We start from the raw sequence: 72,089 nt of genomic DNA on the forward strand, positions 1-72,089 counted from the left end.
GCAGGCATGGGCACTTCAAGCTGGGCAGCAGGCACATCAAATGGGGTAGCAGGCCCATCAAGCGGGACAGCAGGAACATGCACATCAAGCTGGGCAGCAGGCACATCAAGCTGGGCAACAGGCACATCAAGCTGGGCAACAGGCACAGGTACATCAAGCGAGGCAGCAGGTACAGGCACTTCAAGCTGGGCAACAGGCACATCAAGCTGGGCAACAGGCACAGGTACATCAAGCGAGGCAGCAGGTACAGGCACTTCAAGCTGGGCAGCAGGCACTTCAAGCTGGGCAGCAGGCACTTCAAGCTGGGCAGCAGGCACTTCAAGCTGGGCAGCAGGTTCCGGGTTATCAGGCTGGGCAGCAAGCTTCGGGTCATCAGGCTGACAGCAGACAGTGGCACATCAGGCTGGAAAGCGGGCTCATCAGGCTGGAGAGCGGGCAAATCAGGCTGGAGAGTGGGCACATCAGGCTGGAGAGCGGGCACATCAGGCTGGAGAGCGGGCACATCAGGCTGGAGAGTGGGCACATCAAGCTGGAAAGTAGACACTGGCACCTCTGGCTGGAACACTGGCACCTCTGGCTGGAACACTGGCCCCTCGGGCTGGAACACTGGCCCCTCGGGCTGGAACACTGGCCCCTCGGGCTGGAACACTGGCCCCTCGGGCTGGAACACTGGCCCCTCGGGCTGGAACACTGGCCCCTCAGGCTGGAACACTGGCCCCTCCGGCTGGAACACTGGCCCCTCCGGCTGGAACACTGGCCCCTCCGGCTGGAACACTGGCCCCTCCGGCTGGAACACTGGCACCTCAGGCTGGAAGGCGGGTACCAGGATATCGAACTGGATAACAGGCACTGGGACGTCAGACTGGATTGGATTAGCTGGTGCGGAGGCAGGTTGGGTTACTGGCAGGATCGTCTCGGTTGGAAAAAACTTTGTTTTTTCTTTGGTTTAGCTTCTGAAGCTCTGTAGGTGAGGGGTGCAGCAGACTGGAGAGGAGGATTGGGATTTGGTAGAGAAGAGGTAACAGTAGCTGGAGGAAGTTCCTGTGGGTCTATAGGCAGCTGAGAAGAGGCAGGTGGGTTGAATGCAGGATAGGTACAGGGAGCAGAGACTGGATATGAGTATTTGGTTGGAAGCAGCGTATACTGAGCTGCAACTAAGGTTGACATGGGTGATGGGGAAACATACATTTGGGTAGGCTGGTGTTTGGTGGCAGAGGTGGTTTGTTTGGCTGGAGCTGCTTGCATCATGTCAGACCATGCTGAAAGTATAGGTTGTACAAACTGTGCTTTTAAATCTCCCAGTCTAACAAAAGACTGAGCAAACACAATGCACTCAGCAATCACCTGTGAGGAACAGGCTGAGTAGTGCTCACAAAAATCTGCTGGATCATCTTCAAAAAGCCATACTAGGGATACAACCTGATTCATATCAAAAGGAGGAGTGAAATCATCACGGCCCTCTGGAATACAGGGCAGGGCCAGCTCAGTACAGATCTCGATCAAAGGCTGCACCTCCCCAAACAATATATAACTCTGATCAACCAGGGAGTGAGCCAAACGTATAGTTGCAAACAACTGGTCACTAGACCATCCTTTCAAAGCCTGGAGGCAATAATCACCACTTTCAGATGCCAGCAGAGAAAAATAAATAATCTCATCGGCATTCATGTTTGCAACCAAACTGAGTCAAAAATGGTTCCCTTGTGCAGCCACTTCCGGTCAGGGATGGCCCTGGTATTCTGTCATAAACCAGATGTGACCAGAACTGTGTGACTGTGACAGAGTGAACCAGACATAAATAGGTGAAAGTAAGTTTATTAAGGTAAATGCATATACATGTGAACACACCATCAATACAGAGTGAACAACCAAACAATCAGTGATATAAAACCAACCAGAATATGTAGCAAGAGGGAGTACCAGAATTGTAGTCAAGCCAGGCCAGGGTCATAAACAGGAGATCAGTAGCTGGGAAGGGAGATAAACAGGACAAGAGAGGATGGATGGATCACAGGAGGGACGGGTCAGGTACAAGGCTCAGAGTCCAGAGTCCAGGGTTCAGGTAATGGACAGGAAACAGGATCAACAGGAATCAGGAACAGGGTAACAGGGTAACAGGGTAACAGGGTAACAGGGTAACAGGGTAACAGGTCAGGGCTCAAGGACAATACCAGGGCAACATAAGTGTGCAATTGCCAGGTATTTATACTGCAACTCTGCTAATTAAGGTCAGGTGATACCTGTCTGCAGAGGGGAATACCTGCTCCATACTGCCAGGATTCCCCCGCTGGTGGACGCCAGTACTGCGGCCCAAAGGTGACAGAATACTTGCAGGAAAGAGCTCTTCTGACAGCTCCGAACTGCCAGGAGACACCTGCTGGTGGACCTCAGTACTGCACGCCAAATGATGGATATTACCATGATGGATTATTGCTTATAAAAATGCAAAATTGCTTAAAAGCTAGTAACTTGGGGGGCTTACTCTGCCTGTAAAGTGGTGCATCTGTAGCATGTATCCAAAATGCTGCTTCAAAGATGTACGGCTTTAGAAAAAAATTACAAATCTATATTGCAGCTGCAAGATTTTAACCCAAAACGAAAAATAGCCTGCCCCACAATACATACAAGGCCATTTGGGTCTGTTAAGGCTTAAAATGAGAACCCCCGCATGAAAAATACCACCCCAAACTAAAAGAATATTGTGCCCCTCTCATACACTAACAAACCCTTAGCCAAACACACAGCAAGCCAGCCCATGAAAGGGGAAGGATGCTTTGGGGCAGGAGGGGCTCAGGACCCCAAAAGTCAACCACCTTATTCTCATTTTCAGGGGGACAAGGGCCTCTTCCACACAACCCTAGGCTGGGGTTGTGGGGGGCTGCAGACAGGAGGCTTTACAGAATGTGGGAAACCCCTTTAAACTAGTGGGTACAAGGTGCTTTGTGATTAGTATTGGGCTGAGCCCAACATGCCCCAAAGGCAGCCAGCTATGTTCAGTGCAGGTGGCCTTGTATGGTTCAGGAGGGGGTTGATCCTAGCTGATCCTGTTCTATGCTCTGAAAAAGGATGTGGTTTGGATTGGTGAAGGCAGCTCACAGCCTTTGGAGAATAGAGTGGAGTGTGGAGTTCAACTTTAAAAGCAAAAGTTAGCCCATGGAAATCCAAAAGGTTAGAGGGGGAGACAAGAGCATTGGAGAATGGAGTGTGGAGTTCCCCTTTAAAAGCAAAAGCTAGCCCAAGGAAATCATATGCATTAGAGGGGGAAGGTTAAATGCCCTTTTAGGAGGAGCAAGAGTCTTTTACATAATTTTAACAAGGTGCATGTCACATGTTGGCAAAGTAACATTCTAACATGACTTGTGAGCAAATCTCCTTCAAAAAATACATAAAGGTGAACAAAAAATGTGTCAAGTTTAGAGGTGCGCCCGTTCAACTCATGCAATTGCATGTACGTTACTTAAAGGGGGGGTTGTAAAGGTTTGTGTTTTTTCCGCATTGAGGTAAAAAAAAACACCTGGCAGTCACCGGCCTCTTAGCCCCCCCCCCGTTTTACTTAACTGAACCCCTTCATTCAGTTGGCGGGGACGCGCTGTCTCTCTCTCCACGGGCTACCGACTTTTGATTGGATAGATTGATAACAGCGCAGCCATTGGCTCCCGCTGCTGTCAATCAAATCCAATGACGCAGACGCTGGGGGGGGGGAGCAGGGCCGAGTCCTGCATTCGGCCTCTATGGACTCCAAATGCTGGACCCAGGAGCATGCCCGCAAGGTAATCCCCCAGGAGAGCGCTTCTCCTAGGGGGTTATCTGATGTGGGGAGGAGCCGCGAGAGCCGCCGGGGAACACCAGAAGAGCAGGTTCAGGGCCACTCTGTGCAAAAACGAGCTGCACAGTGGAGGTGAGTATATGTTTGTTATTTAAAAAAAAAATACCTTTACAATCACTTTAACATTTACTAAGATTTTGGCCACGCAGTGAACAAACGCATGTGAACTAGCGCAACAGCCACATGTGCATGCACACCGGTTACATTGATCTCACACAGTTCTAAATGTACTTGCAGGCACAGCAGGCTTTCTCTGAAAAAGTTACTTTCTCATTCTATTTTGGGCATATTTGTTACTTGGGCAGTTGTTACGAAACTTCCTCACATCACCCCATAATATTGGCACCTCCATCTTCTGTCAATATTGATTTGGAGATGCTGTGCACCATGTCCATAGTGGTGCACAGATTGCATTCTCCCGTGCGCCGAGATAGTAAATGGGGGATTCTCGCTCTGTTACTGGCGCACTATTTTGTAAATGTGAAAATGTGCATTGCGCCTCTACTGATGGTGCACGGCTTTCGTAAATCACCCCCATAGTTTGTTATCTAGGCATCCTTACATCATTTTCGTATCCTTGCTTCTCTACAGAATGAGTTGCTGACCCAAATCCAGGATGCCAAAGGGAGGTCAGAACACACATGCTGTTTCAGGTCAGTGACTTATTTTGTAGTGAATAAAGGATAAGGATGACAAAGAGATGGCCAGGTAATGAAATACATTTCTAATTCATTTTTCTGTTTCTATCCTGTCATGTTTTCTTTAAATAATACATTGATTTTTTAGTACATTAATGCTTTAAGTGCCTTCTATCAAGAAACTCCCTCCATGTATTAAACATACCTCTCCCCACACCTCTAAGATCTTCATTCTAAACGTGGATGCCATGGTCTCTATTCATACCTATGGAAAGGACATCTATTATTAGGACAAACAATTGATGACCCTTCCAAAGGAACAAGGGAGAACTAGGAATGTGGCATGGAAGTGTCCTTGTCAGGCTTGATTCACATCTATGCATGTTGCTTTTTAACGTTTCTGCATTGCTTTTTGCGGTGCTTGCCGCATTTTTGAACATGTGTTTTTGCCGCGTTTTTGTCGCGTTTTGCGTTTTTTTTTTTTTTTTACAGTGTTTTTTTTTATACTGTATACAGTGTAAAAAAAAAAAGAAAGAAGAAAAACGCAAAATGAAAAACGCAGCAAAAATGCGGTAAAAACGTGGTAAAAACACGGTACTTGCATTTTGGATGTGGGTCCATTGAATACTATTACATGCAAAACGCTGCATTTTGCATGAAAAAAAGTCCCCGACCCTTTCCAAAACCGCAGAGGCACAAAAATGCATTGATGTGAACATGTTCCATAGGAACCCATGTTAAAAAAATTCCCATGCATTTCTGCAAAATGCATCAAAAACGCATTAGTGTGAATAGAGCCTCATGGTATGGATAGTTTTATGCAGGTTAATAAAAGTGCACACTTAATGCGCTACAGTACCATAGGAATTAGTGGCCATGCTGACAGGTGGGTGTTATCTTAATAAATACGGTTTATTGCACCACAGTTTTTTTCACACTAATAAGTTATTGTTGCAAATGAAGAAATACTTAATAAGCTGAACAGGGAGACACATTTTTGAAAATGAGATGGACTCCTCTAAATAAAATACTTAATGAAATACCATGCCATTATCACAACAATCCTTATCATTTTGCTTCAATTTACAAATAAGCGCAGCAAAGTTTTCACTTTGTCCAGCATTGACTACCTTTGCAGCTCTCCACATTTGGTCAAATAACATCTCAGAGCCGCACAGATAGACCCAGCTGGAAGATATCTCTCTTAAGCCTCGTACACATGATCGCATTTTCCAATGGGAATTGTGTGATGACAGGCTGTTGGCGGAAAATCCAACCATTTGTACGCTCCATCGGACATTTGTTGGATGGCAGGCTTTAAAATTTTCCGCAGACAAATGTCTGTTGTCGTATTTTCTGAGCGTGTGTACACAAGTCCGTCAGACAAAAGTCCAAAATAAAAACACTCAAGCTCGGAAGCAAGGAGGAGCCAGAAGCGGTTGGTCTTGTAAACTAGCGTTCCTAATGGAGAATTAACATTCGTGATGCCGCAAATTATGAAATCTCAAAATGCAGTGCACATTCTCTTCTTCTTTAACCGCTTCAGCCCCGGAAGATTTTACCCCCTTCCTGACCAGAGCACTTTTTGCGATTCGGCACTGCGTCACTTTAACTGACAATTGCGCGGTCGTGCGATGTGGCTCTCAAACAAAATTGACATGCAAAATTGACATCCTTTTTTTTCCCCACAAATAGAGCTTTCTTTTGGTGGTATTTGATCACTTCTGCGATTTTTATTTTTTGCGCTATAAACAAAATAAGAGCGACAATTTTGAAAAAAACGCATTATTTTTTACATTTTGCTATAATAAATATCCCCCAAAAATATATAAAAAAAACATTTTTTTTCCTCAGTTTAGGCCGATCGTATTCTTCTACATATTTTTGGTAAAAAAAAAATTGATTGGTTTGCGCAAAAGTTATAGCGTTTACAAAATAGGGGATAGTTTTATGGCATTTTTGTTAATAATTTTTTTTTTACTAGTAATGGCGGTGATCAGCGATTTTTATTGTGACTGCGACGTTGTGGCGGAAATGTCGGACATTTTTGACACATTTTTGGGACCATTGTCATTTATACAGCGATCAGTGCGATTAAAAATGCACTGATTACTGTGTAAATGACACTGGCAGTGAAGAGGTTAACCACTAGGGGGCGGGGACGGGTTAAGTGTGTCCTAGGGGAGTGATTCTAACTGTAGAGGGGATGGGCTAGCAGTGTAACTACGCTGATAACTGCTCCTGATGACAGGGAGCTGTGATCAGTGACACTTGTCACTAGGCAGAACGGGGAGATGCTGTTTACATCAGCACCTCCCCGTTCGTCCTCTCCATGAGGCGATCGCGGGTATCCCCGCGGCGATCGAGTCCGCGGGACCCGCGACCCGACTCATGGAGCTTCGGACTGGCGCGCGCACGTCGCCAGCGGCGTGCACGCAATGGCACGCTGGGGAATTCAAATGGACGTACCTGTAAGTCCATTTGCCCAGCTGTGCCATTCTGCTGACGTACATCAGTGTGCGCCGGACGGGAAGTGGTTAATGGGATAATAATGAAGCTGCTTTCCTGGTGATACTGATGGAGTTATTGCAAATGAATTTTCAAAGGCTTTTTTTTCCTAGTGATATCAAGTATAATATTATTATGCTTGTTATTTTTTTTTTTTTTTTGGTGCAAGTTACCACAACACCATTATCCCGTAGTTTTTAGGATCAAAGATACGACTATGTTTGTGTCCCTTGTTAATTTTACATTGTATTTTTTTTTTAATGCAACTGCCTACTCCCAAACTATTATTTTAAGTAAAACACATAGCCAAGTATTATTCTCCACAATTTTTTTTATTGTGCTTTAAAAAAAAGAAAATAAATAAAATGAGACATGCTATCTGCCAATAGAACTTAACCAAAAAGTTGCATTCTATGCATCCAAAAATTTAGAAAATATACCAAATCAAATCATTATTTAACCAAAAAATAAAATAAAAGCCTCATGCATGTGTCCTGCTTCTTAATATAGGGGGTCAGCAATGCCAAGAGTTGGTGAAAGCGGGGGTCCGTCATCCGGAGATAATTCCGAAAATCATGCAAATTATTCTCCTGGAGCTCCTGCAGCAAAGGCATATGACGTAATTGGTCACATTAATAAAGCAACCAATTTTTGGTCCAAGAAATCCTCCTCCTCCTGTTCCTGGACTGGACTTGGGTCAAAGCAATAACTCCAAGGCCAATAATAACACGTTATCTCCTCCGATTCCGCAACATGTCTGGTTGACGAACGGCCGTTCAGAAATGAACTGAAAAGCACTAAATGAAAAGCACAAATCAACACTCAAACTTCTACTAACACGAAATTAGCAGAAGGAGCCCAAAGGGTGGCGCTAAAGAGATGAAAAACCACGTAGTACATCACTACATTCGTGTTTGTTGCCCGACAATTCCCTGCTGTTTGTATGCAAGACAAGTTCCTGGCCAACGCCATTCAGACAAAAGTCTGAGGTTTTGGCTGCAGAAAATCCAATCGTGTATATGAGGCTTTAGGCTTTGTTGGGTTGCAGTTCTGAACTTTTTTGTTAACTTGATCTTTTTGCTGGCAGTGCACAAGGAGCGTTCCCAGCACATAAACACTGGCCGCCCAGTGACAAAAAAGTGCGGCATGTTGGTGTTAAAGCCCAGATTTTTTCCACCGCACATATGGGTTACTGGTGCGTAAAGGGGTTAACTTCCAGTAGACTGATCCTATTTTTCTGAATTTCACATTGTCTTCACACAATATACCTCACAGGGATGTATAAAATGTTTTAATAAAACCTAAGCTAACCACAGAATCATTACCATGAAAAGCTTCCTTGTGACCTTGACCTAACTTTTGGGGTCTATTCATAGCATTGCTTTAGACAAATTAAACTGCTTGTGTTTTTTACATTAACATTCTTTTTATTGTGTCATTTTATAAACTTTTGTTCTGAAATAAGAATTGCAATTCTGGAGTCAATATAACATGTAAATTGAGAATAAGAGAATCAATGGGCTTTTCACCACACCGAAAGCTTTCTTTCCGCAACATTTTAATGTGCTTTTCACCATTTGTTAACAACAGGCAATCAGCTGTGTCGCTATAATTCCAAATGAATCCAATTAGTGATCACTCTGTCATCAGATCTAATTTTTGTACGCAATCTTCTCTAAGTCAATGTTTGCTTATTTCTTCCATTTGCTTCTTTATCTCCTCCTGCAGCAGAAATGTTTCCAGGCATGTAATTGCATCTTATCTGCTGACTTAAGCCTAATAATTGTTGTATTTTACTCTTTCAAAAAGCCAGCTAGAACTTCATCTTGCACATCCCTGGCTTTGCATTCAAATTCCAAAGTGCATCAGTTTTATGAGTTTTTAAAGAATAGCTATACTTTCCTGCCCCATCCTCCCCATTCTTCCACCTTTATCATCCCCCTCACCAACTCCTTTGTCAGGACCCAAGATTTCAGATGCAGACACAGTTAGTGTGTTAGTAATCTACTTTGTCCTGCAGGTGCTGTCAATATTGTGTAGCAATATATATGGTGCTTGGTGCAGTCACACATATTACAAAGCTTCCAGAGCCCTTAGCACCCCCTCATGTCATCAAGGAGGCCACAGATTCACATGGTAAAATATTCTAAGCTGGGTCTGTGCATGTGCTGTGAAATTTCACCACATAATTGAGTTCACCCAGCTGAGAAAAGTTTGACAAACTATATCTGGATGTGAGCACAGGACTGGGAGGGGCTGGAAGTACTTTAGTACACTGTTTAATTTCCTAAAATACCACCATCAGATGGCTAGCAGCCAGTATGCAGACATCATGTGCCAATGTTCCTTGATTCCAGTCATACACATGTTCATATTCTGCCTTCCATCAACTACAGTATATATCTGCTAATTATTCTTCCTGGTCCATTGTGATTTGTTTGACTGGTTGTCTATTGCATTAACATGCATTCATTTCTGATATTTAACTGTCTCCATTATTTTCTGGTTCCAGTTCAATGGTTTAGCGATCACTACTGTGGCTTTATGTGCCTTCATCATATCAGATGCCCTTAGATTTCTAAGCACTGTAGTAAAAAACCTGAAAAGAGTGTTCCTTCCCAGATGATCAAAATGAGCCAGACTGAAAACACCCAGCAACAGTTTCTAAAGCCGCGTACACACGATTGGATTTTCCAACGGGAAATGTGTGATGACAGGCTGTTGGCAGAAAAATATTGGATGACAGGCTATAAAATTTTCTGTGAACAAATGTCTGTTATCGGATTTTCTGAGCGTGCGTACACAAGTCCATCGGACAAAAGTCCAAAGTACAAACACGCATGCTCGGAAGCAAGGAGGAGCTGGAAGTGGTCAGTCTTGTAAACTAGCGTTCATAAGGGAGAATAACATTCGTGGCGTGGCAAATTATGAAATATCGAAATGCAGTGCATATTCTCTTCTTCTTTAATGGGATAATAATGAAGCTGCTTTGCTGGTGATACTGATGGAGTTATGAGTTATTTTAAAAGGCTTTTATTTTCTAGCGATATCAAGAATAACATTATTATGTGTTTTTTTGGGGGGTTTTTTGGGCAAGTTACCACAACACCATTATCCCGTAGTTTTTAAGATCAAAAGTACAACTATGTTGGTGTCCCTTGTTAATTTTACATTGTATTTTTTTAAATGTAACTGCATACTCCCCAACTGTCATTTGAAGTAAAACACAGCCAAGTATTATTCTCCACAATTTTTTTATTGTGCATTAAAAAAAAACAAATAAAATTAGACATGCTATCAACCAATAGAACTTAACCAAAAAGTGAATTCTATGCATCCAAAAATTTAGAAAATATACCAAATCAAATCATTATTCAACCAAAAAATAAAATAAAAGCCTCATGCATGTGTCCTGCTTCTTATTATAGGGGGTCACCAATGCCAAGAGTTGGTGAAAGCAGGGGTCCGTCATCCGGAGATAATTCCGAAAATCATCCAAATTATTCTCCTGGAGCTCCTGCAGCAAAGGCATATGACATAATTGGTCACATTAATAAAGCAACCAATTTTTGGTCCAAGAAATCCTCCTCCTCCTGTTCCTGGGACTGGACTTGGGTCAAAGCAATAACTCCAAGGCCAATAATAACACGTTATCTCCTCCGATTCCCCAACATGTCTGGTTGACGAATGGCCGTTCAGAAATGAACTGAAAAGCGCTAAATGAAAAGCGCAAATCAACACTCAAACTTCTACTAACACGAAATTAGCAGAAGGAGCCCAAAGGGTGGCGCTAAAGAGCTGAAAAACCATGTAGTACATCACTATGTTTGTGTTTGTTGACCAACAATTCCTTGCCGTTTGTATGCAAGATAAAATCCAGGCACGCGCCTTTGGACAAAAGTCTGAAGTTTTGTCTGCGGAAAATACGATCGTGTGTATGAGGCTTAAGAGTTTGGCTGTGCTAAATTAATATAATAGAGATGATCAGGCCAAAGGACAAAGCCAGCTGGTAAGAAGAATGTCAAGAGGTAGAGCAGAACCATAACAGGGGTCAAGCAAAAAGTTAGTTGCAGGAAGGCTATTAGTCTGGCATCAGGGAACTGGAATTAGAGGTAAGGGTCATAGCAAAAGTCAGATCAGATGGAGTATGGGGAAGGCATATGGCCACAATCAAAATGGAAAATCACCAAATTATACATTGGCAAAGCCAGCCAGAAGTTTGTTGCCTTTTTGGAGTACAACTTGAGCTGAGAAAAAAATAGAGGCTGTCATCACTGACCACCTTTTGAAAATGCTGTCGGACTAACTGTCATCCTACAACTTTAATACTTTCTGCCTGACTGACAAACAAGTATGGGAATTAGGAGTTTGGACTCCAACATGACTTAAATGGCTGGCTCAGTAACTCAGAAATTACTGAAGCCAAAGAATCAGCAGGGCAGCATTAGTAGAAAGAAGCCAGCAACAGAAGTCTCTATATTTCAATCAACACAGGTTGCTTCAACCAATGCTGATGTAGATGGACAAGCCATAGGGAACAAAAAGGGTGCACTTGCACATGGTAGGGTGTATGGGAAGTGGCAGATCAATGGGAGAGGTAGGAGACCAATGATTGGACAGCATACAATGTGGCTAGACGTGCTTAAGCCAGATGAGAAAAAGCAGCTAAAAGCCACTAGACAAATAATCAACGCATAGCAGACAGAAAACCATTTTTATTCAACTAAACAGTAATGTGAAAACCACTTAATTTTAGCCCTTGGTATAGATTCACCTTAAATTAAATTGTTCCATTTTTAGTCTGAAACTAGTTAAATTACGACTGCATATGAGCAGACCAGATGGTGAAATTGTACATGAAGGGAGTCTTATAAAGAATAAAATGTTCTCACTGTAAAATATTAAATGTTGCATACTTTTGTGAAGTAATGTTGCTGACCACAGTAATTGCAACACATTCATACTGTTTTACTTTCTGTATTTCCAGGACAGGTTGTACTTTTTTTTTTTAAATAAATCTCATTATGTTATTCCTTGCAGTGCTTAGATTTTTATTAGAAGGGTTTCCAATGATATCTGCACATACATAGCCAAAAGAGTAATTATGGACATGTACAAATTAATCACTTCAGCTCTCACATCTGTATAAGCCTGATGGACCAGAGCAGTTTTTATATTTCTGCTATTGCCATGTTTATTACATGGTTAGTTAGGTAAGGTTGAATAAAGACATCAGTCTATCCAGTTCAGCCTAAAGTGTGTGTCTGTTTATGTCACTAGCATTTTCCTATCCCTGTACATTGCGTTCACTAACAAACACATCTAAAAGTTTTTTTAAGCTTTTTACAATCCCTGCTGACACCATCAGTGGTGGAAGGGAGTTCCCCATACAGTACTTATCATTCCAACAGTAAACAGCCCCTTATGCAGGTTAAGGTTGAACCGCCTCTCGTCAAACTTCATCTGTGTATCTTCTTTAGAGACCGTAAATAGTTTCCTCCCAAAACCAAAATCATTATTCAGCGATTTGTACATTGCAATCATATCCCCTCTTAAGCTCCTCTTTTCCAGGGAGAATACGTTTATTGTTTGGTGTTGTTCTTTATAACAAAGGTACTCCATCCTCCTTATTAACTTTGTTGCCCTTCTCTACATGGACTCTCTTCAGTTCAAGCACATCCTTCCTCAGGATTGGTGACCAAAACTGGATGGCATACTCATTATGTGACTGAAGGGGTTTGTGAAGTGTCAGAATTATAGTTTTAGCTCTTGAGTAAATATCCTTTTTAATGCATGCTAACATTCTTCTAGCCTTGCTTGCTGCTGCTTGGGATTGCCTGCTATTGCTAAGTTTATGATCTACTTGGACCCCCTGATCCTTTTCCATCCTCTATTTCTCCAGAGGAGCTCCCCTAGCGCGTAACATAAATTCATATTGTTAGCTCCCAAGTGCATAAAATTACATAAACCTCACCTGCCATGTACCTGCCCACCCCTCTATTTTAGGTAGGTCTTCTTGTAAAGTTGCTATATCCTGTTGTGATGTTATTGCCCTGCTTAGCTTTGTATCATCATCATCATCAAAAACTGATTTTGAACTACTTAATCTAACTTCTATATCATTTATAAACATGTTAAACAGAATTTTTCCCAGGACAGAGCCCTGGGGTACCTCACTTACTGTTCTAGACCATTCAAAAAATATGCTTATGTTTATCACCAATGGACGTGCTCCTGAAACCAGTTTTCTAACCTGGTACATACAAAATCATCAATGCCAGAAGATCTTAAATTATAAATTAAGCTTTTATGGGATACTGTATCAAATGCCTTAGCGAAATCTAGATACAGTATGTCCTCATGCTTTTCTCTATCCAAGTTACAACTTACCACCTCATTAAATGGAAAAAGGTTGGTCTGGCAAGAACAGTTTTTCATAAATCCATGTTGGTTACTAAAAATGATACTATTTTCATCAGCAAATTCTCAAACATGGTCCCTTAAAATACCTTCCAATTGTTTACATACTATTGATGTTGACAGGTCTCTTGACAGGTATATATCTCAGTCCTTTTTCTTTTTATATTGGTACCAAGTTTGCTTTTTGCAAATCTGCTGGTACTACTTCAGGCAGCAAGCTTTCCTTAAAAATGTTGTAATAATAGTCGTACTATAACATAACCTACGTTTTTTTAGAACCCCTGGGTGAAAAGACATCTAATCCTGTATTTCTAATTCTAATCTAATTTGTACAATATTTCTGGCTATGGTTTCTGAAATAATAGGCTCTACTTTTTATCTCATGATCTTATTAACCTGATCTTTCCCTCTTAAATTGTGGCATACTAAAGCTGCTTATATGGGGTTCATCAGGTCTGTACTGGCTATTGTCTCTGAAATAATATACTGTAGTTTTATTGTTATGGCAAAAGCTACGCAGCCATTCACTCTTAAACTGTGGTCTACTAAAGCAGCTTATATAGTGCACGTCCAGTCTGTACAAAGTTTTTAGCTATTGTTTCAGAAATGATACACACTAATTTTTATTTCACAATACAATCTGCCTCATCTTGCCATCCTACTTTGCAGCCTAATAAAGCTGCTTACATAATGTGCATCAACAGTGCAGTATTTGTAGTTATTTATTGTTAAAATATTTTGAATTTTGCCCGATCCTGGGCCTCTTTTCTTACCAGCAAAAGCTGGCCACCTACTTGTTTATTGCTGCAAAGTGTACAATAGCTAGGGCCTGGAAGAAACCGGCTGTCTCATTTGCGGAGGTGAAGAGCACCCTAACGACTCTCATGATCAATGAGAAGATGTCTAGTATTCTCCATGATTCCCACGCCAAGTTCCTTAAGGTGTTGGGGCCGTGGTGGTCCTACGCTCTTCCCTCTTTGCACCCGACCAGCTTAGGCCTTGCTAATTGACCACCTCTACCCTCCCGACCTGGGGTAACCTTTTTGCTACCCAACCTTCCTGCTCTGTACCTCCTTTTTCCTTTTCTGTCTTTCCTTCTCATTTCTTGTGTCCCTCTTCACCATATATTCTCTCTCTCTCTCTCTCTCTCTCTCTCTCTCTCCCTCTCCCTCTCTCCCTCATCTCTTTTTTTGATGTTTTTTCTATTTTTGTTCTTTGTCTGTAAGACAGCGATTGTAGTCTTATTTTCCAAAATTTTTGTGGACTACCCTACGCCTTAACCCCTGAGCAATTAAGCTCATTTACTCTATGTTGACCCCTGGCCTTGGCTGGAGGGCTGTTGATGTTTGACAACTTCTACAATCAAATATGCTTTTAATGTGCATTATTAAGCTGTGCCGTGAAATACTTTATGTTTATATCCCCTGCATGGGATCATTACAGTTGTTCTTATTTCTCAAAAATTTCAATTAAAAAAGATTGTAAAAAAAAAAAAATAATTTTAATTTTAAAATAATTACTCTGACTATACTGGCTCGATATAAATTACTATCTCCATGCCACTTAGTGCTTCAAGAGCCTATTGGGTTTTACCCTAGTATCTCCATATATTTTCTACAGTGTATTTTTTTGGTACTCCATGAGTTATCTAAATCAGTGGTCATCAACCCTGTCCTCAGGGCCCACTAACAAGCCAGGTTTCCATGATAGCTGAAATACATCACAGGTGATATAATTTGCTGCTCAGTGATTGAAGTATTCTAGTCTGCATCTCCCCAAGGTAATACATAAAATCTGGCCTGTTAGTGGGCCCTGAGGACAGGGTTGATGACCACTGTTCTAAATCACCTGTACTCTCTGATAAAGGTAAAAGTAGCAATTGCTAATGAAGTGCCTCAAAACCCAACAAGTTTCACCTGAAAATGTATAATGGCAGCCTCTATTTAAATGCCCCCTATTTAAATAGAAAGCATTTAAGAGTGGCAGCCATTATACAAGTCTTATTGCAGTTTTCACAATGTTAGCCAACCACTACCCACGATGAAGACTTTTTGAGGGCAAAATATGTTGGGTTTTGGGGCACTTCACTAGCACTTGCAATTTCTAAGTTAATTAGAAAACGTATGGCGTATCAAGAAAGTTAGAAAATGTTGGATATACCAGGCTGAGATTGAGACACTCTTGAAGTGATCAAGTCAATAGGAGGGATGGGTGCCATTTTGCCTATTTATAACCTGGAGTGAGCCAAGATCAGTGTATTGCTGTTCTTTTGGGATGATGATGTATTGCTATAGGCTGGACATTGAGGTATGTACGTGGTCATCAATCTAGTATTTTTTTATACATGGCTTACTAAGTGTGTACTAAATAGTTTGATGCTAATATTTTTTGCCTATTTGGCTGTCCAATTTAGGAATGCCTGGCTGCTTGAACCAGTACCACTGTTTTCCATCTGAAGCTGTTATCTACAGTTGTGCTCATAAGTTTACATACCCTGCCAGAATTTATGATTTCTTGGCCATTTTTCAGAGAATATGAATGATAACCCAAAAACATTTCTTTCACTAATGGTTAGTGTTTGGCTGAAGCCATTTATTATCAATCAACTGTGTTTACTCTTTTTTAAACCATAATGACAACAAAAACTATCCAAATGACCCTGATCAAAAGTTTACATACCCTGGTGATTTTGGCCTGATAATATGCACACAATTTGACACAAAGGTGTTTGAATGGCTATTAAAGGTAACCATCCTAAGAAGTACTTCCCGTTTCCGGCGCCCATGTAGAAGGAGAGAGACACAGTGGCTCTGGAGGGAACAGATACAAAACCGGCCCATATACCTACAGGTCACGGCCGATTGTCTCTTCTCCTGCCCCCTCGCACTCCAGGGACAACGCGACACCTGTGTTGTTAGAGGAGGAATATGGTAAGATAGCCCAGGCAGTTGCCGCCCTGCTATCGCCCACCATCACCTCAGCAGTAGACAGAGCAGTCACAGCGGGCATAGATCTGATCCGCAGAGAGCTGAGAGACCATGCTGACAGGCTATCAGAGGCTGAGCACTGCATCACAGAACTGGAGGAAGAACTTCAGAGCTCACATGCTGTACTCCACCAAGCTTCTCAGTCCCATCAATATGTCCTAGACAATTTGGATGATTTCAATCTCTGCTCCATGCATCTCCCTGAAGCCCTGGGGATTACAACACCATGTACAGTGGAAAGAGCCCACCGCATGGGGACCCCTTCCAATGAACGGTGCACCCCACGCCCTATTATTGTCCATTATCTGAACTATGCAGACAGATTAGCTCTGCTAAAATCATTCTGCAATGCACGCACACTTCAACTGGATGGCCACAAGCTAATGTTGTTTGCTGACTATTCGCAGGAAGTGTCCTGCAACCCGGAAAGCCTTCCAGCCCATCTGCTCTGCTCTTCACTTCAAAGGCATGAAATTCACTTTGGTGTACCCTGCTACCCTGAGGCTCACCGACCAATGCAGGGGAACAAAATCCTTCTCACATCTTGAACAAGCAGCCTCCTACCTTCAAACATATTTACATATAGTGAAGGAGGTCTCACCTATGGAGACAAGCACTCCCCCCACTGACCCCAGGGATCAACGTGGTCCAAGAAAAGATCCACCAAAAAGGTGTTGTTACTCTGATGACTCTAGGTCTCGCAAACCCCACTTAAGCGTGCACCCCTGGGTCTGGCGTCCTCTTCCATGAGACCTTCCCCGAGTTCTATGGAACTGTCATCCCAGGTTAATTAAGATTGTGCCTTGCTTTGCCTTGTTGAAACGTGTCTGTTTACCTGTTGTAGTTCTAACTGCTCTATACTTTCAGCCTTACCGAAGAAGTGGCATCATCTCAATCCAGCGGCACTGAGGGACTACTTGTGCTCCCTAGTGTACTTGACATTTCGTTTTGCTCTCTGTAGGACGCGACCTTCTGGTCAACAACCCCCCTCTGGTTATGCTGTCATGTATAAGGAGTTTTTATGTGTGGAAGAAAGCGAAGTCCAGGGTTCCATTTGCTGAAAAAAGTTGTTTAAATATTATTTTTATCTTGTGTTCTGCTACCTTAGAGAGGTATACCTTCCTTTCACCCCCCCTCCTCTGTACACACCTCGCTGGGCTCTCTCCACTCACCCTTCTACCCTCCCTTCCCTCACCCCCCCCCGTCCAGGTACCCAAAATAATTTTCAGTACCCCCCTTCAAAGCAAGCCTCCCATCTGTAGAAATCAGCTCCCATACCCCCTCACCCACCTAGCCAGCTCGAGATCCTACCCACACCATGCGGATCATATCCTGGAATACCAAAGGCCTACGATCCCCCCATAAAAAGGATGGTGGTACTTCGCCACCTCAAAAGACTAAAAACGGATATTGCCCACCTTCAGGGGATGCATCTCCCCCAGGAAGATTTAGAATGGATGCAAAAACTTTGGGTGGGCCAAGTGTTCGGGTTGGCATCAATAAAAATAAGGCAGGCGTACTGATCCTTATTCATAAAAATCTACCTTGTGAGTTAATCTCGGTGAAACAAGACGACACAGGTCACCTCCTAACTATACACATGCGCATCTCCAGTAGAGATTTAGCCATCACTAATGTATATGCCCCCAACACTCCCACTAAAACCTTCTTTCAAACAGTATCCGCTCATCTGTCACCTTACCTACACATCCCCCTCATAGAGGGAGGTGATTTTAATTCACCCATGGATGCCTCTGAAGACAAATCACAGGGTAAATCTACCTCCCCATATCATCCCCTTCCCTCATGTACCACTCTAGCAACCTTTGTGGAGGCCCTCCAGCTCATCGATGTATGGAGAATGGCCCATCCAGAAGACAGGGATTATACCTTCTACTCCCCACCACATCACACCTTCACCAGGATTGATTACATGTTTTGGAATGCCACACTTCTCCCGCTCATGTCTGAAACCTACATCGATGAAATTGCGATCTCAGATCATAGCCACATCTTAGTCGGTCTCCAAAATTTTTCCCCATCCACTACGATGAAGACGTGGTGCTTTCCTACATACCTAGCCCATAATCAGGGTCTCTCTAGGGTACTCCATGAGACCTGGACAGAATATACAGATACAAACTCATCCCACAGCAGTGATTCTAATCTTTTCTGGGAAACAGCTAAGGCCATACTACGTGGTAGGACTATCGCCTATGCCGCCACGCACAAAAGGAATGTCCTTAAAGATTACAGTGACGCAAGCGATTGATTATGTTCAGCCCAGACACAGCTGTTGCTCACTAACTCTCTCATGAACTGAAACCTTTGGCGTGATGCCAAACACAATTTCGACCTGTGGGCTGACACACAGGAAGGAATTTACAAATCCCACCTTGAATTTTGGTAATAGTTTGGTAATAAACCTGGAAAATTACTAGCCAAGCTCTGCAAGGGAGCCCATTCCCTACCCACATACCTGCCCTCAAAGATGCCCAAGGAAATCTCACCTATTCCAAAGAAGTCATCACAATCTTGGAACAGTATTATGCCTCTCTATATAGGGAAGACCCGACAGACGTGGATATTGCCCAAGCTTTCCTATACCAAACTTCCCTTCCTCTGATAGAAGCCTATCTTTTGTCCCAGCTAAATGCCACAATTACAGATGAGGAGGTTTTCAAAGTTATATCGTCCGTTGCCAATGGTAAAGCCCTAGGCCCAGATGGTTATACCCCGGAATTCTATAAAATTCTATAAAATGACGTTGAAAATGGCGGCTCCCTCACTGACCAAGGTCAACCAGAAAATCCTAACAGGGGGCAAATATTTACCCTCTGGTTATCAGGCGTATGTTAAAATAATTGCCAATAAAGGCAAAGATCCTACAGAACCAAGCTCCTATAGGCCTATATTGCTATTTAATCTAGACTCCAAAATACTCTAAAAAATTATAGCCAACAGACTAGCTAAACTAATGCCCTCCTTCATGCACCCCTCATAGGCAGGATTTACCCAAGGCCGCTCGGCCTCTTCCAACATCTGTAAAGTTATTATGGCCCTTGACAACGCTAAACTCTGATGGAGATTATGCCATTATTTCACTCGATGAGGAAAAGGCCTTTGACATTGTCTGTTTTACCTGGCTGTCCCTAGTACTCCAACGGTTCGGATTTTCGGGTCCCTTTTTACATCTGATTTTTGCAATGTATCTAGTCCCCATGGCAAACATTGTTGCAGTGGGTCACATCTCAAAGGGTATCAAACTACAAAGGGGAACAGGCAGGGCTGCCCCCTCTCGCCGCTTTTGTTCAATCAGGCCCTGGAACCACTATCCCGATTCCTGCTCTCCAAATCCAACTTGCATGGCATAGGACACCACGAATTTTGTTTAGCACTATTCGCTGGCGACATCCTGATATTCACTTCTAACCCCAGAGCTGACATGCCCCACATCCATAACATCTTCACCTCCTATCGAGCTTGCTCTGGCCTACGTATTAACTTCTCTAAAAGCAAAATTGTTCCCTTATACCACCCTAGATCCCTTTTGTGGGCAAAGGACTCAATCTTCACTATCGCCAAGCACCACATTACCTATCCGGGCATAAAGATCGGCTGACTGCCTTCAACGCTTTATTACCTAAATTTCTCCCCGGTTATTACCAAGATTATAGACGAACTGGAGACTTGGATGGATCTCTCACTCTCGCTCCTTGACAGGTGCCACCTTTTTAAAATGATACATTTTGCCAGACTTCTCTAACCCCTTGCAGACTATGCCTTTACTTTTACGACATACCAAAGTACAGAAATTACACAAGGCTATGTCAATTTTTTGTCTGGCACAGATGTCGCCCCTGCATTTCTTTGCTCAAACTTTGCCTGCACAGGAGTGAGGGGGGAGTTAACCTCCCTAATATAAGATTATACAACCTATCTTGTCTATCAAGGGTATGCTTAGACTGGCTCTCGCAAAGCTTGAAGTACTCCAACTATGATTTGGAATATCAAATGGCAGGCCCATTCAGTTTACCAGATCTACTACACTGTAACCTAAAAGAGCTCCCTTTGGAGCTCAAACAAAACGTACTAATCCGTGACACGTTAGTGGCATGGCAGGAAACAAGACAGAAATTAAATCTCTCGCCTTGGATTTCCAACTACCTCCCGATTCATGGAAACCCAACATTCCCCCAACCACAACAATACGCTGGATATGCTGAGTGGGTTACTCAGGTTTGCTCAACTCTTTGATGCTCCCATGGGACCACCCCTGGTTCCCCAAATACTGACTCGTTTTGATCTTCCGGCCCATCACTATCTCTACGTACATCAGGCAACCCACCATGCCATGGGACTGAGCCAAAACAAACCTCAAAGGTTTCGCTCATCTATCCTGGACACTCTTCTGGAAACTCAACTATTCAAAATTTCATCTACAGGCCCCTGCACTCTCGCTTAAGCACTCCGCTCCACCTCACCTCAGCTGCTGCTTGGTATAAAGACCTATAATCCCCTGAAGTCATAGACCAGATCCTAATGGGCTACAATTCTACCTGTGCCTTCGTCACAAACAAATTTTGGCGAGAAAAACAACTCAAAATTATGCATAGAGCATACATCCCCTACTTGCCTCGTGGGCCAGCACAGGACAAACGCCTATGCCCCCTCTGTGCCCCAACTAAACCATCTCTGCTACACAGACTCTGGGCTTGTCCCTACATCTCAAAATTTTGGTACCAAATTGAAACCTTTGCAGACTCTATTACCGGAAGACCCCCATCGAAGGACATTTACCCCATGCTCTTTGGTCATCTAGATACAATCCCACCCCCCCCACTCTAAAACTCAACGTCTCTATACCCTACGCAACAAAGCTTGGCCATGGACCTGTTTCATGTCAGCGAGATGGGCCATCCTGAGAAATTGGGCCTCCACCTCACCTTCTGCTCTTTCGGAAGTGAAACAGGAACTCTTTAGTCTACTACAAAAGGAAAAACTAGATGCAGACTTGTCACATCATGGCTCTACACTCCGTTTTCTAAACAAATGGACCAACTTTGTCACACAAATCCTCCCTGTAAAAGACCACGACAGCTTCCTAAACACTCAAGATTTCAGTAGGCTCTTCTAGCTTTACTACTACCTCTCCAGAGCCTTCCCTGCTGAAGACCTAAAACTCACCACCAATCAGAAGATCAGCCTGATGGGAAAATTAGCCCAATACTTTACAACCTGCACGCTAGCCAATCCTGTGGATCACAGCACCTTCCTTGAGTCCTCTGCCTTGTCCTCCCTGTGGCCCTCACTTCAAAATATGCTTAAATACTTTTTTACCATTTAAGTTGTTCTCTATTGTGTGTATTGACATGATATCTAGTCTGCTTATTCTTGCTGCATAGCACCTAGGGGGGAAACCCTATCCCTAGAGGTCCTGGTTATTCTTGCTACATCGGCACCTAGGGGGAAACCCTATCCCCCAGGATGGGGTCTCGGGGACTCCCCCCTCCTGGATACCTCCTTTCCAGATGTGAGGTACTATTCTCATCTCCATTAGGACTATTAGATATCATACACTTTATATACGGGTACCTTTTGGTCACCCAACCCACACCCTCCCTACCCTCACACCTCCCTACCCTCACACCTCTCTTAACTTGGGTAATGACTCTCCCACCCTTATGGTCCTTAGAGACCCGGCGGAAGCCAGTAGTCTCTCATTCCCTCCCCCCATCCTATTCCTGTTTTCTTATAACTCCCTTTCCTGATGCCCAGTTACTGTGGCTTCTGGGTAGCATAAGGGAAATGTTTTAACCTTATGACTCATCAAAACCATCATTCTGGTAACATCTATTGCCTATATATTGTACTTCTATGCATTAAGGTTGCTTCTATCTGGCACTATTCACCATGTTTCAAAGTGTTTAAATATATCTGTTTCTGATCTCTTACTGTATGGAACGTATTATTCTTGTGTAATGTTTCTAAAATCCAATAAAAACGTATTTAAAAAAACAAAAACAAAAAGGGAACCATCCTCACCTGTGATCTGTTTGCTTGTAATTAGTGCTTGTGTATAAAATGTCAGTGAGTTTCTGGACTCCTGACAGACCCTTGCATTTTTCATCCAGTGCTGCACTGACCATTCTGGATTCTGAGTCATGAGGAAAGCAAAAGAATTGTCAAAAGGATCTGTGGGAAAAGGTAGTTGAACTGTATAAAACAGGAAAGGGATATAAAAAGATATCTAAGGAATTGAGATTGCCAATCAGCAGTGTTAAAACTCTAATCAAGAAGTGGAAAATTAGGGGTTCTGTTGAAACCAAACCAAAGTCAGGTAGACTAAACTAAACTAAAATTTCATCCACAACTGCCAGGAAAATTGTTCTGGATGCAAAGAAAAACCTACAAATAACTTCAGATGAAATACAGGACTCTCTGAAAACATGTGGTGTGGCTGTTTCAAGATGCACAATAAGGAGGCACTTGAAGAAAGATGGGCTGTATGGTCGAGTCGCCAGAAGAAAGCCATTACTACAGAAATGCTACAAATTATCCCGCTTACAATACACCAAACAGCACAGAGACAAGCCTCAAACCTTCTGGCACAAAGTCATTTGGAGTGATGAGAACAAAATTTAGCTTTTTGTCCACAACCATAAATGCTACATTTAGAGAGGAGTCAACAAGGCCTATGATGAAAGGTACACCATTCTTACTGTGAAACACAGAGGTGGATCACTGATGTTTTGGGGATGTGTGAGCTACAAAGGCACAGGAAATTTGGTCAACGTTGTTGGCAAGATGAATGCAGTATGTTATCAAAAAATACTGGGGGAACATTTGCATTCATCAGCCAGGAAGCTGCGCATAGGATGTACTTGGACATTCCAACATGACAATAATCCAAAACACAAGGCAGTTCATACAAGACAGCCCAAGAATTTACAGGAACTGGATGCTTTTTGCCAAGAGCAATGGGTAGATTTACCATCTGAGAAGATAAAGACCCTCATTCACAAAAGACTTCAAGATGTCATTGATGTTACAGGGGGCAATACATGATATTAACCTCCCTGGCGGTATGATTATTTCAGATTTTTGCGTCTCAAAGCGGTACAATTATTTTGCATAGAAATTTGGCGTTTTATATTGTAGGCCTGTAATTCTTAGAAATAACACGCTTAGATCTGTCCACCAAGAGTCTAGTAGATATCCCGGGTATGATGAAGTTTAAAACACAAAATCATAAATTATAATATATTAAATAAATATAAATAATTACGAAAATAATAATAATAATAAAATAAATTTCCCCATGATTCACTATCGCTCAATTCTGCAAGTGTTCTAATTTACTATCGCTGTTTTCTAGCTGGTCTAAAGCCACTTTTGACATAAAGGGACACTTTTTGGTTGCTATGGACAATCTCAAGTTTCCAGGCAGAAAGAACAGTATATATCAGAGATATGCAATTAGCGGACCTCCAGCTGTTGCAAAACTACAAGTCCCATCATGCCTCTGTCTCAGAGTGTCATGCTTGTGGCTGTCAGAGTCTTGCTATGCCTCATGGGACTTGTAGTTCTGCAACAGCTGGAGGTCCGCTAATTGCATATCCCTGGTATATATCATATAAAACTGCATGCAGGGCTTGGGCCAAAGCATTGGGGACAAAAGGGATGTGAAATGATTTCACACAGTACTGTAATCTGTAAGATTACAGTACTGTAAGATTACAGTACTGTATGTGTTATGATTTTTCATTTTTTTTAAATTTGCCGCCAGGCTCAGCCGCCGTGCATCGCGACACTCGCAGGGAACAGAGCCCGGCACACAGAGGCTTCGGGCGGAGGACAGGGCCCACGGACACTGCGGAGGGTGATGTCACCCCTGTGAAAGCCAAATTTTAAAGATCAACACAAATTGAGAGTCAAAATGGGGATTTCCCTCCTGATCCCATGCCTAATGTCAACATGTGCTAGCTCCCATCATGGGGGATCAATGAACGTGTTTTGGGGGTGCAACCCCTTCCTCCTCTCTACGTTAGTTGCCAGGAAGGGGTTGCACCCCCAAAACGCGTACCTTGATTTCCCGTAATGGCAGATAGCACATGTTGACACACTGTGTGCATCTTCAAAATTTGGCTTTTTAAAAAATATTTAAAATGTGTGAAAATAATAAAAATTCAAACAAAATGGAAGAATTTTGGGATGTTTTAGATTTTTACGTCTTTTTTTCCACATCATTGATGTCTTCCTTGATCTTCTGTAAATCACGATTGCAAACCATCTCCCCGATGAGGACATGTGCACTTGCACTTGTGAAATGAGATTCTTCTTCCACAACATCCACATCACCTAAAATAAAAAAACACACCATGTATTATAAATACAGTGGGGACGGAAAGGGTCCATTTGCTAAAATCATTTTTTTCCTCATTAATGTACACACAGCACCCCATATTGACAGAAAAACACAGAATTGTTGACATTTTTGCAGATTTATTAAAAAAGAAAAACTGAAATATCACATGGTCCTAAGTATTCAGACCCTTTGCTCAGTATTTAGTAGAAGCACCCTTTTGATCTAATACAGCTATGAGTCTTTTTGGGAAAGATGCAACAAGTTTTTCACACCTGGATTTGGGGATCCTCTGCCATTCCTCCATGCAGATCCTCTCCAGTTCTGTCAGGTTGGATGGTAAACATTGGTGGACAGCCATTTTTAGGTCTCTCCAGAGATGCTCAATTGGGTTTAAGTCAGGGCTCTGGCTGGGCCATTCAAGAACAGTCACAGAGTTGTTGTGAAGCCACTCCTTCATTATTTTAGCTGTGTGCTTAGGGTCATTGTCTTGTTGGAACGTAAACCTTCGGCCCAGTCTGAGGTCCTGAGCACTCTGGAGAAGGTTTTCATCCAGGATATCCCTGTACTTGGCCGCATTCATCTTTCCCTCGATTGCAACCAGTCATCCTGTCCCTGCAGCTGAAAATCACCCCCACAGCATGATGCTGCCACCACCATGCTTCACTGTTGGGACTGTATAGGACAGGTGATGAGCAGTGCCTGGTTTTCTCCACACATACCGCTTAGAATTAAGGCCAAAAAGTTCTATCTTGGTCTCATCAGACCAGATAATCTTATTTCTCACCATCTTGGAGTCCTTTAGTTGTTTTTTAGCAAACTCCATGCGGGCTTTCATGTGTCTTGAATAGGGATGAGCCGAACACCCCCCTGTTCGGTTCGCACCAGAACATGCGAACAGGAAAAAAGTTCGTTCGAACACGCGAACACCATTAAAGTCTATGGGACACGAACATGAATAATCAAAAGTGCTAATTTTAAAGGCTAATATGCAAGTTATTATCATAAAAAGTGTTTGGGGACCCGGGTCCTGCCCCAGGGGACATGGATCAATGCAAAAAAAAGTTTTAAAAACGGCCGTTTTTTCAGGAGCAGTGGTTTTAATAATGCTTAAAGTCAAACAATAAAAGTGTAATATCCCTTTAAATTTCGTACCTGGGGGGTGTCTATAGTATGCCTGTAAAGGGGCGCATGTTTCCCGTGTTTAGAACAGTCTGACAGCAAAATGACATTTTGAAGGAAAAAACTCATTTAAAACTACCCGCGGCTATTGCATTGCCGACAATACAATAGAAGTTCATTGATAAAAACGGCATGGGAATTCCCCACAGGGGAACCCCGAACCAAAATTTTAAAAAAAAATGACGTTGGAGTCCCCCTAAATTCCATATCAGGCCCTTCAGGTCTGATATGGATATTAAGGGGAACCCCGGCCAAAATTTAAAAAAAAAATGACGTGGGGCTCCCCCTAAATTCCATACCAGACCCTTCAGGTCTGGTATGGATTTTAAGGGGAACCCCGCGCCAAAAAAAAAAAAAAACGGCGTGGGGTCCCCCCAAAAATCCATACCAGACCCTTATCCGAGCACGCAACCTGGCAGGCCGCAGGAAAAGAGGGGGGGACGAGAGTGCGCCCCCCCCCCCTCCTGAACCGTACCTGGCCACATGCCCTCAACATTGGGAGGGTGCTTTGGGGTAGCCCCCCAAAACACCTTGTCCCCATGTTGATGAGGACAAGGGCCTCATCCCCACAACCCTGGCCGGTGGTTGTGGGGGTCTGCGGGCAGGGGGCTTATCGGAATCTGGAAGCCCTCTTTAACAAGGGGACCCCCAGATCCCGGCCCCCCCGTGTGAAATGGTAAGGGGGTACTTACCCCTACCATTTCACAAAAAAACTGTCAAAAATGTTAAAAATGACAAGAGACAGTTTTTGACAATTCCTTTATTTAAATACTTCTTCTTTCTTCTATCTTCCTTCATCTTCTGGTTCTTCTGGTTCTTCTGGCTCTTCTGGTTCTTCCTCCGGCGTTCCCGTCCAGCATCTCCTCCGTGGCGTCTTCTATCTTCTTCTCCTCGGGCCGCTCCGCACCCATGGCATGGGGGGGAGGCCGATCCGCATCCATGCTGGCATGGAGGGAGGCTCCCGCTGTGTGACGGCGCTCCTCGTCTGACAGTTCTTAAATAACGGGGGGCGGGGCCACCCGGTGACCCCGCCTCCCTCTGACGCACGGGACATGACGGGACTTCCCTGTGGCATTCCCCATGACGTCACAGGGAAGTCCCGTCAAGTCACCGTGCGTCAGAGGGGGGCGGGGTCACCGGGTGGTCTCAGACACTCACCTGTTGTGGTCACTATTTCGTCCACTTCATAAACCTCTCCTTGGAAGTGTCGTACAATTGTCTTTTTTGGCAGAGTTCCAAGCTGAAACATTGTTTCTTTCCCTTTTATAAAGCTGGAATATTTACCTTTTTTGTCCAATTTTCACACATGGAGACACTCCTAGTATAAAGGGTGTTCTGGTGTCCCACACTAGTGCTCCTGCGTCCAGATGTGTAAACAGCTGCTGAGTGTCCTCTCCTTTCACTGAATCAAGTTTATATTTCATTCTGTTTACAAACCCATCTAGAGAACAATGTACTAAACTTCTTTGAATACAAATAGGCATGACCAAATGTAGTTAACCTGCATCTGCCAAAAGCATCGTATTAGTGGGCGAACAAACGATGTTTACTACAAACGATTACTGTGCCCACGAACCTGAAAGTTGCCATTTTAAACTGTACAACATTAAAGAAAAGCACATGGAGCAGTATGCAATAATAATAATAGGAACACACGACAACTACTTACTTTTTTGAAGAACTCTCTTGATCTTTCTGTACTGATCGTGCTCCTTCAATTTCAGGTCTGACCAGCGTTTCCTCAATTGGATTGTCGTACCCCAAAATTCCTGTGCAGACTTCTCGCAACTTTAGTCATGATCTTGGCCTTTCTCAAATTTGGATTTGGGTAAGGTCCATGCTTCCCATCATAGTCGGCCCTCTTCAAGATGTCCACCATTTCTATAAAAGACATATTTGAGGCCCTAAATCTCCTCTGGGATTGCGACATTCCTGGCTCCGGCCTTTTGTCATTGCTGCTGCTGTCTGCATGCAATTGCTCTGTCTCCGCCATGTGCTCTCCCACTGCGCCGAAAGACAAGAGGCGGGGAATAGACTAGAAAGAACGTCAGGGGCGGGCGGAGTTTCATGCATGCGCAGTGTATATAAAGCGTAACACGCGTGCGTTGTACGTACGATCTGTATGTGGAGGAAGGAGTAGCAAGCTGCTTGCTGTGGGGGCACTTGGCAGGAGGGAGGGGCCAGGAGTGCCCGTGAGGGTCCCAAGAAGAGGAGGATCAGGGCTGCTCTGTGCAAAACCACTGCACAGAGGAGGTAAGTATAACATATTTGTTATTTTTAAAGAAAAAAAAACGAGACTTTAGTACCACTTTATCTGAACCCATCGATTTAAGGGTTTCAAAAAACAGTTACATTCCCGGCATTCAAGGAATGCTAGCTGTCACATTTGCTTGTGCTTGTAACCAATTGCTTGTGTCATAACTGATCGCATATGCAGCAACATGGCAGTTGCAGATCAAACAGAGGCCAAGGCCCTGTACACACAATCTGAAAATCAGACAGATCGTCTGACTTTTTTCGTTTGCTAGTCGCAAGTAGAAATTGAATAGGTTATTGAAATCCCGAAAAATCTTGTACGACAGAAAAAAAATTCGGAAGTGTTGTGGTGTCATGTGTTGTGGTGTATTTGTATTGTATTTTCAGATGACAACTGTACTGACTAAACAAAAATTGTGCAATCATATATCGTACAAGATAATTTTTTGTTCTTGTCCGATCGGATAATATCGCATGAACATTCATGGTTGGCTATCGAAAGCTCTGTACTAACGATCAGATTATCGTATGATCGATTTGAAAGCGGTATTTTTGCGTTTTATATTGTAGGCCTGTAATTCTTACAAATAACTCACTTAAATCTATCCAAACAAGAGTATAGTAGACTTCCTGAGTATGATAAAGTTTGAAACACAAAATAATTAATTATAATATAATAAATAACTATAAATAATTATCAAAAATAATAATATAATAATAATAATAAAATGTATTCAATAATGTAATCGAATCAAAAACACAGAAATTTGCTCAGTTGCTGAATTGTCGCTGTCGTCACTTTCAGTGCTTGATGGCGAATTTCCCCACAAATCACTATCGCTCAATTCTGCAAGTGATTCTAATTTACTATTGCTGTTTTATAGCTGGTCTAAGGCTGGATTCACACCTATGCTTTTTTTTGTTCTTTTTGCATTTTGCAGATCTGCACTACAGATCGTGTTTCATAGGCAACAATGTTAAATGGACTCTAGTGCAAATCTGCAAAATGCAAAAAGCACTAAAACTGCATAGGTGTGAATCCAGCCTAAAACCACTTTTGACATAAAGGGACGCTTTTTGGTTGCCATGGACAATCTCAAGTTTCCAGGCAGAAGGAATCGTATATATAATATAAAAATGCAGGCACTGGACAAAGCACTAGGGACAAAAGGGAGGTGAAATGATTTGATACAGTAATGTAATCTGTAAGATTACAGTGTATTGTGTGAGTTCTGTATTTTTCACTATTTTGAATTTGCTGCCGGGCTCCACCCCCAGGCGTCACAAAGCTTGCAGGGAATGTAGCCCGGCACAGTGATGAATCAAGCGGAGTACACAGCCCGCAGACACAGCAGGAGGACATTACAGGAGGATCCTGGGGACAAGGTAAGTAACTTTGCAATGCAATGCAATCCGAGTAACTTTGCAATGCAATGCAATCCGAGTGTGGCTTGGGGTTACCGCTTTTGATCATGAAAATTCACCCGAGCCACATTCAGAATTACCGCCAGGGAGGTTAACAGAAAAAAGACATAGTAGCAGTTAGAGGGGTGAGATAAAGCATTTAACTTTAACAGATGTGCTTACAATGGTCAGCTTTTATTCATCTATGTTAAACCTTTATCCAAAAATGAAAACAAAACCGTTGTAGCTGCTTATAAAGTGTTAGCCAGAGTTCAGCTTTAATTTTTTTTAGTAAAGTCCATCTAAGGTGTCTGCGTGTCTGCTTTACTACTTCATCTGGAATGCAGACATTCTAGGGCAGGAAGTATGTTACTGGCTGGAGCACCAGGTGAAATAAAGGGGAAAAAAAAAAGAAAACAAATGCAACCTCCGTATTTAACGATTGATAATCTGCATGATATTTCATATGTGTTTTTGAATGTAATAGCGCTTTAAATCTACAATTGATGAACGTTCCGTGATAATGCCTAATGATTTATAAGCATAAAATAATAAACGTGTATGCATACACCTAAACTGTATGTAACATGTGTTATTTTCTTTTTGATGCCATTAAGTAGAATTAGTGGTGGCTTACAGGTTGAGGGAATGCTGCTAAAGATTTCAGTAAACATTTAGTAATTTGAAATAACTTTCAATTAACTTTGTTTCTATGGCAACTAATATTTCATTTGTTTCTTGTGGCTTAGGCCATAATAAGCTTGGGCCAATCTAAGTCGCTTTTTAGCAGAAGACTAAACCCCTTACTGAAAACTGCCTCATTTATAATGAATGTACTGCAAACAAGGCAATTAACAAAAAGAGTTAACTCTTACTAACAAGCAATTCAAATCTTGCATGTAATTCAAGATTTTATGTTTACATTTGTAATGAAATTGTTTGAATACTGACAAAATTGAAAACGTTTATATAGATTTTCCAAATGCTATATTATATGAGTATAATATTGTTCACATGTATAGTTTTAGATTTTTATATTGGTAATATACCATTACCAGGTAATCTAAATAATCTATCCCAACTAAGCCATGAATGTACTTTATCTAGGAAGATAAAGCAATTCTGAAGTCAGCAATCCAGTATGTATTTAGAGAACTGTTTATAAAGACTCAAATGATCGATTTACCCAAGGTTTGACTCATATTTACAGATAATTAATTTACCTGATTAATAAAGTCACAAAAACAAATCACTATTCACCCCTGCAAGAAGAGATTTACAACATCTGTTATAATGGTAAATTCACACCAACCTTTTACCTATAGTACATCCACATTGTTCACTGTAGATCAAATAAAAAAAAATGCCTGACAATTGCATTTGTATGGAAGTCAGTCAGGCATTGTTATGTTAAGTATAGGGTGATCAGGGCTGGACTAACATAGACAGGGCATCCCATGCTGGCTGAGAAACAGCCTGGTGGCTTGGATGCCGACGCCCCCTGCTGGACGACCTCACTGCTGCTCCAGCAGCTGTTCAGTGGGGGAGAGGCAGAGCCAAAAATTGACTGTGTGGAGGGCTGAGATCAGGAGGTGAGCAGATGGGGGGGGGTCTGTTTGTACACAGATGAGGATAGTGGGGGAGCAGGGGTCAGAGCTGATGCAGATGCATGGAGAGATGGAGAGTTTAGCTGTTGTGGGGGAAGGGCTAAGAGGTGGCTGCAAAGATATTCTGTGAAAGAAGAGGTGAGCTATGGATGTGGGGGCAGAAGTGCCCTCTGTGCATAGCAAACCTCTGAACCTTGCATTCTATGCCTAACACCCTCCTGTATATTATGCAGTCCTGGTCCCAGTGCGCTGTGTATTATGTAGTCCTGAACCCAGCTCTCTGTGTATTTTGTAGTCCTGTGCCCAGCGTTCTGTGTATTATGCAGTCCTGTGCCCAGCACTCTGTGTATTTTGTAGTCCTGTGCCCATAGCTCTGTGTATTATGCAGTCCTGTGCCCAGTGCTCTGTGTATTATGCAGTCCTTTGCCCAGCGCTCTGTGTATTATGCAGTCCTGTACCCAGCGCTCTGTGTGTTATGCAGTCCTGTGCCTGCCCAGTAGGGATGAGCTTCGAGTTCGAGTCAAACTCATGTTCATCTCGAACATAGGCTGTTCGCTAGTTTGCCGTACAGCGAACAATTTGGGGTGTTCGCGGCAAATTCGAAAGCCGCGGAACACCCTTTAAAAGTCTATGGGAGAAATCAAAAGTGCTAATTTTAAAGGCTTATATGCATGGTATTGTCATAAAAAGTGTTTGGGGACCTGGGTCCTGCCCCAGGGGACATGGATCAATGCAAAAAAAAGTTTTAAAAACAGCCGTTTTTTCAGGAGCAGTGATTTTAATAATGCTTAAAGTGAAAAAATAAAAGTGTAATATTCCTTTAAATTTCATACCTGGGGGTGTCTATAGTATGCCTGTAAAGGGGTGCATGTTTCCCGTGTTTAGAACAGTCTGACAGCAAAATGACATTTCAAAGGAAAAAAAGTCATTTAAAACTACTCGCTGCTATTAATGAATTGCCGGTCCGACAATACACATAAAAGTTCATTGATAAAAACGGCATGGGACTTCCCCACAGGGGAACCCCGAAACAATTTTTTTTTCTTAAATGGCATGGGGGGTCCCCTAAATTCCATACCAGGCCCTTCAGGTCTGGTATGGATATTAGGGGGAACCCCGGCCAAAATTTAAAAAAAATGGCGTGGGGTCCCCCTCAAAATCTATACTAGACCCTTCAGGTCTGGTATGGATTTTAAGGGGAACCCCGTGCTAAAATTAAAAAAAAAATGGCGTGGAGTCCCCCCAAAAATCCATATTAGACCCTTATCCGAGCACGCAACCTGGCAGGCCGCAGGAAAAGAGGGGGGACCGTACCAGGCCACATGCCCTCAACATTGGGAGGGTGCTTTGGGGTAGCCCCCCAAAGCACCTTGCCCCCATGTTGATGGGGACAAGGGCCTCATCCCCACAACCCTTGCCTGGTGGTCGTGGGGGTCTGCGGGCGGGGGGCTTATCGGAATCTGAAAGCCCCCTTTAACAAGGGGACCCCCAGATCCCGGCCCTCCCCCCTGTGTGAAATGGTAAGGGGGTACAAAAGTACCCCTACTATTTCACAAAAAAGTGTCACAAATTTTAAAAACGACAAAAGACAGTTTTTGACAATTCCTTTATTTAAAAGCTTCTTCTTTCTTCTATCTTCTATCTTCTATCTTCCTTCTGTTTCTTCCTCCATCTTCTTCTTCTTCTAGTTCTTCTGGTTCTTCCTCCGGTGTTCTCGTCCAGCATCTCCTCCATGGCATCTTCTATCTTCTTCTCCTTGGGCCGCTCCGCACCCATGGCATGGGGGGAGGGTCCCGCTCTTCTCTTCATCTTCCCCGGGATCTGGGGGTCCCCTTGTTAAAGGGGGCTTCCAGATTCCGATAAGCCCCCCGCCCGCAGACCCCCACAACCACCGGGCAAGGGTTGTGGGGATGAGGCCCTTGCCCCATCAACATGGGGACAAGGTGCTTTGGGGGGCTATCTAAAACACCCTCCCAATGTTGAGGGCATGTGGCCTGATACGGTTCAGGAGGGGGGCGCTCTCTCGTCCCTTCCTCTTTTCCTGCGGCCTGCCAGGTTGCGTGCTCGGATAAGGGTCTGGTATGGATTTTTGGGGGGACCCCACGCCATTTTTTTTTAAATTTTGGCATGGAGTTCCCCTTAAAATCCATACAAGACCTGAGGGGCTGGTATAGATTTTGAGGGGGACCCCCACGCCATTTTTTTTTTAAATTTTGGCCAGGGTTCCCCTTAATATCCATACCAGACCTGAAGGGCCTGGTATGGAATTTAGGGGGACCCCCCATGCCATTTTTAAAAAAATTTTGGTTCAGGGTTCCCCTATGGGGAATTCCCATGCTGTTTTTATCAATGAACTTTTATGTATATTGTCGGACCGGCAATTCATTATTAGCCGCGAGTAGTTTTAAATGATTTTTTTTCCTTTGAAATGTCATTTTGCTGTCAGACTGTTCTAAACACGGGAAACATGCGCCCCTTTACAGGCATACTATAGACACCCCCCAGGTATGAAATTTAAAGGAATATTACACTTTTATTGTTTCACTTTAAGCATTATTAAAATCGGTGCTCCCAAAAAAACGTCCGTTTTTAAAACTTTTTTTGCATTGATCCATGTCCCCTGGGGCAGGACCCGGGTCCTCAAACACTTTTTATGACAATAACTTGCATATAAGCCTTTAAAATGAGCACTTTTGATTATTCATGTTCGTGTCCCATAGACTTTAACGATGTTCGCGTGTTCAAACAAATTTTTTGCCCGTTCGCATGTTCTGGTGCGAACTGAACAGGAGGTTGTTCCGTTCATCCCTACTGCCCAGTACTCTGTGTATTATGTAGTCCTGTACCCAGGGCTCTGTGTATTATGTAGTCCTGTTCCCAGCGCTCCGTGTATTATGCAGTCCTTTGTCCAGCGCTCTGTGTATTATGCAGTCCTGTGCCATTTGCCAATAAAAAAAAAAATATGTCCCCGGATTTCATTTTAAAAATCTGGTCACCTTAGTTAAGTATGCAGTACACAGTGCATAATCATGTAAAATAATCTTGTGACTATATAAAAACATTTTATTAGATACAAGGGCATTTTATGAAATCAGTGGGCCTGTGTGCAAAATCGTAAGGTGGGCCCCATTGCTTAGAAAACAAAATGTGGTGTGCTTAGTGATGATTGGGAATAGTTTTCAATGTACAATAAAAAAAATATGAAACAATTGAACTTAGGTGATTACTTAATAAATCATTTATCTTCCCCTCTTTGTAAAAAAATAATAATGCTACACAGCCCTAGCAATAATTTCTTCCTTCTCCCCAAAAACTGGTCTGAAAGTTAATTGGGATAAATCCCAAATAGTGTCCATTGATCCAGAGGCAAATACTGCATCTGATCCCGATCTGCCTCTACGGTGGACATCTACTTCTAAATATTCGGGAGTGATAATCTCACCTAGGGCCTCTGATTTATGTTTGTTAAACCTCATACCATTATTGCAAACGACAAAGCAATACATGGCAGCATGGGCTCATCTCCCTCTCTTCATAATAGGCAGAATCAATTTTACTAAAATTAAGCTGATCCCCCCTATATTGTACATTCTCTGACATGCTCCATTGTGGATTCCAAAGAAATACTTCCAACAGTTTAATTCTGCCATGACAACATTCCTCGGGGGATCTTGTCATCCCAGATTCGAATTGGTGACATTACAATGACCATGGACACAGGGAGGGCTGGTCTGCCCGGATCTGTATGCCTATTACACTGCCGCTTTTTTCACACAAGCACATAATTGGTTGCTGGCGGTAGTACTGGAAGCAGCCTACCTCGGTTCCTATTAGGCACTGCGTAATCTATTATATAGATGTTCCTCAGCCCCCTTCCCTATCACACAATCGATGAAGGCTGCTCTTAAAGTTTGGCAGTTGCAACACCCTGTGCTATCACACCAATGGTCACCCCACGCACCCCTCTGGCTGAATCCCTTGCTTCACCAGTTCTATATCTTTCCCGATCCCAGTATATGGGCCTCCAAGGGAATCAAGTACCTTAATCAAATTTGTACAGATAGTGCCCTTCAATCCTTTAACTCCTTGAAATCACAGTATTTTTCCCCTAACTCATATCTGTTCCAATACCATCAATTGCGCCAGGCTTTCAATTGCAATTCTCTACTCAACCTGTATCTTTTACAATCTCAGCGATTGAGTCTCTATTGCGGGATTACTCCCTAGTAAAGCCTCTCTCTAACATATACAAAGGCCTTCAGTCCATTATACATGAGAGCCTGGATACATTTTGATCATGCTGGCGTGGAGAGGTTCTGGAGTTAGATTCGGAGGACTGGGAGGACATTTGGGAATAGCCCATGCAACAGTTGGTCTCTGCCAGAGACCGGTTGATTCAATTTAAAATCCTCCATAGAATATACTTTACCCCCCCAAAATTGCACAGGATCTTCCCTTTACACCCATCTCATTGTTGGCATTGTCTGGAAGACCCTTCTACATTTATACACATGTTGCGGGAAGGCCCTGTTATTAGGCACTTTTGGACAGATATCTCCAAGTGTATTTGTTCAGTCATGACTGTCTCAGTGCCCTTATCCATTGATGTTTGCATGCTGGGTCTTGTTCATTTGCTGGTCATGTCCAGAGCTATGAGAACTCTATTAGGATTGCTTTTGCTATTACTCTATGCAGGTAAGTGTATTCTCCTACACTGGAAATCCCCGCAGGCCCCTACATTCCATTTCTGGAAATCCGAAGTTAACAAAATGGTACCACTTTATAAAAAAACATGAGTCTAGAGGATGTCCTACCAAGTTCTCCAAGGTCTGGAACATCTGGACTGAATCCAAGGAGACAGTGGCTTACATCACTATGTCTCCATAGTAAATTTTGTGTTACTACTTAGGTAAACGTTATGGCTACTTTCAGAGCGCTGTGGGACAAATCCTCTAATTGTGGTATTCTTATACCTCCGATAGGGCATTGGTTGCCGTACTAATTGTGTTTGTGTGCTATGATGTTATATTGTGTTGTTTAAGCCTGAGTATGCCCAATAGGCTTTGTTTTGTATTCCTATTCTTTCTTAATTCAATAAAAAGAATTTACAAAAAAAAATAATGCTATACAAATGAAATTAAGTGCCACTATAGTGCAAAATACTCCACTCTAGTGGAGTCACTCCACTCCACAAATCAACATTCAGTTTGGTGACCAAAAAGTGCCCCACATAATAATAAACTCACCAGAACCTTATGACCCTATATATTAATGTAGCCGGTGCCCCGCGGGCCTCCATCTCCCTCCAGCTCCTGAGGAGATTTACACAGGCTCTCCTGAGATGGAGAGAGAGCCTGTCAGCTCCTGCAGGGGAATTCTCCCCCTCCCCTCTCCTCTTCATCTACAGTGTATGCAAGTGGTGCTCGCACAGGCAGCTGCCCGCTCTGCTTCCTCCTCTGCATCCTCATTAGCAGGAAGAGGAGACCAGCAACCAGAACCGCTGTAGCAAAGCAACTTTGGACATGTAGTCCCCAAAATAGGCTGCCCTTTGTAAATTTATGGGGACAGGACTACACACACACACGCCTAGGGCAGGTAGACACCACGAGGCAGAGAAGAAGACCAGACCTGGGGAGAGGTGTTGCCTCACAGGTTGGTGTCCTGCCAGGTATTAATGACAGGTCAGGGGACATTCTGCCTGAGAGGGGGATTCCAGGTGCATATCTAGGCGGGCCTGCACCGACAAAGTGTCTAGTTGTGAGGTAGCTAGTCAGCCTATCCAATGAGCCAATGAGCCAATGAGCCTGCCTGTTCCAGGACATTTCGCTTGAGCCTTGACCACAGAATTGGTGAGTGGGCACTTGCCCATTTGCAGGAAACAGAGACATTGCATGCAGACAGCATTGTTGCAGTCAGTGTCTTTCCTGCCGGCATACTGCCTTTACACTCTGGCCAATAGGAGTTCAAAATGCACCAACTAATGTGGCTAGCTGAAGACTCAAGTCCTTCTTCTTCAAAGGGAATGAAGTTGTTGTGACCATATGGACATGCACACATACCCAGAGCTCAGTTATATGTGATGCATGAGTGGAGTAGTCTGTCTTGGGAGTTAGGCCATTGACCACTGAACTAAGTGCACTGTTTATAGTTTGTGGGCCTGTGCTGTCAGGGGACAGAACAGAGGGGTCTATCATAAGTGAGGGTCATCTTTCTGCTCTCCTCCTGCCTGGACTCATTGAGCCAAATCTAAGCAAAGAGGTAACCAATCCGTTATAGAGTTTACCATTTGTGATTTGGGTTTTTTGCTGTTGAGGAATCCTCTGAAAGCAGCCTGACAGTATCAATGAGTTATGTTGCACTTGATCTTCAGTCATTACTCTTCAGTTAATTTACTTGAAATAAACTTCTATTGTCTGTTACCATTTCACAGAAATTTCACAGTAAAGACTATTTCTGTGTGTAACTACAATGTGTGTCTGTGATTACTGTGCTTGCACTTACGCTATTGCCAGGTGACTGTTCTTGGGGCTGAAAGGCAGAGTGCAGAACCAAACATACTGAAGCGGCTCCTCCAGGGGTAGCATAACATTAAAATTGATCAAAATGTGTTTTGTGGAATAAAAGGCTCCTCTGCTCCACCAATCCTCAAGACATGGCCCCACTGACCAGAGTGGTGTCCTGTATGGCTCAAGCCAGAGAATAGAAAAACTGCAACACAGGCATCATTGAGCAACACATTTATTCCATAAAAAGAAAAAAAAGGAACCCGATAAGAACTCACATTAAAAAGGCACCCCCCCCCCCCCCCCCGGCACCTAGTATTTTCAGCTAGAATCACAGCTACCACTACCGCTGCTGCTCCAATACTGGAAACAGTGTGCATTCCATGGGAAGGATGTGAAACCAGAAGTGATGTCTGCTCCAGGAAATACTGCCTCAATGCATTTCATACATACCAGACATCATCTTGAAGCTGATATCAATATTTTGCACTATAGTGATACTTAATTTTACATCTTTTGTATTGTATTATTTTTCACATAAGGGGAAGATATATGATTCATTAAGTCATCACCTAAGTTCATTCTTATATATTTTTTATTGTTCACTGGATGTACTCTAAAATGGGGAGCACAGATGGAGCAGCAGCTGAGACACAATTACATATTGGTCCATAGCGCAAGTGATATTAAAGTATATATGGTTTTAATATCACTTGCGCTATGGACCAATATGTAATTGTGTCTCAGCTGCTGCTCCATCTGTGCTCCCCATTTTAGAGTACATCCAGTGAACAATAAAAAATATATAAGAATGAACTTAGGTGATGACTTAATGAATCATATATCTTCCCCTTATGTGAAAAATAATACAATACAAAAGATGTAAAATTAAGTATCACTATAGTGCAAAATATTAATATCAGCTTCAAGATGATGTCTGGTATGTATGAAATGCATTGAGGCAGTATTTCCTGGAGTATTGCTAGGATTGTAAAATACCTGGGGCACCTTTGGGCAGTCATTCTGTCCCCCAGTATAATCCTTCCCTTCCCCAGGTCAATCTGTCCCCCAGTATAATTTCCCCCTCTCTTAAGATCAATCTGTCCCCCAGTGTAATACCCCTAAGTCAGTCTGTCCCCCCAGGTCATTCTGTCCCTAGTATAATCCTTCCTCCTACCCCCCCAGATCAATCTTGTCCCCAGTATAGTCTGCCCCAGGTCAGTGTGTTACTCGGTACAATTCTGAATTCTCCCAAGGTCAGTCAGACTGATCTAGGGGGATTGTACTGGGGAGCCTGCTCACCCACAGTACAATCCCTGCAATAGTTACATTTTTTTAGGTTGCATAAATGTTTATCAAATCACTGTTTTCACAACAAATATACTAAAATATGCTATATTAAATATATTAAAATCATTATTACCACACAAAAAACACAACATAGCTTACAAAATGCCTGTAAAATTCCTAGTAAGGCCTAGTTCACATGGGGCATACTAAATGTAAGCCCATCTAAGAATCATGTTTATGTGCATGGGGAAGCACAAGTGCTCCATGCATCCCTGTGCAGGCAGTTCTATTTTTGTCAATTAAGATGCAGTGGCAACATGGACACAGTTGCTGCTCCCAATCTGATATCTGTGTGGATGCGGGTGCACAGCCCAAAATGCAGACAGTATGAGTTCAGGAACATGCACCCACACGGATGTCAAATCAAGAGCAGCAGCTGTTTTAGAGCAGCCGATACTTCCCAATTGATATCAATGGAAATGCCTGTACAGGGATGCATGGAACACATGTGCATCCCTATGCAGGTAAACACGGCCTTGCATGGATGTACACTATAGTATAGTATAGTATAGTGTTAACAAGGTCTTTCTGTGTTTTTTTTATCTTATAAATTTTATGTTGTTTTTAATATTATTTTATTTTTTTGAGATATGAGTGTGTGGGGCGGGTGGGCTTTGATGAAACATCAGGGTCTCTTTTTTGAGACGGAGAAAGGGCCCTCATTCCCTTTTTCTGCAGCTTCAGCTGCACTGAAAAAAAGTAGTGACTTGTATGCCAAAAACAAATCATTTTGATTTTTTAGGATTGCCTACGTAGCTTATTTTCGTACTAAGGACTTATATTAGCAAAGCTGTATATTATATTATTTGCACATAATTATAGCATGGTCACGCAAATGTATACTGCTTTTTTCAATTAATCTGGAATTCCTCTTTAAGGTAAATACTTGCTCTCATTTTACTTATACACGCATATGTATAGGCAATAAAGAAATGTATAATAAATAAAAGAGTCATGGCAGATTTGAAATGTTTTTGCATATGACATTTTAATACGTGTCCTGATTACATCATTTGGTTGTATTGTCAGTCACACTGCACAATAAGTACCTCTTCTAATAATCAAAGTTAACCATATAAGGAAAATAGACAGTGTGCGAAACACGCTTTGCAAACTGTTGTCAGAATGAACATACCCAAATATGTCATTTAATGCTGCCAAAAGCCCCTCTCCATTAAAATAACTTCTGCAGAAGATTGGATCTATTCCCAAATGAGACTCTCTTTTTCTGTTGAATAAATTGCAATATTTCTGGAAATTTTCCCCTGTAGAGTCTGATAAAATGGCTTGGGTCTCTTACTTGTTGGTTATTTGGTTTTCGTTAAGACAAATCTCTGAGCATTTTACATGTGAGCTTAAATATTGCCATTACCCATTTAACCATTTTTGTGCTTTACTAGCCTTGAAGCTAAATAAAGTTAGGTATGGCTTTTGTTTTTTTATAATTGCACAATAATAATGCTATGGCCAACCTTTAAATTGGCTTTATTTATTTTGTAGTTCATAGACTTATATACCAATCACAAGCATAACACATCGGATAAGGATATTCAATGATTATTGAGAAGATATATTTCATATTAAAAACTGAAGTGGAGTGGGGTAGGGCACAATCTTTTGAATTTAAGCTTATGAAAAATGTGCAGACAGGCATGCATTGGTATCAAAGCTGGAGTTTCAATGTTACAACATCAACTGACTTGAAAGATAACATGGAGCTTTTGACCTTACTACTAGTTCCTCCACAAGTCACTTATCTAAATCCTACACTCGTTTTTGCTCCAGTGATATGAAATTGAGATTAACTTCTTTGATATCTATGATCATGAAAACATTCAAAAGTCATGAAAGTACCTACAGAGACTTTTGAGAGTTGGGAACAGATCAGAGTGATCGGATAGATGTTTAGTGTTAAAAAAAAGACGATGTGTTAAGAATGGATATAACCGAGGCAGGAGGCGGAGCCTAGCGGAGCAGACATGCATTGTTAGAGCTCCACACCGCTGAGGAGAGAAGAGAAGGACAAAGCGGAGCCTGCAGGCTCAAAAGGTATCCATTTGAACCTTTTTGCCCCAGGGAACAAACTGTGAAAGTTTGGGCAGGAAATATGGTACTGGGAGGAAACCGTGGCAGAAATAAAAATCACCTCACAAAGAGCTCACAGGCACTCACTGCAGCTGAAGCAGCTCCAGTCACCTCACAAGATACAGCATCAGGGCGCTCTCACAGACAGAAAATGTCACAGCAAGACTCTCCATTTGAGTCAGATACAGAACAAATCCTCTCACAAACTTCTCCACAAGCCTCCTCAGTATCCCCAGTAATATTATTACAATTTGAAAAGATGCTTCATAAGGCTTTAAAACAAACCTCAGACCAAATAACAAAAAGCCTAACCAAAGAAATAAGAGAGCTGGGAAACCGCACCGCAGCCTTAGAAATAAAAATGGATGAAATTGAAATTACAACCCAAGAAAATATAACAGAATTGGAACAATTAAAAAAAGAGAATTTAATACTTCAAACTAAGCTCGAAGATTACGAAAATAGAGCCAGACGTTCAAACTTGCGCATAAGGGGAATACCTGAAACTGTGACAGACCTGCAATCTACTATTACTGCTCTATTACAAGAACTAAAGCCAGATATCCCTATTGAACGTTTAGAACTGGACAGAGTACACAGAGCCCTCACAGCCAAAAAGAAAGATGGACCCCCACGTGATATAATCACAAAATTTCATTATTACAGAACGAAAGAACAAATACTAATTGCTGCAAGAGAAAAAAAGGAACTTAATTTTCAAGGACACAATTATCAAATTTTTGCTGACCTATCCCAACTTACTATTACTAAAAGACGATCCATGAAACCCCAACTAATGGAACTGCAACGCCACAACATTATGTATCAATGGGGTTTCCCCTTTTCAGTCAGATTTAACTACCAAGGTACAATTTACAGAAGCAGATCAGCAGATGAACTACAACAAACCCTTTTAAAATTAAATCTGACAGAACCCACAAGCAGCAACACTCCCACACGCAGACGAATGGCGTCATCCTCACCTTCAGGCAGCACCCAGAAAATTTCAGAACAAAATGGGAATCATCATTCTCACAAAAGAGGCCGTTATGCCACATCATCCATGGACCAAGAAGATTCAATGGACTGACATCCTAATTCCTGATATCTCTTCATTTATTATACTAAGAGATGGTTCTCTATAAAAAACCTATATTTATAACTGAATGTAACTGCATTCTGATAGTCACACACTGTGTGGGATCATGTTACATTCCAGTTATATTTCTTATTACTTCTGATTCATATAGCCTTAGAATATATAAGTGAAATAAGGAAATTCTTGTTCAGTTATATATTATCAGGTAATAACAATAGATTTATTACTTTTTAGGACAAATATGTTCAATAATCCAGAAGTAATGGAAGCTTTTTCTTTCTTTTCTTAAAACAAATATATTATTATCTAACTAGTTCCTAGAATTATGTTTTTGTTTATTCTAATCTGAAGCAATACAACCTCAATTTTATGAGTTAACATATCTAAACAGTTACATATGAATAAAATATGTAATTGTTTACTCTAAAAGGGTTAAAATCCCAAAATAATTCAAACTATCTTCATCAATACCAAAGTTATTAACAGTACCTTTCTAACTGAATTATTTAGCCTAGGGCAAGACTAACCATATACAACCACCCTGGAATAAATAATTTCAACAAAAACCATATTCTGCACTCCAATTAATGAATCATCATTTTGATGTCTTTTGACATAGCACTTCTCTCCTGTAAGCGGAAGATCCGTGTACCCCCATTAGCCCTCCTCATTCTCCCAACCATATTATGTGGGAGTGTGACGAAGGCACTTATTCCCCTGAGAGAGATATTTATTCTCTTTCACGGGTAAATTGTGATTACTTGCAAAAAATAATTTATACAATGTATCATCTAATCTCATATGTTTTTTGTTTACTCTTTACTCCAGAATTCACTGGTTTCTTTTCTATCTATTCATCTCTTCAGTCCACACAGGTTGATCTGCGCAGTCAGCTCTGCATAAGAAAAAGTAAGTCAAAACTATTTGATCTATTGCCATGGCACCGCTGAATATACTTTCCCTGAATGTTCAGGGAATAAATGTCCCTCAAAAAAGGACCAAAGCCTTCCGTACTTTCCATAACAAGAAGGCTCACATAGTATGCCTCCAAGAAACACACTTCACCAAAGATTCTACTCCAAAATATATTTCTCCTTTTTATCAACAAATTTACACGGCTTCTGCCTGTACCAAGCAAAGGGGAACTCTAATTGCATTTCACCGATCCACACCATTCACCTTATCATCAGAAATTAAAGACCCAGAAGGTAGATACCTGATACTCATGGGTTATATAATGGATACAGCAATCACAGTGATTTCCTACTACGCTCCTAACAAACAACCTACACCATTCCTCTCACATATATTACAAGTGATTAATACACACAAAATAGGAACAGTGATAATGTGTGGGGATTCGAACCAGGTCCTCCTCCCATTTCTAGATAAATCACCTTTTACACCATCCAAAATAACCTCTAGATTACCTTTTTCTCAACTTCTTTCCAAATACAATCTGGTAGATTCATGGAGAGAAAGTAACCCAATGAAAAAGAAATTCACTTATTTCTCGCACCCTCATCAAACCTTCACCAGAATAGATCATATTTTTCTAACAATAGGAATGATACCAGAAATTATTGCATCAGATATAATTCCGATTCCGTGGTCTGACCATAATGCAGTATACACTACTATAGCCTCAGCCATACCAAAAGCACATGACCCAACGTGGTACTTACCGGACATAATGCTCAAACACCCACTACATCAGATGGCCATTGAACAAGCTTTAAAGGAATACATATCAATTAATAATACAACAGACATCTCCCCAATAACACTGTGGGAAGCTCATAAGCCTGTCTTGCGAGGTACAATACAAAGACAAATGGCACTATTTAAGCGGGAACGCAAAAATCTAGCAAAAAAACTAGAACTCAATTTTAATGCAGCCTACATATCATTTCAAGATAATCCATCTCAGAGTACAAAATCTCATCTGGAAAAATCTAGATTGGAATACGATCTATTTCTCACTGAGTCAGTTGATAAATCCCTCAAACGCTCCAAACACAATTTCTACATGAATACAAACAAACCAGGTACATATTTGGCTCGGGCATTAAATTCAACTAACAAATCTTTCAAACCAATACGTTTGAAATTATCAAAAAATGTTTACACTTGTAATCCAGTTAAAATAGTCCATAAATTTCACTCACATCTCGCAACTTTATACAAGACAAACAATGAATTTAATCCTACAGAAGCTGAATCCTTCTTCTCAAAAATAACCTTACCTGAGTTATCTCAGAATCAAAAAAGCAGTTTGGATGAGCCTATAACTATAGATGAAGTTGCTAACGCCATAAAAGACCTAAAACTTAACAAAAGACCAGGCCCAGACGGCTACTCGGCTTTATACTATAAAACATTCTCAGAAATACTCTCTCCCATTCTCACTGAAACTTTTAACAAACTTCTAGATGGACATTCTTTTCGGCAAGAAACACTAATGGCAATTGTTTGTATGATCCCAAAACCCCTTTCTGATGATACTTCCTGTGTGAATTATCGGCCTATCTCTCTGTTAAACCTTGATATTAAATTATTAGCAAAAATAATAGCAAAACGCCTCAATAGCATTATAGGAAAATTAATACATAGAGATCAAGTAGGCTTCATGCCAAATAGACAGGCAGGCGATAATATACGCAGGGCAGTGTTATTGGCACATATTGCTAAAAAACGGAAAATCCCTTTATGTTTTCTATCTCTCGATATTAAGAGGGCATTTGACACAGTATCCTGGCAATATATGCAATATTCATTACAAAAATGGGGTTTTGGACCCCACTTCTTAACATGGATCAAAGCATTATATAATAAACCCAAAGCCTATATAAAATATGCTGGATACAAATCTGAAGCCTTTAATATCGAAAGAGGTACCCGACAGGGTTGCCCATTATCTCCCTTATTATTTGCCCTTATACTCGAACCCATGGCCCAATACATCAGAACAAACCAAACTATAACTGGCATTGAAGTAGGAGGTATTACACACAAATTATGTATATTTGCAGACGATATATTACTTTTTCTATCATCACCACAGATCTCTGGTCCTAACTTAATACCAGCTCTTGATGGATTTGCAGCCCTATCCGGCCTTATGATTAATACTAAGAAATGCCTAGTGCTTAATATTTCACTCACAAACATGGAATTGATCCCGGCTAGGGCTGCACTCCCATTCACATGGGCAGAAAAATCAATCCCATATCTTGGAATTCATTTAACAGCATCTCATTCTGACTTATTCTCAACCAATTATCCTCCTGTATTAAGACAGATCACAAATCTAATAAAACAATGGTCGCAACTTCCTTTATCCTGGATAGGGAAGATTAATGCAATCAAAATGACTATTCTACCCAAATTGCTTTATCTATTCAGAGTCCTCCCTATTCCAATTCCTTCCTATTTTTTGAGAATAGTACAAAAAAGAGCAACTTCGTTTATATGGGGCTCTTCTAAACCACGTATACCTATACACACACTACATCTTCCCAAAAATAAAGGAGGCCTGGGATACCCTAATTTTACTAACTACTACAGAGCAGCACATTTGGCCAGTCTGTCCAAATACCATGCAAAACAGGAAATCCCATTATGGGTATTTATAGAGGCTTCAGAAAATGACCCTCTATTAATATCAAATTTATTATGGCTTGATCCTAAAGACCGCTTTAAAATTCATAATCCCATAACTAAACACTTCTTATCTCTCTGGGATAAACTAAAAACCAAATATCAGTTACAATCTCCACACAATCCTCTCCTTTCTTTTATCAGAAATCCGGCCTTTTATCCGGCATGGATCTACCCAAATTCTTTTAAAGCTTGGACAACGTCAGGCATTCAGACACTAAATGACTTCATAGCATCTAAATCATTCCTTTCATTCCCATCGCTTAGAGAAAAATATGATCTACCAAACTCTGAGATATTTAGATATCTCCAAATCAAAAATTTCTATACACCATTCCTAAAGGGGGATACACCATTATCCCAATTATCCATTTTTGAATCAATCTGTACAAAAGATCCATTTGCTAAAGGTACAATTTCATCAATTTATAATCAATTATATGGAGTAGCAAATCTTAATAGACCCTCTTACGTTCAGAGGTGGGAGGAGGACCTGGGACGAACTTTAGAAGACACGGACTGGTCTAACATATGGCTCACATCTAAGTCATCTTCACCCAACATCTTAGCACTGGAGACAAATTATAAAGTCCTAACTCGCTGGTACCTTGTACCCGCTAGAGTGGCAAAATATTCACCTAATACCTCAGCTCTTTGTTTTCGAGGATGCCCAGAAATAGGCACATATTTACACATATGGTGGACGTGCCAAGTAATCCAAACCTTCTGGAAGGAAGTCTTCGTGATTGCATCTAAAATATTTAAAAAAATAATACAACCAGATCCATATATAACTTTACTTAATCTAAAACCGGAATGGTTAACACTCTCTCAATTCAAACTTATGATCCAACTAATAACGGCTGCAAAACAAACAGTGGCCAAAGCATGGAAATCTCCTACATTGGTACTAGCAGAAACAATTCACAGAATGAATAATACAATGTCCCATGCTAAGATGGTAGCCATCGATCAAAATCAAATTACAAAATTTGAAAAACTTTGGCACCCTTGGATAAAACAACAGTTCCTGTCAAATTTCAATGACTCTGTCCTGTTGCCATGGTAACAGATTAAATGACTTACAGAGACACCCATTCTAAGGCTTCAAAGAGAACTAAAAAGAATAATAAACTGACGAGCGGGACAACCTTGTGGACCATACCTCTACCTTTCAACCCTTTTTCTTCTTTCTCTTTCCTTTTCTCCACCTTACGATTAAAGCTCATTATCAGAATTTATTTGACCTATATACACTCTACTTGTAAACAATATGTATAGTAGGTATAAATCATTTAAATACCTACAAAAGTAACTAAGGAAATGATATATATCTTTAATTTAGGTTTACGTGAACCCAATGTTTAATATTTGAAATTTCATGATATTTACCTATATAAACCCTACTGTAAAACATTGAGCTTACTTTATAGATCCTTGTAAACTTACTTTATGTATCTTTATAACATTGTATACTCAATAAACTTCTTTTGACAAGGAAAAAAGAATGGATATAACCATAGGCTTGTTTGGACTCTTTTGTTGTATCTATGTTGTGCTTATAATGTCACCCCCAATTTTACCCAATGTTTCTACTCTGAAGAAAACAGTTTTTTGTTAAACTTTCAACTTCATACAAGCTCAGCTTCAGTGTATATAGTGTTTGCATATAATGTCAATAGGTAACATTTTTTTTTCTCTTTCTTTCTACAAAAAACATTAAGTCCTAGGTTTTTAATGCTTGCTAACCTAAATGGATAATAAAAGGGTGAATGATTTTGAATTTAATGAATCTGCAGCAGAGCATATATGTAGAAATTTTCTTAGCCTTAGCTAGCATTGTCCTTATATTGTCAGTAATATAACAGAGCAGAAAACATAACATCAACATTCCTGGAAATTTTTTTTTTTTTTCTATGGAGAGTCAGTTGTGTCAGTGCAGTTCCTTGATAACTGTCGTCATATTTTTTATGAATTTAAGTAGAACACACCAATCTGTAGAAATATTACAGGCTCCTTGTCTGTCCCTCAACAATTCTTCTAGATTGAAAGTTCTCATGCATAGAGCCCTGAGGCCCCTTTTCTGTCAGCTCTCATTGTATGTCATTTTGTTATATGTTTCCTTCGTGTATAGTGATATATGTTTTATACTTGATTTATGATTTATACATGGAAGATATTAACATTATAGTAGATGTACATATTGCGTCCATTTAAACTCTATCTAGAAATCTACCGTTTCTTATTTCCTAATGAACTATATTTCAAGGTTGTTATCAGTATAGACATTTGCAACTGCAAAAATAAAACTGAAAAACTATCAAAAGAATGATTATGTCACATTTAGTCTTTTCTCCACATTTTACTTTTGGTTTAATGATTTCTTGATAAGTTGGCACATGTACAAATATAGTGCCCTAATATAGAAGCTAAATTTGGGTGCAATAATTGATACAGATTGAAAAAAGGTGTGTATTATGAAAAATTAAAATACCATTACATTCAGAGCTGGATCATCCACAATGGGATCTAGGCAAATGCCTAAGGCCCAGTAAGTATTTGAGGGGGAGCAGTTTCCTTTCTCAGCAGCTCAGAGAGACAACACCTGGTGAAACAGAGGTAGCTGGGCAAGTGATTTGTAGCCGTTTAAAAGGACCTCCATTGTCACTCACAACCAGCATGCAGGCAGTCAAGCAGGAGCCTAATTGCAAGCAGCTTCTCCAGAAGACCCAGCTATTGTGGGGAGCACCACAACCAATTGCTATTCTTTAAACCTTGGTTCCCTCCAGCTGTTTGCCTGTGTTACCAGAGCTATCCTAGACTTCACTGAGAGAGTTGCAGTTTGTGAGGAGAATTGCAAGTAGCTATTTGCATTCTAAACTGTTTTAAAGTAGTGATTCCCAACTAGAGTGTCTGTTGTTAAAGAATCTCACTTATATTGGCAGGAGTACCTAGTCAAGGGAATAACTTCACCTAATGGAACTGCTCCTTTGACTGTCCAGAAACACTATAGAATTTCAATGACTAGTGAAAGACTAGCACATGAGTACTGAAAGAGCAATATCTGGCCTGACTAGCAAGGGACCGATTTCATAGAATAAGGTCGAATTGTTACAGGTGGGTTTTCACAAGCAGCAAAATCACTCAAATATTATAAACCCATGGCAATGTACCGTCCCTGTTGTGTTACACAATGTGAATTATTATGCTTTGTGTCTTTAAGATTTGTTCCCTCTGTCTATCTGAACTCTCTCTCCCACTGTAGTTCTGTATATTCTCCTCCCCTTCCTCTCTCTGAGTCATTGTGCACAGTATACCTCACTGCTGTAACATCTTTACATGTGGCTTACAACTTCAATGTTTTTCTACATATGGATACCCATCATTAAACGGAACATTCAAGAGGATTCTTCGTCTGTCTTTCCATACAGTGAGTTATCCATTGAGTTAAACTGTCTGAATTGAAGCAGGGGATAAATAGATCAACAGGTCATGTAAGCCCTATATGAAGCTGAAGATAAAGTTATTGCCTTGTAGTTGAGTCAGAACAGTAGAAAAATGGAAAGATGTCTGCATGACAGTACTGATACAGACAAGATTTACTGCCCTCATTGCAAGAAAGAATAAGTTTGCAGCACATGGAAAGCCTCATAACCTGAGACCAGGCTGCATGGTGTCATATACAGCACACAGATGCTGCCTGCTTATTACTCAGCCGTTGTCTGCCTGTGTCAGCATGAGTCACCACAGTTATGAATCTGAACACACAGCAAATCCAGCACAAAACCCTGAGCCAACTGACTTACCCAAACGCTCACTCAAACCAACTTGGAAAGTAATGGAGAATTATGAAGCTTTAAAGACTGAATTGTTTAATAGCTTGAAACTATTTTGGAAAAAAAAATGTTTCTGAATATAATACAGTGTCTGTTGAATGTGAACTACTGACACTAAAGGGTGCCATTAAACAACTTTCTGCTTCATCAGCTTACCAGTGACAAGTTCATTAATGTCTTACAAAATATGAACACAGCAGGTTCACTGGAGGAATTAGAGAGTTTTAAGGCTCTTAATCTGGAAAGAGACAGTATTATCCAGCAAACCAAATTAAATTGGAAGCTCAGACTGCACGTCAAAGAGCAGAGTTGGAAGCTCAGACCGCACGTCAAAGAGCAGAGTTGGAAGCTCAGACCGCACGTCAAAAACCAACAATAGAAATCTTAAACAAACAGTGTAAACATGATGCAGCTATGGCAAAGTTAAGGGTCCTAGAGCAAGCTATCAGTGCAGACAAAGGTGCAAGTGGGCAAGACAGCATCAACCTCAACATAGCAGATATGGAAGATCCCCTCAAACGCACTAAAGACTATGTCCTAAGCCACTGCAGTGTACACTCCATTGTCTCCAATGCTCCTGACAACATAGAAACTCCTTCACAGCTTCAAGTTAAAGAGGTTCCAGCAACTTCCTGCATGCAAAATCACTTCAGTGCATTTCCTGCCTACCTACCTAACCTTCCTTCTTATGTCACAGAGCATCAGAGCAAGTAATCAATTTCCAGTCATTGGTACAACCTTGAATCAACGTACCATTGGAACAACTGAGTACAGTCTCTTCTCACCCTTTCCTAAGAGTACCAGTCTTCAGGGCAACTATAGAAGCCGTAGAGGCCCAGTATCCGTGAAAAAGACTGACATCCTTCCCACTCCTACCACAGTTTTGGCCACGGACAGACAGGGTAGGAAGATTGAAAACCCTAACAGAGAGTGTCCCATTCACAAGAAGCCACACCCCCTCAAAAAATGTATCGGCTTTAGGAAAAAGCCTCTTGAAGAGCGTAAGGAGCTTTTAAAGACATTTAGGGTATGTTTCAGGTGCTGTGCTTCTACTGAACATTTTGCAAGGGACTGTAATGTGTCAATCAAGTGCATAGAGTGTGGCTCTGAAGAGCATGTGCAAGCCCTCCATCCGCTTGAGCCCAGCTCTGCACAACCTGCTAACTCTCCTCCCAGGTTAACGCATGGCAGGGAGAATACAGACCAAGTGCCTAATTCTGCCATAATTTCTTCATCCTGCACTGAAGTTTGTGGAGAAGACCGCTGCGATAAGGCCTGTGCTAAAATATGCTTGGTGAACATATACCACAAGGACCAACCAGAAAAGACTCTAAAGGCATATGCTATCCTAGATGATCAGAGCAATAGATCGCTTGCAAAATCAGAACTGTTTAACCTATTTGAAATAAAAGGCGAAGCTCATCCTCTTACCTTGGGTACCTGTAGTGGAACTACAGAGGTTTCTTGAAGAAGGGCTCATGAACTCATGGTATCTTCACTCAAAGGTAACTTGCAATTACCCCTACCTACACTTGTTGAGTGCAATCAGATACCTGCTAACAGGGAAGAAATCCCTTCTCCTGCTGCTGCTGTCCACCACCCTCACCTGAAGGTAATAGCAAATGAGATACCGCCACTTGACAAAGATGCTCAAATTCTTCTTCTGTTAGGAAGAGACATTCTAATGCCCCGTACACACGGTCGGACTTTGTTCGGACATTCCGACAACAAAATCCTAGGATTTTTTCAGACGGATGTTGGCTCGAACTTGTCTTGCATACACACGGTCACACAAAGTTGTCGGAAAATCCGATCGTTCTAAACGCGGTGACGTAAAACAAGTACGTTGGGACTATAAACGAGGCAGTGGCCAATAGCTTTCATCTCTTTATTTATTCTGAGCATGCGTGGCACTTTGTCTGTCGGATTTGTGTACACACGATCGGAATTTCCGACAACGGATTTTGTTGTCGGAAAATTTTATAGCCTGCTCTCAAACTTTGTGTGTCGTAAAATCCGATGGAAAATGTGTGATGGAGCCTACACACAGTCGGAATTTCCGACAACAAGGTCCTATCACACATTTTCCGTCGGAAAATCCGACCGTGTGTACGGGGCATAAGAGTTCACAAGGTACACAGATAAGTCAGTGGACCCCCAGATGCCCCATTTGCCCAGCGCATGGATCTAGGGTGGGTCATCATAGGCAATGTCTGTATAAGCAAAATGAAGACACTTCCAACATTTCGTAATTCAAGACACATGTTTTGCCAAATGGCCGAAACACTTACTTTGAGCCATGCCCACATCACTACTGGGTGAAAGAGAAGATAGCCAGCCACGGATGACAACATGGTATCTCAGGTAACACAAGCCCTTTCTCCTGCCACGATGACGACTTCGGCTCTACAGTGCTTAATGCAACCAGTGAAGATGACATACTTGCTCCTTCAATGGAAGACAAAGAATTCATCAAGGTAATGGACAATGAGTTCTTTCAAGATGACTCCAATAACTGGGTAGCACCCCTACCTTTTTGTCTCCCAAGAGAGAGAGAGATTGCCCAACAACTTACAGCAGGCCATCAGTAGATTCTCCTCCTTAAAGCGAAACTTAAGCAGGAAACCAGAGATGCAAAGGCACTTTGTGGACTTTATGCAAAATATACTTGACAGAGATCATGTAGAGCCTGCACCCCCACTAAAAGAGGGAGAAGAATGCTGGTACCTTCCATCCTTTGGTGTGTATCACCCACGCAAACCAGACCAAATCAGAGTTGTTTTTGATTTCAGCATGAAGGTATTTTTCTTAACAACATGCTCCTTACAGAGCCTAACTTGAACATCAGTCTAATAGGAGTTGCGTTAGACAAGAGCCTGTAGCAGTACTGGCAGACATTCAACAGATGTTTCACTACTTCATTGTCAGAGAAGACAACAGAAACTACCTCAGCTTTCTATGGCATCCACAAGGAAGTTATAGACTATCGGATGAAGGTACATGTCTTCGGTAACAGTCCTTCCCCTGCAGTGGCAACTTATGGGCTAAGGAGAACAGCTCAGACTCGAGAAGAAGAATATGGATCTGATGCTCATCAGTTTGTTGAAAGAAACTTCTACGTTGACAACGCACTCAAGTCTTTTCCAACCGCTAAAGAAGCGATTGATCTCCTCACCAGAACAAAGGAGATGCTGGCTACAGCAAACCTTAGACTGCACAAAATTATATCCAACAGCCAGGAACTTATGAATGCCTTTCACTCTGAGGACTATGCCACTAGTCTAAAAAACCTTGATTTGGGTACAAATGAGCCTCCTGTACAACGAAGTCTGGGTTTGTTGTGGAACATCAAACAAGACACATTCACCTTCCAAGTATCAACTTGTGACAAACCCTTCACTAAGAGAGGAGTCCTGTCGGTGGTGGATAGCATCTATGACCCACTCGGTTTCCTTGCTCCAGTTACCATTCAAGGTAAGATTCTGCTAAGACAGTTATCTACTGAGAACATAGACGGAATACTCCCTTACCTAGTGAGAATCAACACAAGTGGGAAAGGTGGAGACATTCTTTGAAGTCACTAGAAAAACTTCAGATCTCCCGTTGCTATGTTCCAGGTTCCATTTCAACTATTTACCGGAGAGAAATTCATATTTTCTCCGATGCATCAGTTGAAGCTATTGCTACAGTAGCCTATTTGAAGACCTCTGAAATGAATGGGGGATCACACTGTAGTTTTGTCCAAGGCAAGGCAAAACTCACTCCCAAACCTGCACATACCATACCAAGACTTGAACTTTGTGCAGCCGTGCTAGCAGTAGAAATTGCGAAGTCATACGAAGTGAAATGGACACTAGAATTGATTCTTTCACCTTCTATACAGACAGTAAGATAGTACTGGGTTACATATACAACCAAACAAAACAGTTTCATGTGTACGTCAGCAACAGGGTTGAACGTATTAAGAGATTCTCCCTACCAAGTCAATGGCATTACGTTCCCACTGAACTCAATCCAGCTGACTGTGGGACCAGAGTCTGTGTCATCTGATGTTCTTCAGGACTAGAGATGAGCCGAACACCCCCCTGTTCGGTTCGCACCAGAACATGCGAACAGGAAAAAAGTTTGTTCGAACACGCGAACACCGTTAAAGTCTATGGGGCACGAACATGAATAATCAAAAGTGCTAATTTTAAAGGCTTATATGCAAGTTATTGTCATAAAAAGTGTTTGGGGACCTGGGTCCTGCCCCAGGGGACATGGATCAATGCAAAAAAAGTTTTAAAAATGGCCGTTTTTTCAGGAGCAGTGATTTTAATAATGCTTAAAGTCAAACAATAAAAGTGTATTAACCCTTTAAATTTCGTAGCTGGGGGGTGTCTATAGTATGCCTGTAAAGGGGCGCATGTTTCCCATGTTTAGAACAGTCTGACAGCAAAATGACATTTCAAAGGAAAAAAGTCATTTAAAACTACTCGCGGCTATTGCATTGCTGGTCCGACAATACACATAAAAGTTCATTGATAAAAACAGCATGGGAATTCCCCACAGGGGAACCCCGAACCAAAATAAAAAAAAAAAACGGCGTGGGGTCCCCCCAAAAATCCATACCAGACCCTTATCCGAGCACGCAACCTGGCAGGCTGCAGGAAAAGAGGGGGGGATGAGAGAGCGGCCCCCCTCCTGAACCGTACCAGGCCATATGCCCTCAACATTGGGAGGGTGCTTTGGGGTAGCCCCCCAAAACACCTTGTCCCCATGTTGATGAGGACAAGGGCCTCATCCCCACAACCCTGGCCGGAGGTTGTGGGGGTGTGCGGGCGGGGGGGCTTATCGGAATCTGGAAGCCCCCTTTAACAAGGGGACCCCCAGATCCCAGCCCCCCTGTGTGAAATGGTAAGGGGTACAAAAGTACCCCTACCATTTCACTAAAAAACTGTCAAAAATGTTAAAAATGACAAGAGACAGTTTTTGACAATTCCTTTATTTAAATGCTTCTTCTTTCTTCTATCTTCCTTCATCTTCTTCTTCTTCTTCTTCTTCTTCTGGTTCTTCTGGCTCTTCTGGTTCTTCCTCCGGTGTCCAGTGGCCTCACCCCCCGTTATTTAAGAGCCGTCAGAAGAGGAGACGCGTCACAGAGCGGGAGCCTCCCTCCATGCCAGCATGGATGCGGAGCGGCCCGGAGAAGAAGATGAAGAAGAGAAGAAGAGAAGAAGAGAAGAAGATGAAGAGAAGAGCGGGAGCCTCCCCCCATGCCATGGGTGCGGAGCGGCCCGAGGAGAAGAAGATAGAAGACGCAGCGGAGGAGATGCTGGACGAGAACACCAGAGGAAGAACCAGAAGAGCCAGAAGAACCAGAAGAAGAAGAAGAAGATGAAGGAAGATAGAAGAAAGAAGAAGCATTTAAATAAAGGAATTGTCAAAAACTGTCTCTTGTCATTTACCATTTACCATCTTACCATTTCACACAGGGGGGGCGGGATCTGGGGGTCCCCTTGTTAAAGGGGACTTCCAGATTCCGATAAGCCCCCCACCCGCAGACCCCCACAACCACCGGCCAGGGTTGTGGGGATGAAGCCCTTGTCCTCATCAACATGGGGACAAGGCGTTTTGGGGGGCTACCCCAAAGCACCCTCCCAATGTTGAGGGCATGTGGCCTGGTACGGTTCAGGAGGGGGGGGCGCTCTCTCGTCCCCCCCTCTTTTCCTGCGGCCTGCCAGGTTGCGTGCTTGGATAAGGGTCTCGTATGGATTTTGGGGGGGACCCCATGCCATTTTTTTTTTTTTATTTTGGCGCGGGGTTCCCCTTAAAATCCATACCAGACTTGAAGGGTCTGGTATGGAATTTAGGGGGACCCCCGTGTCATTTTTTTTTTTTTAATTTTGGCCGGGGTTCCCCTTAATATCCATACCAGGCTTGAAGGACCTGGTATGGAATTTAGGGGGACCCCCGCGTAATTTTTTTTTTTTAATTTTGGTTCAGGGTTCCCCTGTGGGGAATTCCCATGCCGTTTTTATCAATGAACTTTTATGTGTATTGTCGGACCGGCAATTCAATAGCCGCGAGTAGTTTTAAATGACTTTTTTCCTTTGAAATGTCATTTTGCTGTCAGACTGTTCTCAACATGGGAAACATGCGCCCCTTTACAGGCATACTATAGACACCCCCCAGCTACGAAATTTAAAGGGATATTACACTTTTATTGTTTGACGTTAAGCATTATTAAAATCACTGCTCCTGAAAAAACGGCAGTTTTTAAAACTTTTTTTTTGCATTGATCCATGTCCCCTGGGGCAGGACCCAGGTCCCCAAACACTTTTAATGACAATAACTTGCATATAAGCCTTTAAAATTAGCACTTTTGATTTCTCCCATAGACTTTTAAAGGGTGTTCCGCAGCATTCGAATTTGCCACGAACACCCCAAATTGTTCGCTGTTCGGCGAACTTGCGAATAGCCGATGTTCGAGTTGAACATGAGTTCGACTCGAACTCGAAGCTCATCCCTATTCAGGACAGCTTATAGCTGTCACCTCCAAGGTTTTTGTGTGAGGACTCCTACTCACCCCTTACTGACAACACCTATGGGTTAGTAAGTTCTGAAGATGATAAGGAAATAAGAACTGTGAGCATCTCACTCCACACTTCTGTAAATACAAAACAGAAGCTGCGGTCACACCGTTTTGAGCGTATTTCCACCTGGCCATCTGCTGTAAGAGCCATCGCTCGCCTAATTAATATTGCTCGCATCTTTAGGAAAAACTCTGCGGCAGAGTGTCGTGGTTGGCACAGCTGTTCTGGACACTTTACAGCAGCAGATATTTCACACGCAGAAGAGGTAATTATCCGTTGTGTGCAACAAGAGGTGTATCAGAAGGAATTCGAGAGAATCAAAAATGGAACTGACTTGTTTGAAAACAGTTCTCTCTTCAATCTAAACCCTGTAGTTGACGCTAATCAGCTGCTGAGAGTTGGTGGCCGTATAACTAAATCCGACTTATGCAGCAAAGAACAGAATCCTATAATCCATACCAGGGCAACATCATGTTACTACTCTTCTGGTTTGTCATCACCATGAACTGGTACATCATCAAGGCCGTCAGTTTATAGAAGGTGCCGTCAGGTCAGCTGGCTTGTGGATCATTGATATGAAAAGGTGTCTCTCCTCCTTGCTCTTCAGGTGCATCAAGTGCCACAAGTTAAAAGGAAAACATCAACATTAACAAATGGCAAGTCTTCTAGCCAATCGCCTAAGTACAGATTCACCCTTCACCTGTGTTGGAGTAGATGTTTTTGGCCCATGGTCCGTCATCACTCAGAGAACTCGTGGTGGAGCTGCCAATAGTAAAAGGTGGGCTGTATTGTTTAACTGTCTCAGCATCTGAGCAATACACATAGAAGTAATCGAGTCCATGGATTCTTCTTCCTTCATCTGTGTCCTACGAAGATTCTTTTCTGTCAGAGGACCAGTTAAGCAGCTGAGATCTGACTGTGGTACCAACTTCATTGGAGCATGTAAAGCGCTACAATTGGACAATTTCCTGGCCAACAATGGATGTACTTGGATGTTTAATCCTCCACATTCTTCACACATGGGAGGATCTTGGGAACGAATGATTGGAGTAGCACAAAGAATTCTCGACTCCATGTTGCAGACTCACAAATCTTTACCACTCACCCACTCACCCATGATACTTTGTCTACCTTTCTCACTGAAGTGTGTGCCATAGTGAACACAAGACCTTTAGTGCCGGTATTATTATAATTATTCAGGATTTATATAGCGCCAACAGTTTACGCAGCGGTATCTTCAGATCCTGATGCTCCAGTGATCCTTACTCCAGCTTCGCTTCTTACTCAAAAGATTGGGACTGCTGTGATATTTTCAAGTGAGATCGAACCCATGGATATCTACAGGCATCAATGGAAGCAGGTGCAGCATCTAGCCAATGTGTTTTGGCATCGCTGGAGGAAGGAGTATCTTCATCACCTTCAAGGTCGTAACAAATGGCAAACATCTAAGCCTAATCTTAAGGTTGGAGATCTCATTCTTCTAAAAGACAAGGAAGTTTGTCGTAATGAATGCCCTATAGGGCTTTAATATCCAAAGTTATGCCCAGTGACGATAACAAGGTCTGGAAGGTAGAAGTCAAGGTAACCAAGGGAGGATCAACACAAACCTTTACTCGACCAATTACTGAGTTAGTACCCCTCTTGCCAAGGGAGTGACTTATGCAAGGACTAGCCATGCTGTTGGTACAGCGGGGAGTACATTGCTGCTATCTATAGTTTCTACTCTGAACTTTGGACTTCCTTGAAGACGTCATACATCGGACTACATGTTCTTCAATCCTGTTGAACTTATGTTTATGCTTGCTTGTTGCATGTTTTTTTATTACAGGTACAGTATTGGACTTATTGGTTAAATATATTAGTTTATGGTTATGAAATCTAAAGATTTCAGGCGGGGAGTGTTGTGTTACACAATGTGAATTATTATGCTTTGTGTCTTTAAGATTTGTTCCCTCTGTCTATCTGAACTCTCTCTCCCACCGTAGTTCTGTATATTCTCCTCCCCTTCCTCTCTCTGAGTCATTATGAACAGTATACCTCACTGCTGTAACATCTTTACATGTGGCTTACAACTTCAAAGTTTTTCTACCTATGGATGGATACCCATCATTAAATGGAACATTCGAGAGGATTTATCGTCTGTCTTTCCATACAGTGAGTTATCCATTGAGTTAAACTGTCTGAATTGATGCAGGGGATAAATAGATCACCAGGTCGGGTAAGCCGTATACGAAGCTGAAGATAAAGTTATTGCCTTGTAGTTGAGTCAGAACAGTCCCACAAAGTTTCCCATAGTTTTAGTCAGAAATCCAGGATAAATGATTTTGATACCTAGACCCTGAAAAACATTATTGATCAGTGCTTGGAAAAAAAGAATATTATTGGGCTCCACTGTATAATAGATTTACTACTAGCGTATGAATGACTGGCTGACTGCTTTGTAGAAAGTGGCATTTACAACTTTCTATGAAGATTACAGGTGCTTTCTGGTGTTTATGAACATGTGTAGCAATGCATAGGCACCCAGGGTTTCAGCTAATGCTAAAAAAATGATTGTCTATGCATATCATACTGTATGTTGGGTCTATCTTGTATTTACTGTTACTGCAAGTGAAAAGTGTGGACAAAGCATGGATAGAGACTAAAATGCAAATATGTGTGTATCCACAGGAAGTTTTCAGAGAAAGAAGCTAACAGTATGAGATTTTCTTCTCCCCCCTAGATAGGGTTTTGCAGAATCAATAAAATGAGTCCTAAGTTTGGTTAAACATGGCCCAGTACAAGCAACCATCACGTCCAGATTGAGCTTTATTTGCCACAGCTTGGCCACTTATAGGTGTACTATCAATGCTTCTAAACATAGGAAGTGATCCTTGCTGATTGAAGAGATTTTTGAAAAAGGCAACAGACATTTGATTGTTTACTCATGGAGATTAAGATACAAAGAAACAAAGATTTTACTGAGTGTGCAAAACACTCATTGAATGAGTGACACACAAGCTTGTAGGCAGGTGCAGTTCGTCCTCCATCCGGTAGGTGATATTGCAATCCTTGGGTACCTTCAGCTGCCATCTTGGGTGGGGCTAATAAATAGTAGTGTCCTGCTGGGTTTGGCATGCATTTGCCAGTGGACAGAATAGGGACAGGTATTTTGCTTGCTAGGGAGAGTGGTGCAGTGTTAGGGAAAGGTTTCTGCAGGAGGAGGTTAAGAATAGGGACACCACTATCTTCTTCATGTTGTTGGTCACTGGACCTGCTGCTGAAGTCTAGACCAACTGCTATCTGTGTTGACAGTCAGCCACCCTTCCAGCAGATGCCATCTTGGTAAATAGGGATGAGCTTCGTGTTAGAGTCGAACATCGTCTGTTCGCCCGTTCGCGGAACGTTATGGGCCGTTCGCGACAAATTCGTGTGGCGCGTCACGGCCCATACTTCACTGCGGCATCGCAGTGCATTGCTGGCTGATGATTGGCCAAGCATGCAGTATGACCCGCATGCTTGGCTAATCACAGCGCCGTCTGAACAGAGAGCCGTAATTGGCCAAAGCCAAGGAGGCTTTGGCCAATTATGGCTCAGGGGATTTAGCACACGCCCCACACTATATAAGGCCGCCTGCACGGCGGCCCTGTGTAGTGTGTGTTCCGGCGTTCATAGATAGAGAGAGAGACAGACAGACAGTGTCATTTGATTTTAGTTAGATAGATTAGGCAGAACAGTCAGTCAGTTAGCTGCACTTACAGTGTATTGTGTATATATATGCATCCCAGGTGTTGCATATATATATATACACTGTATTCAGTTTAGCTAGATCCGTTCCTGTTATCTTCTTACTGACAGGCAGGCTTGTCTTGTTACAGTATTTACAGCTACCTGAAGAAAATTGCTGGTGTTCTTTTGATCCTATTAGTACCACAGTCAGGCAGCTAGACTATTTACAGTTAGTGCAGTGCGTCCTGCTCACAGTGTTCAGCTAAACCTACAAGTTAGTGGGGTGCGTCCTGCTCACAGTGTTCAGCTAAACCTACAAGTTAGTGTGGTGCGTCCACCTCACAGTGTTCAGCTAAACCTACAAGTTAGTGCGGTGTGTCCTGCTCACAGTGTTCAGCTAAAACTACAAGTTAGTGCTGTGCGTCCTCCTCACAGTGTTCAGCTAAACCTACAAGTTACCGTAGTTAGACCTCTGCACAGTGTTCATCTAAAGCTACAAATTAGTGCAGTGCGTCCTGCTCACAGTGTTCAGCTAGATCCGTTCCTGTTATCTTCTTACTGACAGGCAGGCTTGTCTTGTTACAGTATTTACAGCTACCTGAAGAAAATTGCTGGTGTTCTTTTGATCCTATTAGTACCACAGTCAGGCAGCTAGACTATTTACAGTTAGTGCAGTGCGTCCTGCTCACAGTGTTCAGCTTAAACTACAAGTTAGTGTGGTGCGTCCACCTCACAGTGTTCAGCTAAACCTACAAGTTAGTGTGGTGCGTCCTGCTCACAGTGTTCAGCTAGATCCATTCCTGTTATCTTCTTACTGACAGGCAGGCTTGTCTTGTTACAGTATTTACAGCTACCTGAAGAAAATTGCTGGTGTTCTTTTGATCCTATTAGTACCACAGTCAGGCAGCAAGACTATTTACAGTTAGTGCAGTGCGTCCTGCTCACAGTGTTCAGCTAAAACTACAAGTTAGTGGGGTGCGTCCACCTCACAGTGTTCAGCTAAACCTACAAGTTAGTGTGGTGCGTCCTGCTCACAGTGTTCAGCTAGATCCGTTCCTGTTATCTTCTTACTGACAGGCAGGCTTGTCTTGTTACAGTATTTACAGCTACCTGAAGAAAATTGCTGGTGTTCTTTTGATCCTATTAGTACCACAGTCAGGCAGCTAGACTATTTATAGTTAGTGCAGTGCGTCCTGCTCACAGTGTTCAGCTAAAACTACAAGTTAGTGGGGTACGTCCACCTCACAGTGTTCAGCTAAACCTAGAAGTTAGTGCGGTGCGTCCTGCTCACAGTGTTCAGCTAAAACTACAAGTTAGTGCTGTGCGTCCTACTTACAGTGTTCAGCTAAACCTACAAGTTAGTGTAGTGAGACCTCTGCACAGTGTTCATCTAAAGCTACAAGTTAGTGCAGTGCGTCCTGCTCACAGTGTTGAGCTAGATCCATTCCTGTTATCTTCTTACTGACAGGCAGGCTTGTCTTGTTACAGTATTTACAGCTACCTGAAGAAAATTGCTGGTGTTCTTTTGATCCTATTAGTACCACAGTCAGGCAGCTAGACTATTTACAGTTAGTGCAGTGTGTCCTGCTCACAGTGTTCAGCTAAAACTACAAGTTAGTGGGGTGCGTCCTGCTCACAGTGTTCAGCTAAACCTACAAGTTAGTGGGGTGCGTCCACCTCACAGTGTTCAGCTAAACCTACAAGTTAGTGCGGTGCGTCCTGCTCACAGTGTACAGCTAAAACTACAAGTTAGTGCTGTGCGTCCTGCTCACAGTGTTCAGCTAAAACTACAAGTTAGTGCTGTGCGTCCTGCTCACAGTGTTCAGCTAAAACTACAAGTTAGTGTGGTGCGTCCACCTCACAGTGTTCAGCTTAAACTACAAGTTAGTGCGGTGCATCCACCTCACAGTGTTCAGCTAAACCTACAAGTTAGTGCGGTGCGTCCTGCTCACAGTGTTCAGCTAAAACTACAAGTTAGTGTGGTGCGTCCTCCTCACAGTGTCCAGCTAAACCTACAAGTTATTTTTTTGCGAGCTCTGCACAGTGTTCAGCTAAAGCTACCTGTAGAAGGTCGGTGGTGTTTTCCTGATCCTATCACTACCGCAGGCAGCTAAAAAAGCTACAAGCTATTTTTTTGCGAGCTCTGCACAGTGTTCAGCTAAAGCTACCTGTAGAAGGTTGGTGGTGTTCTCATACTACAGGCAGGCAGTTGATTTTGCTAGCTGCAGTATCAGTACATATATATATATATCCCAGCTTAGTGCAGCTACAGGCCATTAGTATGTCTGGAAGGCCAAGAAGGAGAGGCAGACAGTCACAAGCCAATAAGAGAGGGCAAGCAGGCTCTGTGTCTAGTGCTGGTCGTGGAGACGGTGCATCCTCATCAGCACGTGGCCGTGGGACATGCTTGGCCTTTTTTTCAGCAGCTGGCCGTGTTGAGCCGCAACATGCGGAAGACTTGGTCGAGTGGATGACCAAGCCGTCCTCATCCTCCTCATCCTCTCTCACCGATGCCCAGGGTACTTTGTCTGGCAAAGCAGCGGCCTCTTCCCTTGGCTCAATGTCATCAGTGACTCCTTCCCTAGCCCCACCATGTCCTCCTGAGGAGTCCCTCAAACTGTTTCACCACAGTGTTGGGTACATGCTCCAGGAGGATGCCCAGCGTTTGGAAGGCTCTGATGATGATACTGAGCTCGATGAAGGCAGTAACGTGAGCATGGACAGAGGGGGTGCCCAAGAAGGACAGCAATCTGGCAGTCATGCTCCCCCTGCTGCAGCATACTGCCAGGTTTGCTCTAGTGATGAGGAGGGAGGGGATGATGAGGTCACTGACTCAACGTGGGTGCCTGATAGGAGAGAGGAGGAGGCGGCACATCACCAACGAGGCAGGATGCCCGCCAGGGGCCAGCCTAAGGGCAGCACCTTGACTGCATCACACCCCAAAGCTCCACATGTGCAGGGCACTGCAGTCTCTGTGCGTTATTCAAAAAGTTCTTTGGTGTGGGCCTTTTTTGAGATGAGTGCATCAGATCGCACTGCTGCTATTTGCAACATATGTCTCAAGCGTATCTCGCGTGGCCAAAACATCTTCCGCTTGGGTACCACATGCTTGACCAGACATATGTTGACCTGCCATGCAGTTCGTTGGCAAGCGTATCTAAAAGACCCACACCAAAGAACAAAGAGGACCTCTCCTTGCTCCTCATCAGCTGAGATCTCCAACCCCACTATACCTTCAGTCCTCTCTGAGACCTGCACTGAGAGGAATGAAGGTGTAGAATTAGGTGTGTCACAGCCAAGTACTTGTGGGCAATCTGCTTTTGGTACACCGACGTCAGATTGTACCAGGCAAATTTCCCTGCCCCAGCTGCTGCACCGCCGAAAGAAGTTTGCTCCCAGCCATCCACATGCCCAGCGGTTGAATGCTAGCTTGGCAAAATTGCTAGCACTTCAACTGCTGCCTTTTCAGTTGGTAGACTCTGCCCCCTTCCGTGAGTTTGTGGAATGTGCGGTTCCTCAGTGGCAGGTACCCAAATGCCACTTTTTCTCACGGAAGGCGATTCCGGCTCTCTACCGGCATGTGGAAGGCAATGTCCATGCCTCGCTGGACAGGGCGGTCAGCGGTAAGGTGCATATTACTGCTGACTCATGGTCCAGCAGGCATGGACAGGGACGTTACCTAAGTTTCACTGCGCATTGGGTGACTCTGCTGGCAGCTGGGAAGGATGCAGGACAAGGTGCAGTACTGTTGGAGGTTGTTCCGCCACCACGCCTCCAAAATGCTAATGATTGTGACACACCTCTCTCCTCCACCCCCTCCTCTTCTTCTTCCTCCATGGCCTCTTCCTGTGCTTTGTCCTCGGAACCAGCGGTGCTCCGTAGCCATTCAAGGGGCTACGCAAGTACGCAGGCCAAAAGATGCCATGCGGTGCTTGAGCTGGTGTGCTTGGGGGACAGGAGCCACACTGGGGCAGAGGTTCTGTCAGCTCTGCAGGGGCAGGTTCAGAGGTGGTTGACGCCACGCCAACTTAAGGCAGGAATGGTGGTTTGTGACAATGGCACCAACCTCCTCTCTGCCCTCCGACAGGGACAAATGACCCATGTGCCCTGTTTGGCTCATGTCCTTAACTTGGTGGTGCAGCGGTTCTTGGGCAGGTACCCAGGCTTACAGGATGTCCTGAGGCAGGCCAGGAAAGTCTGTGTGCATTTCCGCCGGTCATATAATGCCAGTGCTCGGCTGACGGACCTCCAAAAGGAGTTTAACCTGCCCAAGAAACGCCTAATCTGTGACATGCCCACCAGGTGGAACTCAATGTTGGCCATGCTGCAGCGGCTGCACATGCAGCAGAGGGCCATCAATGAGTACCTGTGCAACTATGGCACCAGGACAGGGTCAGGGGAGCTTGGTTTTTTTCCCCCACGCCAGTGGGCCATGATCAGGGATGCATGCACTGTCCTGTCACCATTTGAGGAGGCCACAAGGATGGTGAGCAGTGACAGTGCATGCATCAGTGACACTGTCCCCCTTGTCCACCTGTTGGAGCACACGCTGCGTGGAATAATGGACAGGGCACTTGAGGCAGAACAGAGGCAGGAAGAGGAGGACTTCCTTAGCTCTCAAGGCCCCCTTTATCCAGACAGTGTTCCTGCGTGCCCGCCGATCACACAGGAAGAGGAGGAGGAGGAGGAAGATTGTGTCAGTATGGAGCCTGGCACTCAGCATCAGCAGCAGTCTTTAAGGGATCAGTCCCAAGAAACACATGGACTTGTACGTGGCTGGGAGGAGGTGGCTGTGGACCATGTCGTCCTTAGTGACCCAGAGGACTCCGGACCGTATGCCTCAGCAAACCTACGCTGCATGGCCTCCCTGATCCTGCAAAGCCTGTGTAAGGATCCTCGTATTCGTGGTATCAAGGAGAAGGACCAATACTGGCTGGCAACCCTCCTTGATCCACGTTACAAGGGTAAGGTTGCAGACCTTATCTTGCCATCGCAGAGGGAGCAGAGGATGAAACATCTTCGGGAGGCCTTGCAGAAAGGTCTGTGCAACGCGTTCCCAGAGACTGGGAGGCTACAAACTCCTGTTTCTGGACAACGTGTTGCTGAGGCTTCGGTCAGTCAAAGAAGGAGCAGTGGAGAAGGTGGCCGTCCGATGCGTTCAGACAATTTTTTGGCCCGCAGCCCCAAGGTATGATCGGTTCCAGCAACCATCGCCAGCGTATGTTTTACATGGTGCAGGAATACCTAGGGGCAAGATCTGACTTGGACACCTTTCCCACGGAAAATCCTCTGGGTTACTGGGTCTTGAGGATGGATCACTGGGCAGAGCTTGCACAGTATGCAATTGAGCTACTGGCCTGTCCTGCATCCAGCGTTCTTTCGGAACGCACATTCAGTGCTGCTGGAGGCTTTGTAACCGATCACAGGGTGCGTCTGTCCACCAACTCGGTCGATCGACTGACCTTCATAAAAATGAAAGTGAGAAAAAGTGTGGCGCTAAAGAATAAGTGACAGTGGTTACTAAGAGTGAAAGTACATGACCCTAAGGCGTGTATCTAAATAGTAATGATACCATGCGATGTGTGGAAGGACGATCAAGTCACTTCATGTAACACTATAAAACCACACAATATGAGAAAATAAATAAACACGTGTGTAAACACATATAAATAGTGAAAAAAAGTGTATAAATAAGTCTATCAATTTTTGGGGCAGAGTAACCTGCCCCAAAACAACGATACAAAAACTTGAATCGCAATAAGTAATTAGAAAATAGCAACAATATAGTGAACTACGACTCAAAAGTGGCCTGCTTCTTTAAACAAGGCCTACATGTAAAAAAACGTGAAAGGAAATGAGTCCATAAAGTGTAAAAAATGGGTCCATAAAGTGTAAATATTAAATAACCATCATTGTGCAATAAGGTGGTTAAATGTCCATCATTAAACAATAGGGTGATCCCTGAAGGTTCTCCGACAGCTTGGGTAAACACCGTCCACATACACACTCGATGAAGACCACTAGGAGAGTTCTTGCATATAAACAGATTCCTATCTTGATATGGGAACTTCCACCAAGAAAATATGAGTATCAAATGCCCTTACCAGACAAGGTGGACTCACAGGCCCTTGGCGGTGAGTCAGACAAGCGTGTATCGTCAAGCGGTGAAGTATGGTAGACCGTATGTGGATCCAAGACGGAGTCTTCTCAGAAGTCACCGGATGGCGTATCTCCAGAAGCAGGTATCTTCAGAGTTTGGCCCCGATCATCAGTTTGGAGGATGGTTTCCTCAGCAACCACCCATATGAATGGGCGAAGGTAAAAAAGAAAGAAAAAACTTCCACATGGTGTAAATCCTTATTAAAACGTAATGGCATTTATTGGTAACAAAAGAGATGTAAACCAAATGAGTGTACAGATATGGGCAGTAAAAACTCGGCTCACACAAATACACAAAGTAGAAAAAATTGTAAAAATTAGCGCAGTAGGTGATGGGGGTAAAAAACACAGAGACCCGACGCGTTTCGTCCTCAAAGACTTCTGCTGGGGTATCACCTACTGTGCTAATTTTTACAATTTTTTCTACTTTGTGTATTTGTGTGAGCCGAGTTTTTACTGCCCATATCTGTACACTCATTTGGTTTACATCTCTTTTGTTAAAACGTTTTAATAAGGATTTACACCATGTGGAAGTTTTTTCTTTCTTTTTTACCTTCGCCCATTCATATGGGTGGTTGCTGAGGAAACCATCCCCCAAACTGATGATCGGGGCCAAACTCTGAAGATACCTGCTTCTGGAGATACGCCATCCGGTGACTTCTGAGGAGACTCCGTCTTGGATCCACATACGGTCTACCATACTTCACCGCTTGACGGTACACGCTTGTCTGACTCACTGCCAAGGGCCTGTGAGTCCACCTTGTCTGGTAAGGGCATTTGATACTCATATTTTCTTGGTGGAAGTTCCCCTATCAAGATAGGAATCTGTTTATATGCAAGAACTCTCCTAGTGGTCTCCATCGAGTGTGTATGTGGACGGTGTTTACCCAAGCTGTCAGGGAACCTTCAGGGATCACCCTATTGTTTAATGATGGTCATTTAACCACCTTATTGCACAATGATGGTTATTTAATATTTACACTTTATGGACCCATTTTTTACACTTTATGGACTCATTTCCTTTCACGTTTTTTTACATGTAGGCCTTGTTTAAAGGAGCAGGCCACTTTTGAGTCGTAGTTCACTATATTGTTGCTATTTTCTAATTACTTATTGCGATTCAAGTTTTTGTATCGTTGTTTTGGGTCAGGTTACTCTGCCCCAAAAATTGATAGACTTATTTATACACTTTTTTTCACTATTTATATGTGTTTACAAACGTGTTTATTTATTTTCTCATATTGTGTGGTTTTATAGTGTTACATGAAGTGACTTGATCGTCCTTCCACACATCGCATGGTATCATTACTATTTAGATACACGCCTTAGGGTCATGTACTTTCACTCTTAGTAACCACTGTCACTTATTCTTTAGCGCCACACTTTTTCTCACTTTCATATACTTACAACAGTCAGGTTGTTGTGTTGGCTGCTTCACGTTATCCTTCTAGGAGTTTGGCGCAATCTTTTTTTAAAATTTTCTTCATAAAAATGAATCAGTCTTGGATCTCCACCAGCTACCAAGCACCTGATGCTGATGTAACCGAATAATTTTTTTTGAAATCTCAGATCCCTTCAAAGACTGCCTATGCTGATGCTGAGTGACTATCCCTGAGTAATTATCCTCTTCCTCCTCAATCATCACGCTGATAGCTTGTAAGAACATTTTTGGTTCTGGGCGCCACCACCGGTGCCTAAGGCCCAATTTTTCAGCCCCTGTTTAACAGGGGCGTGTAATTACAATTTTTGATGCAATACTTTGCAGCAGGGCTCGTTTCTGCGTTACAACTAGAGTATCTGTGAGGGGTTACAGTGTTGTGGCACCAGCACCAGTGCCTAAGGCCCAATTTTTCAGCCCCTGTTTAACAGGGGCATGTAATTACAATTTTTGATGCAATACTTTGCAGCAGGGCTCATTTCTGCGTTCCAACTAGAGTATCTGTGAGAGGTTGCAGTGTTGTGGCACCAGCACCAGTGCCTAGGGCCCAATTTTTCAGCCCCTGTTTAACCACTTCAGCCCCGGAAGGATTTACCCCCTTTCTGACCAGAGCACTTTTTACAATTTGGCACTGCGTCGCTTTAACTGCTAATTGCGCGGTCATGCAATGCTGTACCCAAACGAAATTTGCGTCCTTTTCTTCCCACAAATAGAGCTTTCTTTTGATGGTATTTGATCACCTCTGCCATTTTTATTTTTTACGCTATAAACAGAAAAAGACAGAAAATTAAAAAAAAAAATGATATTTTCTACTTTTTGTTATAAAAAAAATCCAATAAACTCAATTTTAGTCATACATTTAGGCCAAAATGTATTCGGCCACATGTCTTTGGTAAAAAAAAATGTCAATAAGCATATATTTATTGGTTTGCGCAAAAGTTATAGCGTCTACAAACTAGGGTACATTTTCTGGAATTTGTACAGCTTTTAGTTTATGACTGCCTATGTCATTTCTTGAGGTGCTAAAATGGCAGGGCAGTACAAACCCCCCCCAAATGACCCCATTTTGGAAAGTAGACACCCCAAGGAAATTGCTGAGAGGCATGTTGAGCCCATTGAATATTTATTTTTTTTGTCCCAAGTGATTGAATAATGACAAAAAAAAAAAAAAAATTTACAAAAAGTTGTCACTAAATGATATATTGCTCACACAGGCCATGGGCATATGTGGAATTGCACCACAAATTACATTCAGCTGCTTCTCCTGAGTACGGGGATACCACATGTGTGGGACTTTTTGGGAGCCTAGCCGCGTACGGGGCCCCGAAAACCAATCACCGCCTTCAGGATTTCTAAGGGCATAAATTTTTGATTTCACTCCTCACTACCTATCACAGTTTTGAAGGCCATTAAATGCCAAGATGGCACAACCCCCCCCCCCCAAATGACCCCATTTTGGAAAGTAGACACCCCAAGCTATTTGCTGAGAGGCATGGTGAGTATTTTGCAGCTCTCATTTGTTTTTGAAAATGAAGAAAGACAAGAAAAAACTTTTTTTTTTTTTCTTTTTTCAATTTTCAAAACTTTGTGACAAAAAGTGAGGTCTGCAAAATACTCACTATACCTCTCAGCAAATAGCTTGGGGTGTCTACTTTCCAAAATGGGGTCATTTGGGGGGGTTTGTGCCACCTGGGCATTCCATGGCCTCCGAAACTGTGATAGGCAGTGAAGAGTGAAATCAAAAATTTACGCCCCTAGAAAGCCTGAAGGTGGTGCTTGGTTTTCGGGGTCCCGTACGCGGCTAGGCTCCCAAAAAGTCCCACACATGTGGTATCCCCGTACTCAGGAGAAGCAACAGAATTTATTTTGGGGTGTAATTTCACATATCCCCATGGCATGTTTGAGCAATATATCATTTAGTGACAACTTTGTGCAAAAAAAAAAAAAATTTGTCTCTTTCCCGCAACTTGTGTCACAATATAAAATATTCCATGGACTCGACATGCCTCTCAGCAAATAGCTTGGGGTGTCTACTTTCCAAAATGGGGTCATTTGGGGGGGTTTTGAACTGTCTTGGCATTTTATGCACAACATTTAGAAGCTTATGTCACACATCACCCACTCTTCTAACCCCTGGAAGACAAAGCCATTTCTGACACTTTTTGATTACATGAAAAAATTATTTTTTTTTGCAAGAAAATTACTTTGAACCCCCAAACATTATATATTTTTTTAAAGCAAATGCCCTACAGATTAAAATGGTGGGTGTTTCATTTTTTTTTTTTTCACACAGTATTTGCACAGCGATTTTTCAAACGCATTTTTTGTGGAAAAAACACACTTTTTTAAATTTTAATGCACTAAAACACACTATATTGCCCAAATGTTTGATGAAATAAAAAAGATGATCTTAGGCCGAGTACATGGATACCAAACATGACAATTGCGCACAAATGTGCAGTGGCAACAAAATTAATACATTTTTAAAAGCCTTTAAAAGCCTTTACAGGTTACCACTTTTTAGAGGAGGTCTACTGCTAAAATTACTTCCCTCGATCTGACCTTCGCGGTGATACCTCACATGCATGGTGCAATTGCTGTTTACATTTGACGCCAGACTGACGCTTGCGTTCGCCTTAGCGCGAGAGCAGGGGGGACGGGGTGCTTTTTTTTTTTTTTTTATTATTTTTTTGCTTTTTTATCTTATTTTTAAACTGTTCCTTTCATTTTTTTTTTTAATCATTTTTATTATTATCTCAGGGAATGTAAATATCCCCTATGATAGCAATAGGTAGTGACAGGTACTCTTTTTTGAAAAAATTGGGGTCTATTAGATCCTAGATCTCTCCTCTGCCCTCAAAGCATCTGACCACACCAAGATCGGTGTGATAAAATGCTTCCCCAATTTCCCAATGGCGCTGTTTACATCCGGCGAAATATAAGTCATAAAATGCTCGTAGCTTCCGGTTTCTTAGGCCATAGAGATGTTTGGAGCCACTCTGGTCTCTGATCAGCTCTATGGTCAGCTGGCTGAATCACCGGCTGCATTCTCAGGTTCCCTGTTGAGACAGGTGAGCCAGAGAAAAACACGGAAGACGGTGGGGGGGGGCATTCCCTCCCACGGCTTGTAAAAGCAGTCTAGAGGCTAATTAGCCACTAGGATTGCTTTTACATGAAAGCCGACAGCTGGCTGAAAAGAATGATACCAAGATGATACCTAAACCTGCAGGCATCATTCTGGTATAACCACTCAAAGTCGTGAATGGCGTACCTGAAGACAAAAAAATGGTTAACAATAAAACACAGTAAACAGTAAAGTATAAAAAATTGCATACCTGAAAAGCAAACATGATAAAACATAATAACAATAAAACATTGCAGAATAGAATACAGTAAAAAGGAGCAGAACAAGAGAGAGAGAGAGAATAGAGAGAGAGAGAACAATAAAACGACAACTATTTTTTTTTTTATTTTATATTTTTGTTTGTGTTTTTTTTTTTTTTTTACACTTTTTTTTGTAACTGTAACTTTTATAACTGTAACCGGTTTCAGGTTCGGGTCTCTCAAAATGTGATGGCATCTTGGGAGACCCTGTGAAAGTGTGCCTAGTCTGTGGAATGCTGTACCCTACGCTAATACTCAACTAGTGAATGGTAGCGTTCAAAACATTCACCAATGCAAAGACCAGGATTGTCAGGACAGGAGGGACAATAATAGCGGGTGTCACGTCTATATCCGCGCTTGCTGCAGACACGACATCTTTTTTGGGGGGGTTCGTTGGGTAGGGGTACTCGGGAGGACATATAGAAAATGCCTCTCATGCAGCCAACTGCATTTGGTTGGGGATGTGAATGGGGGAAGTACGGGCGCTGCAGAAGTGGTGGGTTCCCAATTAGGATTGGCGAATGCAGCAGGAAGGGCACTATGGGCACGACGGGCCTGTGTTTGTCTTTTTGGTGGCAGCGGGACACTACTTGTGCTTGCCACCTCACCAGCTTGAACTGCACTTATGGGACTCGCCACGTCACCACGTGTTACTGCAGTGCTGGTTTGACTACGACCGGGGTGTACTAGGCCGCTGGTGCTTGCCAGTTCACCAAAAAAAACTGTTAGCGATCGCAGGGATCAGGCCTGACTCTGCGAACGCTGCAGTTATGCGTTTAGTGTTTTGTAAGTGTCAGTGATCGATCAATACTGCACTTGGGTGGGCTGGGCTGGGCCGGGCGGAGGGGCAAAACGCAGGTGCTAGCAGGTATCTGGGCTGATCCCGCTAACACTGCGTTTTTGGGAACCCTAAACTGCTGGGGACGCTAGTATAGATCTGATCGGATCAGATATTGATCCGATCAGATACTATACCACTAAGGGAGGTGTGCGGTGCGTGCGTGGGTGTTAGCGCTACTGGTGCTAACCTGACGCTGCCTGGGGCTGGTGCTTGCCAGTTCACCAAAACGCTACCAAAAAAACTGTTAGCGATCGCAGGGAT

This window comes from Aquarana catesbeiana, linkage group LG02, assembly GCF_042186555.1.
Source record: "Aquarana catesbeiana isolate 2022-GZ linkage group LG02, ASM4218655v1, whole genome shotgun sequence".
Lineage (NCBI taxonomy): Eukaryota > Metazoa > Chordata > Amphibia > Anura > Ranidae > Aquarana > Aquarana catesbeiana.